Genomic DNA, 71,459 nt, shown 5'->3' on the forward strand with positions numbered 1-71,459 from the left:
TATATATATGCATAGTCCGTACAATACTAATTTTAGCAAGGTGATTGCATCCGATACATATATAATTGTACTTATGATGCGGATGAGTCATCCATGGATGTACGGTAACCGATGTGCCCCCGCTTTCGGAGAGGGCGTGAATTCTTTCCTGCTTGTGGCCGAGGCCAACAAGTCGAAGCAAGGTTTTATGTGCTGTCCATGTCTAAAATGTAAGAACGAGAAGGATTACTCTTGCTCAAGAGACATTAAGAGCCACCGCTTCGGTTTGGATTCATGTCCAGCTATAATGTTTGGACCAAGCACGGAGAAGAAGGGGTTATGATGGAAGACGGCGATGAGGAAGAAGATAATGATGACCAGTACCGATCTATGTTCTCTCGAATGCTTTGATACCGCAATGGACGACAATGAAGAAGAAGGAGGTGAAGAACAGGCATCGGATGATCCTGTTGATGATGATCTTCGTTGGGCCATTTCGATGCAAGAAGAGACCGTGGCACGGATAAGGAGAGGTTGCGGTTTGACAAGATGTTAGAGGACCACCACAAATTGTTGTACCCGGGTTGTGAAGATGGGCATAGAAAGCTGGGTAGCATATTGGAATTGCTGAAATGGAAGGCGGAGGTCGGTGTGACTGACTCGGGATTTGAGAAATTGATGATAATATTAAAGAAGTCTGTTTCCAAGAAATAATGAATTGCCCGTCAAGTACATATGAAGCAAAGAAGCTTGTCTCGCTCTCTAGGATTAGATGTGCGTAAGATACATGCATGCATTAATGATCGTATCCTCTACCGCGGTGAGAAGTACGAGAATTTGAATAAATGCCCGATATGTGGTGCATTGCGGTATAAGATCGAAAAGATGACCCCGGTGATGTTGAGGGCGAGCCACCCAGGAAGAGGGTTCCTGCGAAGGTGATGTGGTATGCTCCAATAATACCACGGTTGAAACGTTTGTTCGAAAACAAAGAGCATGCCAAGTTGTTGCGATGGCACATGGAAGAACGTAAGAAAGACGCGATGTTGAGGCACCCCGCCGATGGTCGGCAGTGGAGAAACATCGGGAGAGAGTTTCCGGATTTTGCGGGTGAGGCAAGGAACTTATACTTTGGTCTAAGTACGGATGGCATGAATCCTTTTGGGGAGCAGAGCTGCAGATCACAAGACCTCGGCCCGTGACTCTATGTATCTACAACCTTCCTCCTTGGTTGTGCATGAAGCGGAAGTTCATTATGATGCCGGTGCTTATCCAAGGCCCAAAGCAACCGGGCAACGACATTGATGTGTACCTAAGACCATTAGTCGATGAACTTTTGGAGTTGTGGGCCAAACCAGGTGTACGTGTGTGGGATGAGCACACGGAGCAAGAATTTGACCTACGAGCGTTGCTATTCGTAACCATCAATGATTGGCCTCGCTCTCGGTAACATTTCAGGACAGTACGAACAAAGGATACAATGCATGCACACACTGTTTAGATGAGACCGAAAGTAAATATTTGGGAAAAAGCGGAAAAGTTGTGTACCCGTTCAATCGTCGTTTCCTTCCGCGCAAGCATCCCTTAAGGAAAAAAGGCAAGCATTTCGATGGCGAGGCGGACCGCCGTCCGAAGCCTGTCCCCCGTAGTGGTGCTCGATATATTTGACATGGTCAAGGATTTAAATGTTATCTTTGGAAAGGGTCCAGGCAGTCGACCTGTTCCGAAAGACGATGACGGACACGCGCCCATGTGGAAGAAGAAATCTATTTTCCGGGAGCTAGAATATTGGAAAGTCCCGGAAGTCCGCTCCGCAATCGACGTGATGCACCCGACCAAGAATCTTTGTGTGAATATTCTAGGTTTTCCGGGCGTGTATGGAAAGACAAAAGATACAACGAAGCACGGGAGGACCAGGAACTTCATAAAGGACGAAACGGCAATCATCCAGGGCAGCTTGTAGGGCCTGCCGCCTATGCTCTTACCAAACAAGAGAAGGAGATCTTTTTTGAAGCCCTATTCAAGTATCAAGGTTCCATCTGGTTTCTCGTCGAATATAAAGGGGATAGTAAATATGAAGGAGAAAAAATTCCGTAACCCGAAGTCCCATGACTGTCACGTGCTTATGACACAATTGCTTCCGATTGCATTGAGGGGACTTCTACCGAGAAAATGTTCGACTAGCCATTGTGAAGATATGTGCATTCCTGAACGCAATTTCTCGAAGGTAATGGATCCGAAACTTTGTCGGGATTACAGGAAGATGTGGTCCAATGTCTTGTCGCCTTCGAGTTGTTGTTCCCACCATCCTTCTTCAATATTATGACGCACCTCCTCGTTCACCTAGTTGAAGAGATTAGAATTCTCGGTCCCGTATTTCTACACAATATGTTCCCCTTCGAGAGGTTCATGGGAGTCTTAAAGAAATATGTTCATAACCGAGCTAGGCCGGAAGGAAGTATCTCAAAGGGCTACGGAACCGAGGAGGTCATTGAGTTTTGTGTTGACTTTCTTCCCGACCTTAAGCCGATTGGTGTTCCTGAATCTCGGTATGAGGGGAGGCTGACTGGAAAAGGCACACTAGGAAGGAAAACAACGGTGTGGAGGGACAAGATTTCTTTCAATCAAGCGCACTACACAGCTCTATACAATTCCAGCTTGGTGGCTCCGTACATCGAGAAACATAAGAATGTTTTACGAGAAATAAACCCGGGCCAGCCCGAGTCCTTGATTACACGTCAACACATGAATACCTTCGGCAGCTTGGTTGCAAAGACATCTCATTAATGACCCATCTCGCGGTGGAGCAGCCTGTACTTGTTGGCTAGGTTACCATCTTCAAACATATGTACATTCCAAGGGTACGAGATAAATGGGAATACATTTTACACGATCGACCAAGATAAAAAGAGCACCAACCAAAACAGCGGTGTCCGCTTCGATGCAACAGACGAGAATGGGCGTGACCACCACATATTATGGATACATAGAGGAGATATGGGAACTTGACTATGGTCCCACTTTTAAGGTCCCTTTGTTTCGGTGCAAATGGGTGAAGCTCAGCGCTATACATATTGACGATAAGTACGGTATGATAACAAGTGGATCCCAACAATCTTGCGTACTCGGACGAGCCTTTTGTCCTAGCCAGCGAGGTGGCTCAAGTTTTCTACGTGAAGGACATGTCTAGCAAATCAAGAAAAAGAAATCAACAAAAGAATACATCAATCGAGGAGCCAAAGCGCCACATAGTTCTTTCGGGGAAAAGAAACATCGTGGGAGTGGATGACAAGACAGACATGTCGGAAGATTATAATAAGTTTAAAGAAATTCCGCCCTTCACGGTGAAAATTGACCCAAGCATCTTGCTAAATGATGAAGATTCTCCATGGCTACGGCGTAGAAGATCACAACACTAGATGGCGATGTAATAATGTATTCTTCATATATAGTTCCCAAGACAATCTCTACATTTATGTAATAATGAAGATTAAACCGTGCTTGGCTTGTTGATCCGCTTGGCAAGGCGTATCGATGCTCCTTTTATAGGCACGGCACCGCTTCTACTTTGTCTTATTCCTTCGACGAGCCGTCGTGCGCTACATGCTTTATCTCATCGAGCAGGTGCGTCCACCCACGCGTCCTTATCCTCGCCGACACCTTTAGTCGCGGTTGCAGCCACCAACCGTGACAAAAGGTTACCGACACATCCTTATTATCCTGCCGACATCTTTAGTCGCGGTTGTAGCCACCAACCGTGACAAAAGGCCCTCCTAGATAATCCTCCCCCGCCTTTTGTCGCGGTTTGAGCCTCCACCCGGGATGAAAGTTTCGCGCGCCACTTCGTTCCCGCCTATTTTCTTCCCGCATTCCCGCCATTTTTCCACTATATATATGTAGGCTTGGACTCTCATATCCGCAAACCTCATCACTCTCTCCCATGGCTTCCATCGTATGTCTAACACCCCGGGAGGCGGAGGCGCTTTGCGCCTCGAACTACCCCTGCCCGCCCGGCTACCGCGTCCCGACCGGCTGGTTGCCGAGCGTCGGAGGCGTACCGGTCCCTCCTATCCCCGTAGGTGTGCCACGCGAGATGGCCATCACGAACCACTACTATTTCGAGCTCACTCCCGAGCAGCGGAGGAATCCCCGGTGGCATCCCGACTACAGCCCGACTTGGGACAGCTTCTTCATCAATCGGCGTGAGAGGGCGGTTGCCGTGTACGAGGAGGACGGCCCGCCTCCTTCGAACTTCAACGAGGCCGGCCGTCGGATGTGGTGGCGCGGCCGGACTCTCCAGAGCGTCCTGGCCTATCGTGGCCCCCGCCTGCGCTACCCTCAATCCCAGCCCACGCGTTCATTGGATTTTTCTGATCAATTTTCATATATAACACTTTTCTTTTTGAGTTACCATTTAAAAGTTATTGAAATAATAGTTTTTATTAAAAAAAACAGAAAAACAAAAAACAGGAAAAAACAGAAAAACAAAAACGGTCCAGGCCTGATCCGCGTCCAACGGCTCCAGGCCGTTGGATTCAAACGGCCGGAGCCGTTGGATGCGCTTCACGCGGATCGGCCGCCTCCCCCTCCCACCCCCTTTTGTCGCGGGTCGAGCCACGGCCCGCGATAAAGACCCCTTTTGTCGCGGGTGGGGGCTTGACCCGCGACAAAAGGGGGGTCTTTTGTCGCGGGTCAAGCCCCCACCCGCGACAAAAGGCCCTAGGTATAAATACCTACCGCCGCGGGCGGAGCCCCCACCCGCGACACCCGGAGGCCATTTTCCTTTGCAAAAATCGCGCTGTCAGGCTGCCGAAATCCACCGCCGCCCGCCGTCGCCGCCGTCGCCGCCTCGAGCTCCTCCGGCGCCCTCTCCGCCCCGCCGCGCCCGTCCGAGCCGCCGCGCCCGTCCGCGCCGGCTCTGCGTGCCGCGCGCGCCGCCGCCGGTGGCGCACTGCCGCGCGCCGTGCCGACCCCCGGCGCCGCCCGCCGTGCCGACCCCGGCGCCGCCCCGCCGTGCCGACCCCCGGCGCCGCCCCCGCCGCCGCGCCCTCCACGCAGGTAGACCCCCGGCGCCGCCCCGCCGTGCCGACCCCCGGCCCTTTTTTTTTTTTGAGTTAATTATTAGTTAGTTAGTTTAAGTTTTTTGTAAGTAGTTTTTAGTTAGTTAGTTTAAGTTTTTTGTAAGTATTTTTTAGTTAGTTAGTTTAAGTTTTTTGTAAGTATTTTTTAGTTAGTTAGTTTAAGTTTGTTGTATCTATTTAGTTTGTTGTATCTATTTAGTTAGTATTTTGTATTTAGTTAGTTTAAGTTTTTTAAAGTATTTTTTAGTTAGTTAGTTTAAGTTTGTTGTATCTATTTAGTTAGTATTTTTTAGTTAGTACCGACGCCGACACCGACGCCGCAACTCCCTCTTTGTATATAGTTAGTATAGTACCGACGCCGACACCGACGCCGCAACTCCCTCTTTTCTCGCCCTCTCGCGAAAACCATCGACGCCGCAACTCCCCTCTTCTCTCCCTTCTCGCGAACAACCGACGCCGACACCCTCTCTCTCTCTCTCTCTCGCAAAAACGCGTCGCCGACACCCTCTCTCCCTCTCTCGCAAACACGCGTCGCCGACACCCTCTCCCTCTCGCAAACACGCGTCGCCGACACCATCTCCCTCTCGCAAACACGCGTCGCCGACACACTCTCCCTCTCGCAAACACGCGTCGCCGACACCCTCTCCCTCTCGCAAACACGTGTCGCCGACACCCTCTCCCTCTCGCAAACACGTGTCGCCGATTAGGGTTAGGGTTTGGTTTGTGTTTGATTAGGGTTAGGGTTTGGTTTGTGTTTGAACATTTACTTATCGATTTAATTCTTTTGCGAAACAATGGATCAATTCGAACGGGACTTGGAACAGGAAGACATATTCGCGGACATAATCCGCGATGGTACAGAAGCCGACCGAGCCGGCTCCGGTGATGGAGAAGCCGACGGCTCCGGTCATGGAGAACCCGACGGCTCCGGTCATGGAGAAGCCGACGGCTCCGGTGACGGAGAAGCCGACGGCTCCGGTGACGGAGAAGCCAACGACGGCTCCGGTGACGAGGTATTAATGGAATTCTATATGTACATATGTATTGAGGCATTAGTATAGAGGCATTAATGCAATTCTATATGTATTCTCTTAGGCCTCCGAAGATAAGATAGAGAAACGAGGCCCGGCAAAGAAGTTGACCAAGAAAGACCACTTCACAATTGAAGCTATATCACCGGAAGGCCAACCGGTGGTACCCGAGAATGTCGGAGTGAAGTTCAAAAATCAGTGCGGAGTTGTGGTTAGAGATCGTGTCCCGATCACTCGTCGGAGAATGGAACAAGACGAAGAATGTGTCCGAAAATCAGGTTGCCGATAGGTACAAAGACACACTTTTCGGAGACCTGATGGCACATTTCACTTTGCCGGATTTGGGATCGGAGTCCGAGAATGCTAAGCGGCGAGAGCTAGTGAAGAAATGGGCTCTTAAGAAGATGGGGGAACTTTTCCGGGCGTATAAGAACCGGTTATGGAAAAATTATAAGAAAGACAAGAAGCCTCCATTATTCGAGAACTACCTAGCGAAGCAGGAGCATAATCGGGAAGAATTTGTGAGGTACAAAGAATCGGAGGAGGTCTGTGAACCTGTCAGCGAAAAACAAGAAGAATGCAAGCGAGAAGAAGTATCACCATCATACGGGGCGAGGGGGCTACGGAAGAGCCATGCCTAAGTGGGATGCACAAGAGGCTGAGATGGAGCTGAACGGGATCACTCCGAACCCACGCGAGAAGGATGGGACACAAGGGCTCGAAATTGGTTCCTCGCGCATGGCCGTGAGTATGACATGAAGACAGGGAACATTGTTGAAAGTGACACCAGGGTTAGGGTACCCAGGCAAAAATGGATTGAAGTGACGACAGATATAAAGGCGGGAAAACTAAAGTTTGCTCCCGATAGAGAGAAAGACTTGTCGACGCTTGTCCTCGGTAATCCCGAGAAGGGAGGACGAACAAGAGGCTTCGGCCCTAGTGTTCCGTGGTCGCTTGGGTTTCCGGCCGACGCGGAGACTTATAGAAGCCGAGCGAGAGCTAAACAACGCCAGCCTGGAGGTGCGGAATGACCGGATGGCCGAGTTCCAACGCCGACTTGACCAGCAGCAGCGGGAGCTTCAGCAGCGAGCAGCGGGAGATAAATGAACTAAAAGGACGGCGCCCGCCGGATAATACCGCTGAAATATCTCGGCGACGAGACAGCAGCGTGGCCGACTCGGAGGCCCCTCCTACACGGATGATGATAGATGCCGGTCCTGGCGACCCCTTGGATGGAATCAAGGAGCAAACACCTTGTGATCTCCATGAGGTGTTCGGGAAGGTTTCGTTAAGGTGGCGGTCGGCTATGTCTTACCGGCATTTGGACCTGAAGGTGAGCCGGCAACATGGCATGGCAATCCGATTCCAGCTGGCTATGCTCGTGTCGGGGTGGATTCGGTTGTCCCGTCGTGGGGGACATTGGAGCTCGATATCCCTGGAGGTGATGGGGGGCTTACACTCAGAGAGGTGCTGGGAGAAATCATTCTCTGGGAAAAGAAGAACATCAAGCTGCCGAGCCGGGTAGCACCTAGTACCGGTCGTCCCGGCGAGGTCACCATCACCTCCTCCAGGTGATCGCAGGCCACCATCACCTCCTCCTACTGATCACATGTCGCCACCATCACCCCGTGGGTACGACGTCGACCACGACATCGGTAGTCCATCTCCATCTCCAGCGCCGCCGCCTCCGCCCAAAAAGACTCGGAATGCACCCAGCCGGAAGCGTTTCAAGAGTCCTGTCCCCAAGAGGTCGCCCCTCCCAAAAGTACCAAAGGTTCCTCCCCCCGTCCTTACGATCGTACCCCGGAGGAAAATGATGCCATTGTTAAGAAAATCAATTATGATTTTTTTCATAAGCCAAAACCTCCGGCGCCGAGCCATACACAGAGAAGCAAATAGCATATGCTACTAGTTTTCTGAACACACCATCGCAGTATGACTTACACGAGAAGAAGGATGACTATACACGCACTCTTGCGAAGGTAATTGACACAAAGAATGCTTGAAAAGGCTAAGGAGAAGGACATTGTCGGCACGAGCAAATCATCGGCTAGAAGTGCAACTGAGAATAAGTCAACTTCAACAAGTGCACCCCTCAAGGCCAAGCAAACGACAAAAGGCAAAAAGAGAAAGGAAGTTCCCCTCCTCGGTGCTCAGCCCAAACAATCGATCCCAGCACTCAAAGTGTTTAATGTTCCCAAGCTGTACCAGGAACATGGTGGTTTCAATATGGAAGAAGCTGCAAAGCTAGCGGCTGCCTGTGACGTTACCGTGGAGGAATTGATGTATGCAGCAGATGTCTGCAGTACCTATCGCTGATATAGCTCCTAAATTTGTCTACGGGGCCGACTTGGTCAGCACAGAGCAGCTGCTTAAACCGCCAACACATATGCGGAATTTGCATCGGTGGTACCTTGATGCATGCAAGGAGAACATAAGGTTCATCGTGGCGAGTATACCATGGGAATATTACTACCGAAAGGAGGAGATCCATATTGAGATGAATGAACTCGGCAGTTATTCAATCTAGATGCCCTCGACAAATCTCTCATGAGTTGCTATTGCTTGTAAGTTGTTAACTACATATAAGTTCATTTTCATTCAGTTCATGTTCGTTTTCATTGCATATATATACTCATTATATCTTATGTGTTCTCTTATGCGGATCGAAGATCGGTGAATGCAAAAGTAATAATATTATCAATATTGGGTTTATTGACCCGGATAAAGTACATGTTCAAACGGTAAAGTTTAATGCCCAAGAAACGGGGAAACCTACTAAGGTTTTTGGGGGAGCAATATTTCTGTGATTCAATATTGTTTCCTTACAACTACGAGTGAGAGTCTTAATGATCTTTATGCACATTCAATTTTTCTTACTCGATGTTAAGTGTAATTCCTGACGTATATGCATAACATGTGCAGACTTCCACTGGATTCTACTAGACATTCAACCTCGATAAGGGAATAGTTGAGGTAAAAGACCCACCGAGTAGAGGCGTGGACGGGTTCCAGGACTTGCGAAGTTGCTCCAAGTGTAATTTCCTTCATCGCCGCGCTTTATCATTCGTGAGATATCAATTAATTATCCACTCATTCAATCATTCTTTTGCACGGCAGGGCTTGGACCGCTTTCAAGAGACATCGTAAGAACGAAACCCAGGCAGAGAAGCTAACATTTACTCCTGTACCGTGCCCCCAGCAGCCACAAGGGACGAATCTATGTGGATACTACGTTTGCGAGTCCATTCGCATGTTAACCATCGAGAAGCAGAACAATAATAAATTCAACGTAAGTTCACAACTTTATTTATTATCATCAATATTTCGTTATCAAGACTGATATAGTCATACTCATCTCATTTTCGTATATAGGTCGACTTCATGCGGGACAGACTCCAACCAAAGGAACACGCACTAGGAATCGCGGAGGAACTGGCGGGACTTTTGATTAAAGATGTACTAAACAACAAAGGCTTGTTTAGTCCAAATAGATGCTCTACCTCCAAATAGACGGTCGTTAGTACCGCTTGTCGATCGTGAGCTAAATGTATATATATATATGTAAGGGCTACATGTAAAGAGGAATCGACTTTTGCTTCCAACATTTGTTTGATCGATCTATATATATATATATATTGAATGAACGTGTACAATTTCTAGTAGCGTACAAATATATGCAACTTTTATTTTCGAACGAAAAAAATGATATAACAGGCGGTCGGTGGCGGGGGGAGGGGTGCTGCACCCCTCAAACCCTAAAGCGAAGCGTTGTGCGCGCGCCACGTAGAGGGCCTTTTGTCGCGGGTGGTAATACCGCCCGCGACAAAAGGGCCTGTGCCCTGCGCGCCGGGCGGCTGCCACGTGGTGGACCTTATGTCGCGGGTCGTAAGTGACCCGGGATAAAAGGCCTCCCTTTTATCGCGCCTTGCTTGTCGCGGCTGGCCGCCCGCGACAAAAGGCCCTAACCACCCGGATCAAAAGGCCTGTTTTCCACTAGTGATAGTTGCTTGTGTTGCTTAACACAAGTTGTTGGTGCACATAGGTGAACCGTAGTATATATACAGGTTTTATGCTTGATAAATTAAACGCTAGTTTTATTCCGTATTTGTTAAGCCAATATCGTAAAAGTTTTAAACCGTCTATTCACCCCCCCTCTCTCTCTCTCTCTCTCTCTAGGTGGAATCCTTGCCCTTTCATGATATTGTAACTTGTTTTGTCTTAGTTTCAGCATGTGAATGAATCTATGAAGGCAGAAAGAGAGGATCTTAATGAAATGTAGTGGTCATTTCTCACACATGTATCCATGAATTCACGTCGCCGATTGATCCAATTATTTCAGAACAAAGAAATGTACGCGTAACTACTTTGGATGGGTCCAACAAGAATATTGGCTCTAATGTACATTCACGGTAAAAACTCTAAAAAGCAAGGTTGAACCCAATTTGGAGAGGCTAAAAAATAATATAATGCTCATTGGAACGCTGCAAGCGATGGGGATTGAAGTAGGGAATGAATGTGGTAGTGGAGGAGGTCTGCCCCTTCATTAGTTTCAGAAAATGGTGATTTTCCAATGGTTTCTAACAATAATTTGCTGGCATGTTTTCAACGTCTATTAATGATGCCCCAAACTGAATATTATTGGCACGACAATAAGATAAGAAAAACACACGTCAACGATGAGGATGGGGCAGCCCTGCGTAGTGGGGATTGGCAGGCGACAAGGTGACTGACGGTGTACCAATTGACCGGAGGGTGTCGGCGAGTCAGTGCTGAGTGAAAGTTCGCTCCTGGTTTTGGCCGGAGCCGGCCACGACGTTGTCCGCGGGCATCATTGTCCTCTTGAGGCGTGGTCGTGGCATCGAGTGCTCGTCTTCCTCCCGTATTTGCTCCAGGGGGAACCTTAGATCCGGTGCCCCGGATCGAACGATGGTGGTATACACAGGCCATGACCCTCTTGAGGGCATCATTTTTGGAGTCAGATGCGGCTGGAGGGTCATGTGGTATGTTGGTGGCAACAATGGGGCGACTTCGTCTTGCACAAAGTTTCGGCGGAGATGTCAAATCATGCTTGGCTGACAGGTGCTACGTTGAGTTCGACAGAGGTTACACACGATAGAATTTGCAGATAATTCAAGCTATGTAGGCCAGTGGTACTCAACGGCATGGTGTTGTGGTGTATCGGCAACACGCAAAGATGATCGCGCGCAAGGAGGTGGTGTTGCTTGGCACCGTGGTGGTTTCGGTGGCTGGTGTGGCGAGAGTCTTCACATCGATCTACACTCTTTAAGATGGGTTGGTGGAAGGTAGCGGAGGCGGCGTCATCCGGAGGGAGCGCATTGGCGCAGCTACGCGTATATGCTGGGGAAGATCTAGGTCCACGCTTGTTGGGGCAGTTCGGTCGTTTCCAGATCCTGTTGGGGAGGAGGCGATGGCCTGCTATCGCCGTGCTCGGTGGCAGTGGTGTTGTGTTGGCTGCTTTGGCTTGTATTATCTTTGTATGGCTTTTGCTAGCAGTTGCTGATTAATAATGAATAAAGGTTGTGTGCATCGCTAGGCTGGGATGATGCTTTCATTTAAAAAAAAAACGAGGTAAGTATATTCTAAACAATTTATGTGAGGCAAGGATGATTCATGAATGCACATTACAAGTTCAATGTAAACCTTTTGTGCACTTACATATGTAAACTAAAAATGTCCATGCCTCTATAAACGGATCCAAACACTTTTTACTCGACGTGTACAACTCAAATTAAGGCAAGCAAGGATTTCCAAGTGAAGATGTCTTATTGACAACACACTGCTCTGAACAACGAATTTTTAGGAAGATTTCTTGCTGTCCTGAAGTCGCTCGAACAGGCTGCCATCGAAGACGCCCCTGACGGTCTCGCGTTGCAAGAGGCCTTCTTTGTCCTTTCCCACTTTGTACAGTATCTTCCATTCTAGGATGGCAGCGCCCCTGTGTGAACAAGCTGGGGTGATAAGTATATTCACATATTATACTTTTCAACGCCTAGAAAACATACAAGTTTTCAAGGACAGGCTTCAAATGGACACAACTTGCAGGACTGAAAAATACTCGAAGGAGACTATCAGAAGTATCGTGTATGGAGTAACTATATGCCTTTCTAGAAAAAAGTTTTGAACATTGAATTCACATTTTCTAAGAAAATGTAACTGAAATGAGTACCAAAGAGCAAAGAGTATTGCTAATTCAGAATTGCACTTACCATCCCAGAAAATCATACATATTACGGTTGCTTTTGAGCATGGTGTTAATCTCATCTTCTGTCAGAGCATTTGGATGAGTTCGACCAAACTTACTGAATATAGCATCAAATTTTGATGGGTCAAACCTATGCGGAGAGTAGGAAAAGTTAGTTAGAAATATGATATTTGAATTGGTGATAAATTGTGTTTTTTGGAAGAGGGGGGCATACCTCCCTTCGGTGTCATATGTTTCAGAATCACTCCCATGCTTGGCCTTGTGGATGTTCTTTATATGGATTGAGAGCAGAGGGGAAGGTACCCAACTCTACAATCAAAAAACAAAACATAAATTCATGTCTCCCTAATAAAGGCTTCGTTTGGCATTGGTGTTACTTTCTTAAAAGACGTTTTATAGTGCTTTTATTTAGTTTATGGAAGTTAGTTGAAACAGCTCACATTAAGGTGTAGTCGTGGAAATCTGTCCTAACTGACCAAATTATAATGTGCAATGCAGTTCAATACAACAACTGCAAACTGGGCCTAATGGAAGTGATATACTTTTTAACTCCCATGTTTCCAAGTTCATATGAATTAACAAACACATAATTTCATTCATTTGAGACTCCAGGCCGTAGTTAGAACTGGGAGACTTAAATGAGGATGTAATGGATCTCTTTGATTCAAAGGACTCCCATACGAAATTTGGAGGATCGTAACCCTTATGATTTTCTGCCAACTTTCGTTGTATTGATACGTAATACGAGTAGGATTTAATCCAATAGAAATGTTGGTAAGAATTTATTTTCATTATATGTAATAAAAAATCGTTGACTCCATGCTCTTAGTTTTTTCTCCTACAATCTGATCAAACAATCTTAGAAAAAAAGTCAAGGGTTGATGTAGGAATCAGGGGGGTCATGACTTGCAATCTCGTATCTTTCATATAGCTGAAATGGTGTGAATGAAGATGCCCTGCTTACCGGTTGAGTAGGATAACTCATGACGAGGTTGATGAAAAATGCGGTGGCTAGGGATGTAGGGAACCCAAGCCCTATTGCTCGCATGCCTGAAATAACAAGGACGTAGGTGTCCCAAAAATAAGGTATTAGTGTCAACTGGATAAATCTCACCGGGACAAAAAAGGAGAGTGCGATATCATCATATCTGACGGCTTGTCCAAAACTGGAAACACCGGACTGAATAAAACTGTCAACCAATGATATATAGCGAGACGAGCGTGACGTACCTTTGAAAGTCTCCCATGGATAGACGATCCCGTCGCCGTTGCTGTCGAAGAAGGCGACATGCTGCTGGAGCACGCTCATACCGCGGGTGTCCCTCCCCCTGGTTCCCTCCGGGTGGCTCGGGTCCACCGCCGCCATGGCTCTCGCGAGGTCTGCATATAGTGTATATGCGATGCGAGCTCAGAGATCGATGCAGTAAAAAAAGAAAATTAAACGTATCGGAGCTCTGCAAATTCATCGGATGTTAAACAATGCATGGTTCTGCTAACAGGTCAGCTGATCAGAGAACAAAAGTATTGAACTCTTTCGAGTCGCGGCTATTTGACCAGAAACAGAACATGTTTCAGGCTAACCAATGAAGAGACAGCGACGATGACCAGAAACAGAACATTTTTCAGGCTTAACCAATGAAGTGACAGTGGCAGAAGCGACGATGGATCGCCCACGGCTCTTTTCTTGTTACTGGGCGGCGCCTTGGTCGTCACTCCATCGGTTAACGAACACCACAAAGAACGGGAGATAGGCAGAGGGATTCCCACCGATCTCTGAACATTCTGAGTCCTGACCAAGTTGAAGGAGGGGAAAGGGATATATACGTACATGGCTTAGGCACCTGCTCCTGCAGGTCAGGGTTGAGCTTCCGCTCGCTGGTGACGGCCGCGCGGGGCGCCACCGTCTCCAGCGACGGATCGGACGACGACGACGACGACGACATGGCGGTTACTCGCGACGTTGGGCCGAGTTTGTAGGATCTGCAGACCGAAGTATCGAATCGATTTGGATTATCAACCAGGAACACGAGAGAAGAGGGAAGAAACGAATCCAATACTTGGGAAAGCAAGCATTGGAGGATGCAATAGTGGTACCTTTGGAGAAAGGCGATGCGATGGTGGGAGCGCAGGGTGGGGAGCCTGGCAATGGGTCGTGGTAGTACTAATAGGGCCGTCATGACTCTGCTAAGAAGAACGCTCGCTCTCGCTCTCTCTCTGTTAACGCTCGAAAAGGTAACTACGATGTCGCTGTTGCGACTCTGTATAGGCGGATATGGTACCTCTTCTGTCTAGACGCAGTGCGCTCGAGGAATGAAACAGCCAACGTCCTACACACGGACACGTGTGGGAATGCCCTAGCCCAAGCTGAAGGAGATTTCGATGTAGCTAAATGTGTTCCGAGAATGCGCCAAACCGTGCCAAAATGGAGTGAACACGTGCGAGGTGCGACAAACTTAGCATGTTCCATCTTCTCAACGTCAAACCCCAAAACAGATACTAGTACGTAGCTTTCTTCTCCGAGGAGACTTGCAGAACAGGTCGACTGACGACGTGTATGTAGGCTCTAGAGATGAGATGCAATCATCCACTCGCAGCTATACGGTGACAGACGTACGACCCGGACGGCCGGACGGGTAGATCACCGAACCGTACACCGTAACACTGCATGCCGAGATCAGATAAAAACGGCGACAGCCCACATGGTAGTATGTGTGACTGTGATACGCCGCTGATTGCCGCTTTTCTCCATTAGCCCATGCTTCGTCGATGATAGTCAATGGCGTGCGTGCATAGACATGCCCTGTAAAACCCTCCACGTATACCTTCTAATGGGTATATATTATTTTGCAGAGGAAAGCGCTGCCCATTCAGGAAAACCAAACAGAGACGGCAATCTCATTGGTGAGCACTGTGCAATCTTGGAAGGTGATGGAACGCACGTTTCAAAAGTTTCCGACGTATCGCTAGAAAGGGACGTTATGCAGCTGATCGACAGGCTACGGCACGCGTCCTGCTGAGCTGTACACGTGTGGTGGTAGCGGCTGGAAGAATCACGAAGCGTGGCCTGCGCACGCGCGCTATGGAGAGCCAGCAAAATGGGAGATTTTTTTCCTAGCTTGTCATCCGAGCTAAGTCACCAAAATGCAAAGATTTTGGGGGTCCACGTACGTACATACCAGTTGCACCGGCCTTCGCAGCAAAGTCTGAATCTGATCTCACTGTCAAGATAAGTGAATATTATACACTATTCTCAATAAAGCTGCAGCAAGCATGATGCGTCGTGCTAGAAGCTACAAGATGGGTTTCACAGCTCAACCCAATCGGGCTCTCGAGATGATGGTATAATAATTAGCTGAGAGCTGAGGTCGATGTGTGGTTGCCCGTGAATTCGCTGTGGCATTTTCTTCGCTAGACTAGCAGACGTCGGCAGCGATCGGGTGGAGGCACGCATGCTCCCCAGCTGCGTGACGCACTGACGCAAAGCAAACTCCCAAAGCATGTTCCAGCGAATCAACGCAATCAACGCTCTCTGATTGCGCCGGTGTTTAGTGAGATCGATGACCACATCTCAACCTTTGAGTCGTTTGATTTCTGTTTTGCTGGTAGAACAGCCAATAGGGCTGCTCATGAGTGTGCTAGATTTGCTTGTGAAAATGGTTTAGATACAGTATGGTTAGAAGATAGTCCAGGTTTTCTTATTCACAGCCTTCAGGCTGATTGTAACTCTGTGCTTTTGAGTTAATAAAGTTGATTTTTCCCTCAAAAAAAAAAAAGCATGTTCCAGCGAATCCTGCCGTGCGTGGCTGGGGCTGATGATGGGCTTCTGCCTACGTTGCCACGAGGCCCACGGGACCAGCTCTGCTGTTGCGGTGACCCCGCCAGCCCGCTGGTCTTGCGCACTTTCCTTGAGTTAGTTGTTCATGATATTTTAACTTTAATAAATCACCTTATGCAAAATTTCGTATTTCTCGCTGATTTAAACGCCAAAACATTGGCAATCCGCGCCCAAAAAATGGTTGCAGTAAGCATGGCCCGATCGCAATCCGACGACCAGAAGAAGCCACGGCATAGTTTTGCACTTTGACCCCTCAGTTTTTGAGAAAACAGCGTGTGGTCCTGGCGGTGGTGATTTACCCATAGGATAGGCGAGAGTATTGCAACAAAAAAACATCACCTTATGTGTTTGCAGCAATAAAAACAACAACTTTCGCTGCAAATTTATTTCAATAAAAGCCACCAAATTATTTCAACAAAAATAACAATCGATGACAATAGAAAAATCACGTGTTAGCAAACTTAAAAAGCATGTAAAACATCACACTAAAAATTGAGAAAACCCTATAGCAAATGCCCAGAAATCCTTGCAACATTTTGCATGTTCTTTTGCAATAAAAATCATACTAATTTGTTACATTTTAAAATCACTTATGCAAATCTGAAAAAACAGAGAAAAACATGAGTTGTAACAAATTCTAGGTAAACACTGCAACATATCGCATTTGTTTTCACAACAAAACGCATATGTAAAGAAAAAGAATTGTGAATATGCACATTAGGCAAGCCCATGTGAAAATAACAGGAAATAGGGTCGGTTAGAGATAGTTGGGACTCGGGACTCAAAAGGTGGATGGCCCCTTATGACCAGACGCGCCCGAACCAGAATAACTGATCGCAGTGCACAATCGGTCGACTAGTTTGGAGCGTTTTCCATAATATATGCCTTGAATAGTAAAAATTGACTGAAGCCTTGTTGAAGTTTTTGAAAAATGCTATCAAAAAGTTGAAACATTTCAGCATCATTAGACAATTAAAATGAATATTAGTTAACGATCAATTGAGTTGTAGTGGCACACATTGATAGTAAACTGGAGAGAGGAACTCACGAACGTACATTAATCGGATTCATGCAATACAATTCTGAAACAACAAAACAAGCGAACACACTTCATCTTACTCTTATCATTTTGGTAACAAAGCAAAATGATATAGGCAGAATAAATAATATTTTGAATTAGCAAGTCCTATGTGTTTAGAGGCTCATCTTGTCCATCTCCACCCGCACTTGAGTTTTAAGTCTCATAGTTTTGCATTTTGGCCCCTCGGTTTTTGAGAAAACAACTTGTGGTCTTGGCGGCGGTGATTTACCCATAGGATAGAAGAGACTATTGCAACATAAAAAACATCACCTTATGTGTTTGCATCAATAAAAACAACAATTTTTTGCTGCAAATTTATTTCAACAAAAGTCATCATCTATTTCAACAAAAATAACAAAGAGTGACATTACAAAATCATGTGTTAGCAACATTTTAAAAAGCATGTAAACCATCACGCTAAAAATCGAGAAAGCACCACTTGTAGCAAACGCCTAGAAAACCTTGCAACACCTTGCATGTGCTTTCTCTATAAAGATCGTACAAGTTTGGCACATCAGGCATATGAAAAGAAAAATAGTCAATATGCATATCAGGCAAGCCCATGTGAAAACAAAAGGAAATAGGTTCGGCTAGAGCTAGCTGGGCCTGAGAAGGTAAATGGGCCCTTGTGGCAAGGACTCGCGCGATGGAATAACCGATCGCAGCTCATAATCGGTCAATTGGTATGAAGTTTTTTTTTCCATAGTATATGCTTCGAGGAGTCAAAGTTAACTTAAGCATTGTGGAAGTTTTTGAAAAAATGCTATCAAAAAGCTGAAACATTTCAGCATTAACAGTTGAAGATCACTTGATCTGCAGTGCCACACATTGACAGTAAAATGGAGGGAGTAGATCACGGAAATGTATTAATCGGATGCATGCAATACAATTTTCAAACAACGAACCAAGAGAACATACATCATCTTATTCTTGTCAGTTTAGTAACCAAACAAATGATAGACCCAGAATAAATAAGATTCTAAATTAGCAAGTCTTTTACGTTCACAGGCTCATCTTGTCCATCTCCGTCTCCATCTTGAGTTTTAAGTCCCATGTCTGTAAAGGGTAAAATATCGACCAGACATCAACGTTCAAGGAATCAACTGGAAGGCAAACGTGCAAACTGCCCAACTGTATTGTTTCAGTGAAAGGTAAAGGTAGATGCGATTACCTATTTAGATGATCAATTTAAACACTAGTCAAGATAAATAGCAGTAATATATTGGTGGGACAAATAAATATGGTGGAAGATGAAATCACAAGCCTTGATCTGAAGAGTCATAGAAAAAAGACAAGCTAGTATTTTAGGTGAAGACAAGACAAGCAAGGTCTCTGTCACTACCTTTCTGTAGAAAGCAGTTTTTGCGACGTCCTTCCTGTACTGTAACGCTGCCGCAAGGGACCTGGCTTCATAGGGAGCCTTGTCCTGCAACCCACGGCCACGAATGAATCAACAAACAAACAATTAATCAGCAGCATAGCATAATAGGTTGGATAAGAAAGAACTAGACACGGTTTTACCGAATTGCTCAAGGAACTCCACACTTTGGAGGCTTTCCGAAAGACCTGGAATTTTTTTCCATCCACGGATCAGTGGAAACAAATTAATCAATAGTGGCCATGTCTGGCTGTGGATAGAGGTAACTGAGCAGCCATTGAATTAACTAACGGTATCACGAGAGGACTTGTCTTTGGGATTCTTCACCCTGAACTTCTTGAGGTAGTCTCGCCTAACAATTAAAAAAAAGATCAAATTATAATCAGCGTGCACAGAGCCTTACAAGAAAAGGACGGGCAATCTGAGGAAAGAGTAGACGGAGGATTTCAGCTCACTGGAAGAGGGCCAAGGCGCCGAGCCAGGATGCCGTGCTCGCGAGCTGCGGCGCGGGTTTCTTCCTCTCCTTCATGGAATCAGTTCTAGGCTTCCACTTGTCCGCCTCATTGATCTTCACTGCCAACCTTTTCTTCACCGCCAACCTGAGAGTAGTACGTCGAGGAGGTCACGATCTATTAATTGGCAGCACGAACACGACAGAGATTCGATCGGATTGTTCTTACTTGCTGCCCTTGGGCTTGGCGGCGGATTTGGTCGACTTCCCCGCTGTCATGTCGGCTCGTGCTGAAAGGAAGGCACGAGGTCGACGGAGACAAGGAATCGAGGAGCAATGGTGGAAGAAGGAGCGTCGTGCTAGGTTTTGGTCAAGAGGGGATCGAGAGGACCAGTTGGGCCAAAAATAAGGAAACTCTTGTAATCGTACGTCGATTGGTTCACGTCGGACCCCTTCGTTGTCGATTCTGTGAATCTCGGGGTCGAGAGAGACACCAGAAAAATCCCGTTCAATTTAAGAAAAAATTAGTACAAAAAACCACCACAACTGAGGTTTGGGTTTCAAAAAGGCACACTTAACTTATTTTTTCAAAAAACAACCATTATTCGGTAATTTGCTGAAAATAACATTGAATGTTGGACGCTGCTACGCAGCGGCGCCGCACGGGAGTAGCGGGCGTGCGACGGCCCATGTTGCCTCCACTTCAAACGCGGGTCAGCCCAAATGTGTCAGACCTGCTGTGATGACTCCGATTTTATTTTGTATGGTCCATCCAACAACGTCGCTTTCTCGTGTCAGACTCTCGATGGGTGAGTTTTGATTTTTCTTTTCTCCATGCAACCGTACATGCTCTCCTGTGAGCACAAAAACAACCGAAAAATCTGTTTTATCGGAGACAACTACTCCGATCCTTTCTTTCTAGAGGTAATTGCACCACAAGTACAAGAACTTGCACTCTATGTGCATTTTCATACAAGAACTTGCAAAACGTGTTCAGGTGGTACAAGAACTTGTCATGGATGTGCACCGTTGGTACAAGTGGTGTCTGGAGCTGCCACGTGTCCCTGGTCCACCGTCAAAACGTTTTTTCAGAGAAATCCTTATTGAATTCGAGATTTGAGGGGACATATTGATGACGTTTTCTTTGTATAGTGGACATTTTGGCCGCGCAGAACAAGAGGGAGCGGAGGAGATGGCTGTTCAGGAGGTCCTCGTCCCCGTCCCCTTCGCCGGCGGCTCCTCCGGCGCCGGAGCAGCAGCAATCTGCGCCGGCGAGGTCCGCGCCTGGCCCTTCGGTGACGGATGAGCAGCGCCACGCCATCGCGCTCGCTGTGGCGACCGCGGCCACGGCCGAAGCCGCCGTGGCCACGGCGCGGCGGCCGCCGAGGTGGTCCGCCTCACCCGCCCTTCATCCAGCTTCGTGCGCGAGCACTACGCCGCCGTCGTCGTGCAGACCGCCTCCGAGGCTACCTGGTACGTAGGACACGAGCAATGGCCACGCCGCACTTGCCACAGTAGGTTTGACGCTAATGGGTGGTTGTGTGTTTTCTTTCAACCGCAGGCGAGGCGCGCGCTGTGCGCTCTCAAGGGGCTGGTGAAGCTGCAGGCGCTGGTGCGAGGCCATGATACGTCTCCAACGTATCGATAATTTCTTGTGTTCCATGCCACATTATTGATGTTATCTACATGTTATATGCACACTTTATGTCATATTCGTGCATTTTCTGGAACTAACCTATTAACAAGATGCCGAAGTGCCAGTTCCCGTTTTCTGCTGTTTTTGGTTTCGAAATCCTAGTAACGAAATATTCTCGGAATCGGACGAAATCAACGCCCGGGTTCCTATTTTACCCGAAAGCATCCGGAACACACGAGAACCGCCGGAGAAGGGGGCAGGGCCACCACACCACACCCTCGCGCGGCCAAGGGGGGCGCCCCCTAGGGTGTGGGCCCCCGAAGCCCTCTCGCGCCGCCTCTCCGCCTATATAAAGCCCCCGACCTAAAAACCTCGGGGCGTTGGACGAAAACCACGAAACCTTCCGGAGCCGCCGCCATCGCGAAGCCAAGATCCGGGGGACAGGAGTCTCCGTTCCGGCACCCTGCCGGAGCGGGGAAGTGCCCCCGGAAGGCTTCTCCATCGACACCGCTGCCATCTCCACCGCCATCTTCATCACCGCTCGCTGCTCCCATGAGGAGGGAGTAGTTCTCCATCGAGGCTCGGGGTCGTACCGGTAGCTATGTGGTTCATCTCTCTCCTATGTGCTTCAATACAATAATCTCATGAGCTGCCTTACATGATTGAGATTCATATGATGATGCTTGTAATCTAGATGTCATTATGCTAGTCAAGTGAGTTTTACTTATGTGATCTCCGGAGACTCCTTGTCCCACGTGTGTAAAGGTGACAGTGTGTGCACCGTGTGGGTCTCTTAGGCTAGATTTCACAAAATACTTATTCACTGTTGAATGGCATAGTGAGGTGCTTATTTATATCTCTTTATGATTGCAATGTGTTTGTATCACAATTTATCTATGTGCTACTCTAGTGATGTGTTATTAAAATAGTTTTATTCCTCCTGCACGTGTGCAAAGGTGACAGTGTGTGCACCGTGTTAGTACTTGGTTTATGCTATGATCATGATCTCTTGTAGATTGCGAAGTTAACTATTGCTATGATAATATTGATGTGATCTATTCCTCCTACATATGCATTAAGGTGACAGTGTGCATGCTATGCTAGTACTTGGTTTAGTCTTTTGATCTATCTTACACTAAAGGTTACTAAAATATGAGCATTATTGTGGAGCTTGTTAACTCCGGCATTGAGGGTTCGTGTAATCCTACGCAATGTGTTCATCATCCAACAAAAGTGTAGAGTATGCATTTATCTATTCCGTTATGTGATCAATGTTGAGAGTGTCCACTAGTGAAAGTGTAATCCCTAGGCCTTGTTCCTAAATATCGCTATCGCTGCTTGTTTACTCGTTTCATCTGCGCTACTACTCGCTGCGTTACTACTGCTTGTTTACTCGTCCTGGGCAAAGCACTCGTTCGGTGCCGTTGCTACTACTTATTCATACCACATGTATTTCACTATCTCTTCGCCGAACTAGTGCACCTATTAGGTGTGTTGGGGACACAAGAGACTTCTTGCTTTGTGGTTGCGGGGTTGCATGAGAGGGATATCTTTGACCTCTTCCTCCCCGAGTTCGATAAACCTTGGGTGATCCACTTAAGGGAAACTTGCTGCTCGTTCTACAAACCTCTCGCTCTTGGAGGCCCAACACCGTCTACAAGAATAGAAGCTCCCGTAGACATCAAGCACTTTTCTGGCGCCGTTGACGGGGAGGAAAGGTAAAAAGGCACTCATACTACGGTCTCAGGTAAAGTATTTTTCTGGCGCCGTTGTGTGTGTGCTCAAAGCTATTTCCTTTAGATCCTGCAATTGCATCTTGTTGTTTCTTGTTTACACTAGTTTGGCATAATGTACAAGAGTGAGCTTCTTATTCTATTTCCTGATTTAAAACATGGATTGTTTGATGCGAAAATTAAAAAACCTATGAAATCTTCTTTGCATGCTGGTAGTAATATTAGTATGAACGCTTTGAACACCATTGTTGACAATAATATAGAAAGTTCTAAGCTTGGGGAAGCTGGTTTTTATGATCTTTTTAGTCCCCCAAGCATTGAGGAGAAAATTTTCTTTGATGATACTTTGCCTCCTATTTCTGATGATGATAATGATAGTAGTCTTTTTGTGCCACTTACTGCGGAGAGTAAATTTTGTTGTGATTATACTATGCCTCCTACACTTGATGAGAATAATAATGATAGCTACTTCGGTGAATTTGCTCCCACTATTACTAATAAAATTGACTATGCCTATGTGGAGAGTAATAATTTTATGCATGAGACTCATGATAAGAATGCTTTATGTGATAGTTATATTGTTGAGTTTGCTCATGATGCTACTGAAAGTTATTATGAGAGAGGAAAATATGGTGGTAGAAATTTTCATGTTACTAAAACACCTCTCTATGTGCTGAAATTTTTGAAGCTACACTTGTTTTATCTTTCTATGCTTGTTACTTTGCTCTTCATGAACTTGTTTATTTACAAGATTCCTATGCATAGGAAGCATGTTAGACTTAAATGTGTTTTGAATTTGCCTCTTGATGCTCTCTTTTGCTTCAAATACTATTTCTTGCGAGTGCATCATTAAAGCTGCTTGAGCCCATCTTAATGGCTAAAAAGAAAGAACTTCTTGGGAGATAACCCATGTGTTATTTTGCTACAGTACTTTGTTTTATATTTGTGTCTTAGAAGTTGTTTACTACTGTAGCAACCTCTCCTTATCTTAGTTTTGTGTTTTGTTGTGCCAAGTAAAGTCTTTGATAGTAAAGTAAGTACTAGATTTGGATTACTGCGCAGAAACAGATTTCTTTGCTGTCACGAATCTGGGTCTAATTCTCTGTAGGTAACTCAGAAAATTATGCCAATTTACGTGAATGATCCTCAGATATGTACGCAACTTTCATTCAATTTGAGCATTTTCATTTGAGCAAGTCTGGTGGCCTAATAAAATCCATCTTTACGGATTGTTCTGTTTTGACAGATTCTGCCTTTTATTTCGCATTGCCTCTTTTGCTATGTTGGATGAATTTCTTTGATCCATTAATGTCCAGTAGCTTTATGCAATGTCCAGAAGTGTTAAGAATGATTGTGTCACCTCTGAACATGTTAATTTTTATTGTCCACTAACCCTCTAATGAGTTGTTTCGAGTTTGGTGTGGAGGAAGTTTTCAAGGGTCAAGAGAGGAGGATGATATACTACGATCAAGAAGAGTGAAAAGTCTAAGCTTGGGGATGCCCCGGTGGTTCATCCCTGCATATATCAAGAAGACTCAAGTGTCTAAGCTTGGGGATGCCCAAGGCATCCCCTTCTTCATCGATAAATTATCAGGTTCCTTCTCTTGAAACTATATTTTTATTCGGTCACATCTTATGTGCTTTACTTGGAGCGTCTGTGTGCTTTTGTTTTTGTTTTTGTTTGAATAAATTGGATTACATCGTTCTTGTGTGGGAGAGAGACACGCTCCGCTGGTTCATATGAACACATGTGTTCTTAGCTCATAATATTCATGGCGAAGTTTCCTCTTCGTTAAATTGTTATATGGTTGGAATTGGAAAATGATACATGTAGTAATTGCTATAATGTCTTGGGTAATGTGATACTTGGCAATTGTTGTGCTCATGTTTAAGCTCTTGCATCATATACTTTGCACCTATTAGTGAAGAATACATAGAGCATGCTAAAATTTGGTTTGCATAATTGGTCTCTCTAAAGTCTAGATAATTTCTAGTATTGAGTTTTGAACAACAAGGAAGACGGTGTAGAGTCTTATAATGTTTTCAATATGTCTTTTATGTGAGTTTTGCTGCACCAGTTCATCCTTGTGTTTGTTTCAAATAAGCCTTGCTAGCCTAAACCTTGTATCGAGAGGGAATACTTCTCATGCATCCAACATACTTGAGCCAACCACTATGCCATTTGTGCCCACCATACCTACCTATACTACATGGTATTTTCCCGCCATTCCAAAGTAAATTGCTTGAGTGCTACCTTTAAAATTCCATCATTCACCTTTGCAATATATAGCTCATGGGACAAATAGCTTAAAAACTATTGTGGTATTGAATATGTAATTATGCACTTTATCTCTTATTAAGTTGCTTGTTGTGCGATAACCATGTTTACTCGGGGAACGCCATCAACTCATTGTTGAATTTCATGTGAGTTGCTATGCATGTTCGTCTTGTCCGAAGTAAGGGCGATCTACACTCGAGTTGAATGGTTTGAGCATGCATATTGTGAGAGAAGAACATTGGGCCGCTAACTAAAGCCATGATTCATGGTGGAAGTTTCAGTTTTGGACAAATATCCTCAAGTCTCTAATGAGAAAAGAATTAATTGTTGTCAAATGCTTAAAGCATTAAAAGAGGAGTCCATTATCTCGTTGTCTATGTTGTCCCGGTATGGATGTCTAAGTGGAGAATAATCAAAAGCGAGAAATCCAAATGCGAGCTTTCTCCTTAGACCTTTGTACGAGCGGCATAGAGGTACCCTTTGTGAAACTTGGTTAAAGCATATGTATTGCGGTGATAATCCGGGTAGTCCAAGCTAATTAGGACAAGGTGCGGGCACTATTGGTACACTATGCATGAGGCTTGCAACTTATAAGATATAATTTACATGATGCATATGCTTTATTACTACCGTTGACAAAATTGTTTCATGTTTTCAAAATCAAAGCTCTAGCACAAATATAGCAATCGATGCTTTTCCTCTATGGAGGACCATTCTTTTACTTTCATTGTTGAGTCAGTTCACCTATTTCTCTCCATCTCAAGAAGCAAACACTTGTGTGAACTGTGCATTGATTCTTACATATTTGCATATTGCATTTGTTATATTGCTTTGCATTGACAATTATCCATGAGATATACATGTTATAAGTTGAAAGCAACCGCTGAAACTTCATCTTCCTTTAAGTTGCTTCAATACCTTTACTTTGAATTATTACTTTATGAGTTAACTCTTATGCAAGACTTATTGATGCTTGTCTTGAAGTGCTATTCATGAAAAGTCTTTGCTTTATGATTCAGTTGTTTACCCATGTCATATACATTGTTTTGATCGCTGCATTCACTACATATGCTTTACAAATAGTATGATCAAGTTTATGATGGCATGTCACTCCGGAAATTATCTTTGTTATCGTTTTACTCGCTCGGGACGAGCGTAACTAAGCTTGGGGATGCTGATACGTCTCCAACGTATCGATAATTTCTTGTGTTCCATGCCACATTATTGATGTTATCTACATGTTATATGCACACTTTATGTCATATTCGTGCATTTTCCGGAACTAACCTATTAACAAGATGCCGAAGTGCCGGCTCTCGTTTTCTGCTGTTTTTGGTTTCGGAAATCCTAGTAACGAAATATTCTCGGAATCGGACGAAATCAACGCCAGGTTCCTATTTTACCCGAAGCATCCGGAACACACGAGAACCGCCGGAGAAGGGGGCAGGGCCACCACACCACCCCCGGCGCGGCCAAGGGGGGGCCCCCCTAGGGTGTGGGCCCCCAGAAGCCCTCCTGCGCCGCCTCTCCGCCTATATAAAGCCCCTGACCTAAAAACCTCGGGGCGTTGGACGAAAACCACAGAAACCTTCCAGAGCCGCCGCCATCGCGAAGCCAAGATCTGGGGGACAGGAGTCTCTGTTCCGGCACCTGCCGGAGCGGGGAAGTGCCCCGGAAGGCTTCTCCATCGACACCGCTGCCATCTCCACCGCCATCTTCATCACCGCTGCTGCTCCCATGAGGAGGGAGTAGTTCTCCATCGAGGCTCGGGGCTGTACCGGTAGCTATGTGGTTCATCTCTCTCCTATGTGCTTCAATACAATAATCTCATGAGCTGCCTTACATGATTGAGATTCATATGATGATGCTTGTAATCTAGATGTCATTATGCTAGTCAAGTGAGTTTTACTTATGTGATCTCCGGAGACTCCTTGTCCCACGTGTGTAAAGGTGACAAGTGTGTGCACCGTGTGGGTCTCTTAGGCTAGATTTCACGGAATACTTATTCACTGTTGAATGGCATAGTGAGGTGCTTATTTATATCTCTTTATGATTGCAATGTGTTTGTATCACAATTTATCTATGTGCTACTCTAGTGATGTGTTATTAAAGTAGTTTTATTCCTCCTGCACGTGTGCAAAGGTGACGATGTGTGCACCGTGTTAGTACTTGGTTTATGCTATGATCATGATCTCTTGTAGATTGCGAAGTTAACTATTGCTATGATAATATTGATGTGATCTATTCCTCCTACATATGCATGAAGGTGACGAGTGTGCATGCTATGCTAGTACTTGGTTTAGTCTTTTGATCTATCTTACACTAAAGGTTACTAAAATATGAGCATTATTGTGGAGCTTGTTAACTCCGGCATTGAGGGTTCGTGTAATCCTACGCAATGTGTTCATCATTGATGGCGTGTATTTCACACGTTCGTTGGGCAACCCCAAGAGGAAGGTATGATGAGCACAGCAGCAAGTTTTCCCTCAGAAAGAAACCAAGGTTTATCGAACCAGGAGGAGCCAAGAAGCACGTTGAAGGTTGATGGCGGCGGGATGTAGTGCGGCGCAACACCAGAGATTCCGGCGCCAACGTGGAACCTGCACAACACAACCAAACTACTTTGCCCCAACGAAACAGTGAGGTTGTCAATCTCACCGACTTGCTGTAACAAAGGATTAACCGTATTGTGTGGAAGATGATTGTTTGCAGAGAAAACGAGTAGAACAAGTATTGCGGTAGATTGTATTTCGGTAAAGAGAATTGGACCGGGGTCCACAGTTCACTAGAGGTGTCTCTCCCATAAGACGAACGAGCATGTTGGGTGAACAAATTACGGTTGGGCAATTGACAAATAAAGAGAGCATGACAATGCACATACATATCATGATGAGTATAGTGAGATTTAATTGGGCATTACGACAAAGTACATAGACCGCCATCCAACTGCATCTATGCCTAAAAAGTCCACCTTCGAGGTTATCGTCCGAACCCCCTCCGGTATTAAGTTGCAAGCAACGGACAATTGCATTAAGTATGGTGCGTAATGTAATCAACAACTACATCCTTAGACATAGCATCAATGTTTTATCCCTAGTGGCAACGAGCACAACACAACCTTAGAACTTTTCGTCACTCGTCCCGGTGTCAATGCGGGCATGAACCCACTATCGAGCATAAGTACTCCCTCTTGGAGTTAAAAGCATCTACTTGGCCAGAGCATCTACTAATAACGGAGAGCATGCAAGATCATAAACAACACATGTATAACTTTGATAATCAACATAACAAGTATTCTCTATTCATCGGATCCCAACAAACGCAACATATAGAATTACATATAGATGATCTTGATCATGATAGGCAGCTCACAAGATCCGACAATGATAGCACAATGGGGAGAAGACAACCATCTAGCTACTGCTATGGACCCATAGTCCGGGGGTAGACTACTCACTCATCACTCCGGAGGCGACCATGGCGGTGTAGAGTCCTCCGGGAGATGATTCCCCTCTCCGGCAGGGTGCGGAGAGCGATCTCCGGGATCCCCGAGATGGGATCGGCGGCGACGGCGTCTCGGTAATGTTTTCCGTATCGTGGCTCTCGGTGCTGGGGGTTTCGTCACGGAGGCTATTTGTAGGCGGAAGGGCAAGTCAAGAGGCGGCACGGGGGCCCACACCACGAGGCCGCGCGGCCAAGGGGGGCCGCGCCGCCCTAGGGTTTGGCTCCCCGTGGCCCCTCTTCGTCTCGTCTTCGGTCTTCGGAAGCTTCGTGAGAAAATAGGCCTCCGGGCTTTTATTTCGTCCAATTCCGAGAATATTTCTTTACTAGGATTTACGAAACCAAAAACAGCAGAAAACGACAAGCGGCACTTCGGCATCTTGTTAATAGGTTAGTTCCGGAAAATGCACGAATATGATATAAAGTGTGCATAAAACATGTAGATAACATCAATAATGTGGCATGGAACACAAGAAATTATCGATACGTTGGAGACGTATCGGCATCCCCAAGCTTAGTTACGCTCGTCCCGAGCGAGGTAAAACGATAACAAAGATAATTTACGGAGTGACATGCCATCATAATCTTGATCATACTATTTGTAAAGCATATGTAGAGAATGCAGCGATCAAAACAAGGTGTATGACATGAGTAAACAAGTGAATCATAAAGCAAAGACTTTTCATGAATAGCACTTCAAGACAAGCATCAATAAGTCTTGCATAAGAGTTAACTCATAAAGCAATAATTCAAAGTAAAGGTATTGAAGCAACACAAAAGAAGATTAAGTTTCAGCGGTTGCTTTCAACTTGTAACATATATATCTCATGGATATTGTCAACATAGAGTAATATAATAAGTGCAATAAGCAAGTATGTAAGAATCAATGCACAGTTCACACAAGTGTTTGCTTCTTGAGGTGGATAGAAATAGGTGAAGCTGACTCAACATTGGAAGTAAAAGAATGGTCCTCATAGAGGAAAAGCATCGATTGCTATATTTGTGCTAGAGCTTTGATTTTGAAAACATGAAACAATTTTGTCAACGGTAGTAATAAAGCATATGCATCATGTAAATTATATCTTATAAGTTGCAAGCCTCATGCATAGTGTACTAATAGTGCTCGCACCTTGTCCTAATTAGCTTGGACTACCTGGATTATCACCGCAATACATATGCTTTAACCAAGTATCACAAAGGGGTACCTCTATGCCGCCTGTACAAAGGTCTAAGGAGAAAGCTCGCATTTGGATTTCTCGCTTTTGATTATTCTCAACTTAGACATCCATACCGGGACAACATAGACAACAAATAATGGACTCCTCTTTTAATGCTTTAAGCATTCAACAACAATTAATTCTTTTCTCATTAGAGATTTGAGGATGTTTGTCCAAAACTGAAACTTCCACCATGGAACATGGCTTTAGTTAGCGGCCCAATGTTCTTCTCTCACAATATGCATGCTCAAACCATTCAACTCGGTGTAGATCGCCCTTACTTCGGACAAGACGAACATGCATAGCAACTCACATGAAATTCAACAATGAGTTGATGGCGTTCCCCGAGTAAACATGGTTATCGCACAACAAGCAACTTAATAAGAGATAAAGTGCATAATTACATATTCAATACCACAATAGTTTTTAAGCTATTTGTCCCATGAGCTATATATTGCAAAGGTGAATGATGGAATTTTAAAGGTAGCACTCAAGCAATTTACTTTGGAATGGCTGGAAAATACCATGTAGTAGGTAGGTATGGTGGACACAAATGGCATGGTGGTTGGCTCAAGTATTTTGGATGCATGAGAAGTATTCCCTCTCGATACAAGGTTTAGGCTAGCAAGGCTTATTTGAAACAAACACAAGGATGAACCGGTGCAGCAAAACTCACATAAAAGACATATTGTAAACATTATAAGACTCTACACCGTCTTCCTTGTTGTTCAAACTCAATACTAGAAATTATCTAGACTTTAGAGAAACCAAATATGCAAACCAAATTTTAGCATGCTCTTTGTATTTCTTCATTAATGGGTGCAAAGCATATGATGCAAGAGCTTAAACATGAGCACAACAATTGCCAAGTATCACATTACCCAAGACATTTATAGCAATTACTACATGTATCATTTTCCAATTCCAACCATATAACAATTTAACGAAGGAGAAACTTCGCCATGAATACTATGAGTAGAAACCAAGGACATATTTGTCCATATGCTACAGCGGAGTGTGTATCTCTCCCATAAAGTGAATGCTAGGATCCATTTTATTCAAACAAAACAAAAACAAAAACAAACCGACGCTCCAAGAAAAAGCACATAAGATGTGGCCGAATAAAAATGTAGTTTCGGGGGAGGAACCTGATAATTTGTTGATGAAGAAGGGGATGCCTTGGGCATCCCCAAGCTTAGACGCTTGAGTCTTCTTGATATATGCAGGGGTGAACCACCGGGTGCATCCCCAAGCTTAGAGCTTTCACTCTCCTTGATCATGTTGCATCATACTCCTCTCTTGATCCTTGAAAACTTCCTCCACACCAAACTCGAAACAACTCATTAGAGGGTTAGTGCACAATATAAATTGACATATTCAGAGGTGACACAATCATTCTTAACACTTCTGGACATTGCATAATGCTACTGGACATTAGTGGATCAAAGAAATTCATCCAACATAGCGAAAGAGGCAATGCGAAATAAAAGGCAGAATCTGTCAAAACAGAACAGTTCGTATTGACGAATTTTAAAATGGCACCAGACTTGCTCAAATGAAAATGCTCAAATTGAATGAAAGTTGAGTACATATCTGAGGATCATGCACGTAAATTGGCATAATTTTCTGAGCTTCCTGCAGGGCAGTGGGCTCAGATTCGTGACAGCAAAGAAATCTGGAACTGCGCAGTAATCCAAATCTAGTACTTACTTTTCTATCAACGGCTTAACTTGGCACAACAAAACTCAAAACTAAGATAAGGAGAGGTTGCTACAGTAGTAAACAACTTCCAAGACACAAAATAAAAACAAAGTACTGTAGGTAAAAACATGGGTTGTCTCCCATAAGCGCTTTTCTTTAACGCCTTTCGGCTAGGCGCAGAAAGTGTGTATCAAGTAACATCGAGAGATGAAGCATCAACATCATAATTTGTTCTAATAATAGAATCATAAGGTACCTTCATTCTCTTTCTAGGGAAGTGTTCCATACCTTTCTTGAGAGGAAATTGATATTTTATATTACCTTCCCTCATATCAATAATAGCACCAACGAGTTCGAAGAAAAGGTCTTCCCAATATAATTGGACAAGATGCATTGCATTCAATATCCAAGACAACAAAATCAACGGGAACAAGGTTATTGTTAACGGTAATGCGAACATTATCAACTTTACCCAAAGGTTTCTTTGTAGAATGATCAGCAAGATTAACATCCAAATAACAATTTTTCGGCGGTGGCAAGTCAAGCATATTATAAATTTTCTTCGGCATAACGAAATACTTGCACCAAGATCACATAAAGCATTACAATCAAAATCTTTAACCTTCATCTTAATGATGGGCTCCCAACCATCTTCTAGCTTTTTAGGAATAGAGGCTTCGCGCTCTAGTTTCTCTTCTCTAGCTTTTATGAGAGCATTTGTAATATGATGCGTGAAAGCCAAATTTATAGCACTAGCATTAGGACTTTTAGCAAGTTTTTGCAAGAACTTTATAACTTCAGAGATGTGGCAATCATCAAAATTCAAACCATTATAATCTAAAGCAATGGGATCATCATCCCCAATGTTGGAAAAAATTTCAGCAGCTTTATCGCGAGCGATTTCAGCGGTTTTAGCGGTTTCGAGGCAGTTTTCGCGCTTTGCATTAGAAGTGGAAACATTGCTAACACCAATTCTTTTATTAGTATGAGTAGGAGGTGCAGCAACATGTGTAGCATTAGCATTACTAGTGGTGGTAATAGTCCAAACTTTAGCTATATTCTTCTCTTTAGCTAGTTTTTCATTTTCTTCTCTATCCCACCTAGCACGCAGTTCAGCCATTAATCTTATATTCTCATTAATTCTAACTTGGATGGCATTTGCTGTAGTAGCAATTTTATCATCTAAATCCTCAGGTTTAGCAGCCATTTTATTAATTAAAGAAGATTGTGATGCAGACATGTATGAAATTCGGTTCTCAGCATTAGCAAGTTTAGTTTGCAACCCCGAGATCTCCCTATTCAGATTTTCAAGTTGATTCCCTATATTCTTCAACAAGGTAGATTGCTCATTCAATGTTTTAGTAAACAACTTATTTTGCTCATATTGTGATTGCATAAAGCTCTTAGTGGATCTTTCAATTTCTAATATCTTCTCTTTATTAGGTGAAACATATCTACCATGAGAATTACCATTGGCGAGGATATGGCCTAGAATCATTGTAATTGTTATTTCTAATGAAATTCACATCAACATATTCTTTTTGAGCAGCCAATGATGCTAACGGAACATTATTATAATTAACATTAGGCCTACCACTCGCAAGCATAGACATAATAGCATCAACCTTATCACTCAAGGAAGAGGTTTCTTCGACGGAATTTACCTTCTTACCTTGTGGAGCTCTTTCCGTGTGCCATTCGAGTAGTTGATCATCATATTATCAAGAAGCTTTGTTGCTTCACCAAGAGTGATGGACATAAAGGTACCTCCAGCAGCTGAATCCAATAAATTCCGTGAAGAAAAATTTAGTCCTGCATAGAAGGTTTGGATGATCATCCAAGTAGTCGATCCATGGGTTGGGCAATTTTTAACCGAGAGATTTCATTCTTTCCCAAGCTTGAGCAACATGTTCAGTATCTAATTGTTTAAAATTCATTATGCTACTCCTCAAAGATATAATTTTAGCCGGGGGATAATATCTACCAATAAAAGCATCCTTGCATTTAGTCCATGAATCAATACTATTCTTAGGCAGAGATAGCAACCAATCTTTAGCTCTTCCTCTTAATGAGAAAGGGAACAATTTTAGTTTAATAATATCACCATCTACATCTTTATATTTTTGCATTTCGCATAGTTCAACAAAATTATTAAGATGGGCAGCGAGCATCATCGGAACTAATTCCGGAAAATTGATTGTTCATGACAAGATTCGATAAAGCGAGGTTTAATTTCAAAGAATTCTGCTGTAGTAGCGAGGTGGAGCAATAGGTGTGCATAAGAAATCATTATTATTTGTGGTTGTGAAGTCACACAACTTAGTATTTTCAGCGTTGGCCATTTTAGCAATAGTAAATAAAGCAAACTAGATAAAGTAAATGCAAGTAAACTAATTTTTTTGTGTTTTCGATATAGCAAACAAGATAGCAAATAAAGTAAAACTAGCAACTAATTTTTTTGTATTTTGATTTAGTGCAGCAAACAAAGTAGTAAATAAAATAAAGCAAGACAAAAACAAAGTAAAGAGATTGAGAAGTGGAGACTCCCCTTGCGGCGTGTCTTGATCTCCCCGGCAACGGCGCCGGAAAATATGCTTGATGGCGTGTATTTCACACGTTCGTTGGGCAACCCCAAGAGGAAGGTATGATGAGCACAGCGAGCAAGTTTTCCCTCGAGAAAGAAACCAAGGTTTATCGAACCGGGAGGAGCCAAGAAGCACGTTGAAGGTTGATGGCGGCGGGATGTAGTGCGGCGCAACACCGGAGATTCCGGCGCCAACGTGGAACCTGCACAACACAACCAAACTACTTTGCCCCAACGAAACGGTGAGGTTGTCAATCTCACCAGGCTTGCTTGTAACAAAGGATTAACCGTATTGTGTGGAAGATGATTGTTTGCGAGAAAACGGTAGAAACAAGTATTGCGGTAGATTGTATTTCGGTAAAGAGAATTGGACCGGGGTCCACGGTTCACTAGAGGTGTCTCTCCCATAAGACGAACGGCATGTTGGGTGAACAAATTACGGTTGGGCAATTGACAAATAAAGAGAGCATGACAATGCACATACATATCATGATGAGTATAGTGAGATTTAATTGGGCATTACGACAAAGTACATAGACCGCCATCCAAGCTGCATCTATGCCTAAAAAGTCCACCTTCGAGGTTATCGTCCGAACCCCCTCCGGTATTAAGTTGCAAGCAACGAGACAATTGCATTAAGTATGGTGCGTAATGTAATCAACAACTACATCCTTAGACATAGCATCAATGTTTTATCCCTAGTGGCAACGAGCACAACACAACCTTAGAACTTTACGTCACTTGTCCCGGTGTCAATGCGGGCATGAACCCACTATCGAGCATAAGTACTCCCTCTTGGAGTTAAAAGCATCTACTTGGCCAGAGCATCTACTAATAACGGAGAGCATGCAAGATCATAAACAACACATGTATAACTTTGATAATCAACATAACAAGTATTCTCTATTCATCGGATCCCAACAAACGCAACATATAGAATTACAGATAGATGATCTTGATCATGATAGGCAGCTCACAAGATCCGACAATGATAGCACAATGGGGAGAAGACAACCATCTAGCTACTGCTATGGACCCATAGTCCAGGGGTAGACTACTCACTCATCACTCCGGAGGCGACCATGGCGGTGTAGAGTCCTCCGGGAGATGATTCCCCTCTCCGGCGGGGTGCCGGAGAGCGATCTCCGGGATCCCCCGAGATGGGATCGGCGGCGACGGCGTCTCGGTAATGTTTTCCGTATCGTGGCTCTCGGTGCTGGGGGTTTCGTCACGGAGGCTATTTGTAGGCGGAAGGGCAAGTCAAGAGGCGGCACGGGGGCCCACACCACGGGGCCGCGCGGCCAAGGGGGGGCCGCGCCGCCTAGGGTTTGGCTCCCCGTGGCCCCTCTTCGTCTCGTCTTCGGTCTTCTGGAAGCTTCGTGAGAAAATAGGCCTCCGGGCTTTTATTTCGTCCAATTCCGAGAATATTTCTTTACTAGGATTTACGAAACCAAAAACAGCAGAAAACGACAAGCGGCACTTCGGCATCTTGTTAATAGGTTAGTTCCAGAAAATGCACGAATATGATATAAAGTGTGCATAAAACATGTAGATAACATCAATAATGTGGCATGGAACACAAGAAATTATCGATACGTTGGAGACGTATCAATCATCCAACAAAAGTGTAGAGTATGCATTTATCTATTCTGTTATGTGATCAATGTTGAGAGTGTCCACTAGTGAAAGTGTAATCCCTAGGCCTTGTTCCTAAATACTGCTATCGCTGCTTGTTTACTGTTTTACTGCGCTACTACTGCTGCGTTACTACTGCTTGTTTACTGTCCTGGGCAAAGCACTGTTCTGGTGCCGTTGCTACTACTTATTCATACCACCTGTATTTCACTATCTCTTCGTCGAACTAGTGCACCTATTAGGTGTGTTGGGGACACAAGAGACTTCTTGCTTTGTGGTTGCGGGGTTGCATGAGAGGGATATCTTTGACCTCTTCCTCCCCGAGTTCGATAAACCTTGGGTGATCCACTTAAGGGAAACTTGCTGCTGTTCTACAAACCTCTGCTCTTGGAGGCCCAACACTGTCTACAAGAATAGAAGCTCCCGTAGACATCAGGCCACAACGTGCAGAAGCAGGCCAACATGACGCTGCGCTGCATGCAGGCGCTGGTGCGCGTCCAGGTGCGGGTGCGGGATCAGTGGATGCGCCTCTCGCAGGACTCCCTCTCCGCCGCCGGCACCGCCGCCTGCGGCAGCAGCAAGTCCTCATACAGCGTCGACACATCCACCTTCTGGGACTCCAAGTACACCCACGAATACGCCGAGCGATGCTCCGTGGTCCGTCTCCGTCTGCAACTCAACCAACCAACATCGCATCTGAGGCATCTCAAGTACTACCAATCTAGTGTTTCCGTAAATGTTTGATTGATGGTGATGGATTGGGTTGGTTTGCAGGAGCGGTCATGGCAGCAGCTTCGCCGCCGACGACTGGGATGATCGGCCGCGGACAATTGAGGAGATCCGGGACATGCCTGCGACCAGGAAATACGCCGCTCTCAAGCGTGAGAGATCGACACTGGCCGCCCCTTCTCCTACTCCACGCCTCGGCGTCAGGCGCCGTCGTCGCAGCACGGGAGCGGCTCGCCGATGCACCGGGCGCAGCACCACCACCACTCCCTGGGGATGCCGTCGCCGAGGAAGGCGCGCCCGCCGATCCAGGTCCGCTCCGCGAGCCCGCGCGTGGAGCGCGGCGCCGCCGGCGGGGCAGCTATACCCCGAGCTTCCACTACCAGTGCCACGCGTCCTCCGGCTCGGCAGTGCCGAACTACATGGCGGCCACGGAGTCGGCCAAGGCGCGCATCCGCTCCTAGAGCGCGCCGCGGCAGCGCCCCGCGACCCCGGAGCGCGGCCGGCCGCAGACCGCGTACAACCCCGCGACTGGGAGCGCCAAGAAGCGGTTGTCGTTCACCGTCCCGCTAGACACGTACGGCGGCGGCGGGTACGTGCAGAGCCTGCAGAGCCCGAGCTTCAAGAGCGCGACGGGGCGGTTCACCTCCGAGCAGCGCTCCACCGTGTCGTCCTTGTCGTGCGCGGAGAGCGTAGGCGGGGAGCCGATCTCCCCGTCGTCTACCACCGACCTCCACCGCTGGCTCCGCTGAGCCGGGCCGCCGGCGGCGAGGTGTTCGTTGTAATGCCTGCGTGCCCTTGCTCTGCTATTTTCCTTTTTCTGTCGTATCTATTTTTTTGTTGTGCCTTTTCGTGTGATTCTGTGCGGTGGGTCTGGGGTCAGGGCGTTACTTGGGGCGTTAGCTGGGTCATTAGTTGGGGCGAGGACCTGTTCGTAATTATCCTATTTTTTCAACGCTGCAATGAAAACCTCCTCTCCTGTCTAGAAACTGCCACGTGTCACCACCACATTGAATTGTATGAGTTGTGCACATCCAGGACAAGTTCTTGTATGAGTGGAACACACTTTGCAAGATTTTGTATGAAAATGCACATAGAGTGCAAGTTCTTGTACTTGTGGTGCAATAACCTCTTCTTTCTAGTACAAGAATATCTTGTACGGTCCACAAAAGGAAAGTAAATTTTAACACTCATGTCTGTATATACTATTGAGGTAACAAACAGTTGGTAGTGTTAGTAATTGCCAGGTTAATTTAGTCTGACTCCCAGATTAATTGAGCATAGATGCCATATTCAACAGTTGATAGTGTTTGTATTACATGAGAGTTAATTACCTAGTTAATTAAGCTTGGTTGCCCGATTAATTTTTCCATTCTGTCAGATTGTCAGGTAGAACTGTTAGTACATATTAATTAGGTTTCACTTGCCAGATTATCTAAGCTTAACTACCGGATTAATTGAACTTAACTTCCAGGTTTAATCGGTACTCCAAAAAAATCTGTAGTAGCACTAGTTCGATAAAAGCCATCGTCCTCCAACGAAAAAGCAAGGCAACATGCAACTACTCCAGATTAAGTTCACATACAAAACAGACGAGCATCTCACCAAAAAAATTTAGGAGTGTGACAGATACAGATGAGCAAGTAGAGGAAAAATCTATCACAAAATGCTCCGGTCGCCGGCGGTAAACGGCCGCGATGTGCTCGAGCGCTGTGTTGGCGGCGGCGAGGTGTCCGGCGGCGGCCGCGGTCGCGCAATCGAGGAGGAGGTGGATGGGGCAGAGGCCACGTTCGTCGGACCGGGGTTCTCACGCGCCGCGGCCACCCGGCGCAAGCCATGGCCGCCTCTTCTCGCGCGCCGCGGCCTGCCGACGCTAGCCCATGAAGGCATCTTCGAGCTTTTTGGCGGCGCCCTCACCGATGCAAGGTCGGCGGCGGCCTCTCCTCGCGGTCCTCTCCGGCACATCGTTCTGAATATTTCCGGCGAGGCACCATGTTTGTTTCATCAGGAAAGAGAGAGAGAGAGCAAGTTGTGCGGGCAGCGTGAGGAGGATAAGGAGGAGTGGAGGACGGATGGTTGGTGGAGCACAGGCTGGCGTGACCCTTCTCAGGAACGTGTCATGTTACAAAACCGCGCAAATAAAAGTAGATCAAACAAGAACAAGAACAAAGATTTTTACGTGGAAAACCCAAACGGGAAAAACCACGAAACGCACGGCGGCGCTCTCACTATAATTGGAGGAGTATTACAATACACGAGAGGACAGACCCTCTACGTGCTATCAATATGTGTAACTTTCTCTCATCTATTCTATGACTACCTTGTACTATATATAGGGGCAAACAACTCTCTTTCTTGGTGGACACGAAATAGAGTTGTAGATGTGCTACGTCTAGCACGGTTGGTACGCCGTAGTCCGTTAGGACTCCTTCCATAGTACAACAGGTAAATAGATTTCGGATCACCATACAACAAACTCCACCTTGAGCCGAAATCCCTTGCAACAGTCATAGATATCATTCAACTCCTCAACTAAAGTCATCACAAGTAAACCTTGTGCCTTGAAACGTCCATAGGACTAATAAACTTCTCACGAAGTCAAATTTGAGCAAATTAATCTTGGGTCGTCAAGGAAACAACACAGCTATCAACAAAGCGGACAAACGAACTTGGATCTCCAATATAACCCAACAAAAAATCCGAGTCTGTGCTACTGACCTCAAAGAAAACTGAAACTGCTCAATCACCAAATGACATAAGTCATCATATCTCCTGTGGTGTCTGAACGAGCGCATAGCTCATAGTGCAACATCTTCGTGCACATAACATTGTGAAGAACTCATCTCATAGAATCTAAACGTGCTACAAAACTGAAAGCACAAACCTCGGCAAACATACTCATGCAAGAGCATCTGGTACGAAGGGCATCACGTACACCAAAAACTGCCGATCTGTAATGGCTAATGAAAATCCATGACATGGTCAAAAACTGTCTCTGTAGAACATCTGTCGGATGAAGGAACCTCAACATGCAATAGACCCCTCTTGAAAGAGCATAGACAACTGAATTGCACTGAAACTTACAGTACTAAATATTGTAGTATCTAGCAGAAAACAATCTCCACTTGCACCTTAAATAATCCTCATCACGAACTTAAGTAACAAACCAAAACCTTCACATGCATAACAGCAAAAACTCGGAGAGCAAAGAGTATAATGCTGGCTACCAACAGGCCTAAGAATTACCTCCTCCATAATTTTTTTCTGATATCTGAATTGTGTTCTTCATATAATCGCAGCAACATTGCATCCATAATATCTCCTAACAGGCTATAATTCACCAAACTCCACCTTGAACTGAAAACTATAAAACGATGATCATACTAGCGACAAATCATCGAACATAGGTGGCTCAGGAATTCTTTCTATTCTCCTTGCTAGTCCAAACAACAACCTGCTTATTTCCAAAACTATCCAGTGTATCATCATAATTGGCTTGCGCCAACAACGCTCGCATCTCGACTTGCCATAGGGAAAACCTTGTGTCATAATACAACAGCTGAATATCGTACTTCATGATAACCATAAGTCGATAAAACTGTGATCACAAAGTAGTACAAGCCAGAGAAAAATTCTTACTAGAATTAAAATTGCAGAGCAAAAACTGGAAAAGGTAGCACCTGATAGTGTCTTAGAGGGACGTAGCAATACGGAGAGCCGAAAAACCAAAAACAAATCTGAACCAGAGGCAGATTGTCTTCACGTGAATTAGCAGAATCGGATTTGATACCTCGCCTCGGAACTTGAACTGAGCTGCTTCATGTACGCGTACTTTGAACCAATCTGGCAATCCTCCGATGAAACACACGTACAACTTCAGTCAATCGGGGACAACGCCGAACAAAATACTCAGCAGGCCGGAGGCTACGGATGCATAAAGATGGATGGCCAAACGCATGCACGTACATACAGCTTGAAATCGATCCGGTACTCCACCTTGATCCACTCGCGGCCGTAGAATCAGACGGAAGCAAACTAGAATAAGGCCGCACGAAAACGGATCGGAACATCGTACCGGACTCGGTAACTGAATCGCGGAACGGTGATGCATCTTTTCTTGGTCTGAGCAGACGCGATTTAGATCGCAGGAGATGGCGCATGGAACGCCGACGAAAAACTGCGATCTCTGGATCTGATCTCACGAAACCACAAACTTGTGAAGTTGCTTGATTGCTGCAAGACGCGGCGATTGATCCAATTGATGCTGCGCGGTGCTGCCCCAGGAGCTTAGTGGAGAAATCTCCCGGGGCAGCGGATCGATCTTGAAACCTTGTGCTCTGATACCACTTGTTACAAAACCGCGCAAATAAAAGTAGATCAAACAAGAACAAGAACAAAGATTTTTACGTGGAAAACCCAAACGGGAAAAACCACGAAACGCACGGCGGCGCTCTCACTATAATTGGAGGAGTATTACAATACACGAGAGGACAGACCCTCTACGTGCTATCAATATGTGTAACTTTCTCTCATCTATTCTATGACTACCTTGTACTATATATAGGGGCAAACAACTCTCTTTCTTGGTGGACACGAAATAGAGTTGTAGATGTGCTACGTCTAGCACGGTTGGTACGCCGTAGTCCGTTAGGACTCCTTCCATAGTACAACAGGTAAATAGATTTCGGATCACCATACAACATGTCACACGACAAAGCATCACTCCTTAAGGGCATCTCCAACCGGGCGATCCAAACGGACGCGCTGGGCCGTCTTTTGGGTCGTTTGCGTGGCCGAACGGACACCCGGACAGCGCCCCGCGTCCGCGTGTCCGTTTGGGTCGCACGCTGCGCCCAACGCGCGGACGCAGCGCATTGGTAATAAAATAAAACAAAAATGAAAATAAAAAAGGAAAAGAACAAAACATAAATTTAAACTAGTTGGTCATTAAACTTAGCCCTATTTTGGGCGAATTTTACACAAAAGAAAGCCATATATGGCTTTAAACTAAAAAAAAAAGCAAACCCTAGCCAGGGTTTGCGAGCACGCGGTGGCCGCCGGCGGTACTACCCCCGGTAGTACTCGTCATCGTCGGCGTCGATGACGACGACGCCCCGGCGGCGACGCGCTGTTCCGGCTCGACACGCCGGAGGGCACCGGGGACTCCGGCCGGGGGTCCCACTCGCGCCCTTTCCCGGGCGGAGTGCGCGTTCGGCGGGCTCGCCGGCCTGCGCAGCCGTGCCCTCCGCGCGGACTCCTGTCGGAGCTGCTCCTCCGCCTGCGTGGCCCGGCGCTCCTCCTCCGCCAGGCGCGCGGCCCGGCGCTCCTCCTCCCGGAGCGCCGCCTGACGCGTAGCCTCCTCCTGACGGCGCGCCAGCTCGAGGAAGGCCCACGCGTCCGCCCGGGCGTCCTCCCGGGCCTTCTCGGCCGCCTCCTCCGGCGCGGAGGTGCGCGGCGTCTCGGCGAGGAGCGGCCATTTGGCCAGCTCGTCGAGGTCCTGCTGCTCGCGGGACGCCGCGAGCGCCGCCTGCGGCTCCGGGTCGTTCTCCTCCTCCGGGGCTGCGGCTGCGGCTGCGGGCCGGGGCGGGGCGCGGGCTCGTTGATGTAGAGGCCGCCGGGGCGGCGGCCAGCCCGCCTAGCAGCGCGTGCCTGGCTGCGCGCGAGGCCGCGCCGTCGCGGATGCGAAGCATGTGCGCCGCTGCGCATCGTGCTCCACCTCGAACCACAAGTCCCAGTTGGGACTTGCGTCGCCGTACGCGGGGTCCTGCCGGAGGTCCGCCGGCAGCTGAGCGCGGCGCCTCCGGATCTCGGCGTAGCGGGCGCGGCTCGACGCCGGGATGGGCGGCACCGGAACCCGATCCGGGCTCGGGTGCCGGCCGTGGGGAGGTGCACTTCCCCCACGGCATTGGGACGCCGGCGTCCCGGAACATCCGCGCCACCGCTACGGTGACGTAGATCCGCTCGCGTCACGGGAGGCGCCGGCGGCCCCATTGCGAACGCCGGCGGCGCGACTTGCCGGCCGCTGCCGGCCTCGTGGTCGTTGGCGGAAGGCTCGAACTCGCGCTTCGGGGCCATGGCGGCGCGGAAGCTTCGAGCTCGCGCGTGCGGCCGGAGTGGAAAGTGGGGACCGGATAGGGACCGTCCCCTTCCCCGGTCCACATTTAATAGGACCGGGGCACCGACGAGTGGGCCGGCCACGCGGACAGGGCGGACACGCGAGGACGCCGCGTGCCATCCGCGGCCACGCAAACCCGGCCCAGATTTGGGCCGGGTTTGCGTCGTTTCGGACGCCGCGGCCGTCCGCTTTTGCGGTGCGTCCCCGCGTTGGGCCGGGTTTTTGTCCGGCTGGACCCATCCGGACGCGCGGGCGCGGGATGGGTCGCCCCGTTGGAGATGCCCTAAGGGCAGCGATGCGTTTTAAGAAGCGCCGCACGGGAAGGTGAGCGGTGCGGCGCCTCCTGTTAGATTTTCCCTTGAATGTTTACTGCCTCCATCCTAAAGTTTAAGGTTTATATTATTTTAGAGAGTCAAACTATGATAAGTTTGATTAAGCATTTACTAAAAAATATTAACATGTAAAATAAAAAATTAATATTATTAAATAGACAATGAAATATATTCTCGTATGATATCTACAAAATATTATATTTGTTGATAGATTATTTTAAAAGTTTGATCAAACTTTAGTTGGTTTGGCTTTTCAAAAAAAATATAAGCTTTAAGCTTTAGGATAGAGGTAGTATTAACGAAGGCTAAGTGTGTCCCTAGCAAGTGAGGACCACCGTCAGCCTGATGTGGAAGAAGCTTATCACGACTACTCCTCTCGAGGTACGTGAGAAAAAAATAGCCCGAAACCCGACCGAGGTGAAAAGAAGAACTATCGCCACGGCTTGCCACTCGCATCCTAAGAGCATCTTCACTCGTTGGTACCCCCTAGGCCGAGATCCGGCGCAAAATAGCGCCAGATTTGAGGCAAGTTTGGCGGGGGAGCACCGAACTCCCACTCATCCGCCAAGAAATCTTCATGGTACAATATGTATAATCCTCGTTGTTCCTGCCGTCGATGCCACCACCACGCAAGATAGCACCCCCTTCGTGCAGATGTCGAACATCAGGTGACCGCCGTCAAGACCACGTTGTGCCACGCTTCTCCAAGACTCGTCATCGTCGATGCGCTAGAAACAACGCCGCTCCTCCAAGAAACCATCCATTGGTCCTCGCGGCGATGCAAACCTCCAAGATTGATGCCCCCAAGGAGGGTACGGCGTAGAGGTCCGATCCAAGGATACGTTTCTCCTTGAAGGAAGCGGAAAGAACAACCTCAATTATGTCTTCAAGAACACACAAGGCATCGCCATCACCGACTCCACCCAAAGGCCGAAACATAGGGTTTTCACCCAGATCTGCCACACCAAGACTCCATCCAGCATCACGTACAGTGGAGCGACCAAGCCAACCACCTACGGTAGAAGGAGGAGGCCACCCTGTGTACTTCACTTTGCAGGGGATCCGCTAAACACCGCCGAACATGCCCACGCTGCCTTGGGCACTCGGATGTGCTGCATGAGGTCGCCGGATAATTAGCACGGATTACAAAGTAAATCTAATGGATTGGATACATTTTTATAGTTGCAACTCCACTTGTAACTGAAAAAATCTTAGTTGCAACTCAACTTATAAATAAGTGCATGAATCACGATGTCACGATGCAAAAAAAGTGCATGAATCACGATGCAAATCTAACGTTATACTGAGCACTAACTAAGCTATGAGAACTGCCAATTCCCTTTGAAAAAATTTATATACACTACCCAAAGGGTGTAGGAGGGAGTACGATAGTTTTACTCTTCCCTTGTTCCACTTGGAGAGATAATAGTAGCAGAGTGCCCTCGTAAATCTCAAGAGACCAACTCTTTAACGCGGTTTTTCTAGGGGCACCGCTAGCTACCGGTCATCCATCTTCCGTTCGTTTGTTGTTTGAGATTCGAAACTGGGACCTTGGTATTTATCTTTCTTGTTAGGTATTTCTTGCTGCATGTGGAATACAGATACACGATACGTACATAATAAATGTCTAGGCCACTCCATCAAATGATACCAGGGAAGTCAAAGAAGATAACCAGAAGGATTCAAGGTTCAGTGAAGCCATTAACTGAAAATACACAATTTGCTTACACAATTTGTAGTAGGAAGAACTGAGTCAAACGTTAATCTGAACTTCAATTTCTACAAATTTATAACTGACAATGTCTGAGAAAGAAAGTGGGACCAAGAGTTGATTTTTTGAGATTTGCTCCCAAGAAGTTGCAGTTCTCGAATTACACAAACATCAGATAGTATATTAATCATCACGTAACTAAGCTATAATTAGGTAATCTCCATCCCGGGACACGGGATGATAGCAGTTATTGCACGAGAACTCAACCACGTAGGTGGGCCTCAGATGAGAAATAATAGATGAAAAAAATCTAAGAGTAGGTATTAGGCCGGTCATAGTGCATAGTATCATATACTAGTATCATGCATATGATACTTGTCTATGATACTATCTTTATAGTGAGTGCTATTATAGAGTAGTATCATAAACTTCTAAATTCCGTTTAATAAAAAAAATAAACTTCTAAATTTATTGTTTTGTAGAATCCCAATGTAAATCTATGTACAAGATCAATTTGGCATTTACTTTTCTCGTAACATGCGCTATGATACAGTATCCACCTATATTACTCTAATCCTATCTCTCCTCCTTAATTGCATGCCACATCATCATTTTTGTGGGCTAGTATGCGTGATACTACCTATGATACTAGCACTATGACCAGCCTTAGCATACGCCGTGCATGGCTCTTCACATTGGCTCATCTGGTTCTATCTCAACGGATGTCCATTGGTTCATCTCAATGCATGCATCCTGGTAAATCGGATCTATAAGTTCAATTGCCCCGTGCCCATCCCAACACGTGTCCGCTGGTTCCCTGGACCAGAAACACACCAGTTGGGTGATCCACTCCGGCGATGACACATTGCGGTAATGCCACCCCTTCCATTCGTTTCCCAGGGGAGTAAAGTCTGTTTTAAACCCTGGACTTGTAGGAGTAGTCTGAGCCGAACCCTGAACTCCCAATCCCTGAATTCTGGACCCTAAACTCACGATTCCTGGTCATTAGGACCTCAAACCTCGTTTCACGCCGGGATTACCAGACGTGGCTCACATACACCGGGATTGCTACGTCTCCAGAACTCACGGACTCATGGGCCAATAGGCCCAATAGGCAACCACGACCTCGTCCCTGTACATGAAAAGGTCATTGGCCCAAGTGCCAAACCCTCGTCTCATTTCCTGATTTCCCTCGCCGCGACGGCAATGGCGAGAAGGAGTTGATCGCGGCGGCAATGGCGAAAAGGAGTTGATCGGGGCAGCTTGTACACGACCTGAGCCTGGAATCGTTTGTTTGATCTCAGCCTGGAGTCGTTTCTTTCCATCTCCATTCTGGTTGGTTCGGTTTTGCTCATAGGCTTAGATCGGCTGAGGTCTTCAGCTTTACTACATTAATCAGGTGAGGATTAATACAACCAGTTTGTTCTCTTACTTATGCAAGGGCATGTGCCCACTAGTTGATTCATAGTTATTCAGTCTATTGATGTCTCTTCCTTTTACTTGCACTAGATCTCTTATGTTCCGTAATAGGAGGTATATTCCTGCTGCACCTACTTTTGGTTCATCAATCTTAGACTGTAACTGATAAACAATTAAACAATGTGATTCAAAATCGATTGAAATATTGATACGCTAGTGACAACAGTAATATTGATATGTTGAAGTTTAGAGTTAAACAGCATGAAACCAACAGTCTGGCTTATGGCTTAACCTTACAGTATAATAACGATTGAATGATACTACAGGCTTCTTGACATTCTTCTCTACCTGAATCCAGTAGGCAATAGTGACAAAAAAGTTCTGGCAATTAGTTTTTTCCATTGAAATAATGACTGAAATTATGTTCACAATGCAGTACATGGAGTCGGCTGATATGCTTAATGTTCGATTTCACTTTCGTGGGAAGTTTGTGCGCATTGGGCCTCAGTTAGATTACGTTGGAGGTGACAAAGGGATGTCAATCATAGAGCGCAACAAGTTGTCTTTCAGGGAGATCAAAGGCCATCTAACAGATCATACCGATGTCAAGAAATCAATGAAGTGCGGACTTTGCGGTACGGCTGGACATAATAAAAGCTCATGTAAAAAAAATCCTGAAAGAGGGCAAAAGAAGAATGCTTTCCTAGCGAAGGCGGGGAAGAAAATGAAGGCATCTGAGGTATAGTTTATTTGTTAACTACTTCTAAAATTATTTTTCAAATGATGTCTAATTGTTGCAAACCATGATTCTTTTTTGTTGTCTAGCAAGCACAAACGGATGGCCAGGTCAATAGAAACCATGAAGTTCATGCCAATGGAAAGAGAAAGACTGAAGGCCATATAAATGATGTCAATAAAAAGAAGGCAAAGTGATTGTCTTTACTTGTTTTCAGTTTTATTATCGAACATGGTGTACTTTTTATTTGTATTAATCCTGATTATAAGTGGAGTTTAGAGTTTGATATACTGGCATGCCAATACGGCTATTTCTGTCGCAATGTCATAATACTTTGTAGTTGTGTTATGTTGTAAGCATATGCACAAAACCTTGCTGCATTTCAATGGAAATTCCGTAGCTCCTTCATAATAACCGCAATTTAGATTCACAAATCACTGCAAATCGTAAGATAACCATAGTGGCAATTGGTGATAAACACTAAAATTTCAGCGCAATTAATTCATAACCACTGCATTTGATAAGCACTACAACTGATAACTCACATCTGATATTCTTCTTCCCCTTTTTGAAAACTTTGAGTTAGCAATTTACTTACAATCTCGTTGAAGTACTGGAGTCACCCAGTCGGTGCCTACGCTGGGACTGCCGCACAGGCAGCATACGCGCATCGCCTGCCGGCCGCCTACCTCCTCCGTTTGAAGTACGGCGACAACGTGTCGCGTAGCGCTGCCAGCGGAGGCCAAGGAGAACCCGAGCGCCGCCCCTCGCCGCTTTCCCTTCCGCGGCATGTCGAGGCCTCGCCGCCGGTCTCCTCCTTCCCTTCCGCCGCTGGTCGGGACCCGACCATCTCCTCCTTCCCTTCCGCCGACCTCTTCTTCCCTTCCGCCGCCTGTCTCCTCTTCCTCTTGTCGGTGTCCTATTATTTCCCTTCGTATGCCGGTGGTCGTCCCTCTCCTCCGTTCTTCCTTTTCCGATGGGGGATGGTTCGAGAGAAGGAGAGAGACAACAAAGAACCCGGTCGGTCGGCCCAATATCTTTGGTCCCACAAGTCCCATGTGGCATGGTGACCAAGCGATCCCAGCGCTGTTGCGGGCCACATGTGCTAGTCCTGTTTGGAAAATGGGATTTGGCTCTGGTGGCCAGGAATCGTGAGTTTAGGGTCCATAATTCAGGGATTGGGAGTTTAGGGTTGGACTCAGACTATTTCTACATGTTCAGGGTTCAAAACAGACTTTACTCCTATGATACTATCTTTATAGTGAGTGCTATTATAGAGTAGTATCATAAACTTCTAAATTCCGTTTAATAAAAAAAATAAACTTCTAAATTTATTGTTTTGTAGAATCCCAATGTAAATCTATGTACAAGATCAATTTGGCATTTACTTTTCTCGTAACATGCGCTATGATACAGTATCCACCTATATTACTCTAATCCTATCTCTTCTCCTTAATTGCATGCCACATCATCATTTTTGTGGGCCTAGTATGCATGATACTACCTATGATACTAGCACTATGACCAGCCTTAGCATACGCCGTGCATGGCTCTTCACATTGGCTCATCTGGTTCTATCTCAACGGATGTCCATTGGTTCATCTCAATGCATGCATCCTGGTAAATCGGATCTATAAGTTCAATTGCCCCGTGCCCATCCCAACACGTGTCCGCTGGTTCCCTGGACCAGAAACACACCAGTTGGGTGATCCACTCCGGCGATGACACATTGCGGTAATGCCACCCCTTCCATTCGTTTCCCAGGGAGGAGGCATGCATGCATGCATGAACACATAAAAGCCATTCCATCTTCCGCGCTCGCTCTTCACAGCTCTCTCTCAATCGCTCCCTGAGGCAGAGCTGTCCCTACCAAGACAGAATAATGAACACGGGAGCTCCTCAACATTTCATTCCATTTTGATTCCTTTCTAACTGATCGATCATACCTGCACATGTAACCCGAGTTGTGTGTCCAAGGCGCCTGCATCTGGTGAATGCAGGAGGCATCTGCACCTCAAGGCGCCTAATTGGACGGTATTAACGAAAAATTGCAGAGAATTCCCCAATGGAGTCCAGCCCCAAAGGCTCTGTTCCTCGCGCTCACGCGCCGATCAAGTGCCCAAGCACCTGTGAGGTAATTAAACCAGTGTTTATCCTTGCAATTTCTTGTTGCTATCGACTTGAGATTTCCTCTGCGATTTTACGGATCAGAAAGGAAAATGGTTCAGGACGTGGACCAGCTGCGGACTCCTTCGGTGTCGTCCCAGGAATTCATCGATTTCAAGAGGAAAGCTACCACGATCGTGGAGGAGTACTTCTCTACGGACGACGTGGCCGCGACGGCGAACGAGCTGCGGGAGCTCCGCGTGCCGTGCTACCACTACTACTTCGTCAAGAAGCTGGTCTCGGTGGCCATGGACCGGCACGACAGGGAGAAGGAGATGGCGGCCGTGCTGCTCTCCTCGCTCTATAACGACGTCATCGACCGCCCGCAGGTCTACAAGGGCTTCTGCAAGCTCACCGAGTCCTGCGACGACCTCTCCGTCGACACCCCCGACGCCGTCGACATCCTCGCCGTCTTCGTCGCCCGCGCCATCATCGACGACATCCTGCCCCCGGCGTTCCTGGCGAAGCAGCTGCCGTGCCTGCCGGACGGGTGCAAGGGCGCCGAGGTCATCCACAGGGCGGACAAGAGCTACCTGTCCGTGCCGCACCACGGGGAGATCATCCTGCAGAGGTGGGGCGGTATCAAGAACATCACCGTCGAGGAGGCCAAGGCCAAAATCGTCGACATCCTGGAGGAGTACCTGGCCGCCGGCGACACGGCCGAGGCGTTCCGGTGCATCAGGGACCTCAAGATCCCCTTCTTCCACCACGATGTCGTCAAGCGCGCGGTCGTTCTTGCCATTGAGCGTGGCGGGGCAGCCGAGGGCCACATCCTAGACTTCCTCAAGTCGGCATCGCGCGAAGGTGTCATCAACGAGAGCCAGATGATCAAAGGCTTCAACCGGATGATCGACTCTGTTGACGATTTGACGCTCGACGTGCCGAACGCGAGGTGTCTCCTGAAATCCATAATCCTGAAGGCTTCGTCGGAGGGCTGGCTGTGCGCGTCGTCCCTGAAACCGCTGGGCCCGGAGCCGAAGAAGGCCGTCGAGGACGACGCCGCCGTCAAGAAGCTCAAGGCGAAGGCCGTGTCGATCATACAGGAGTACTTCTTGACAGGGGACATCATCGAGTCGGTGAGCAGGCTGGAGGCCGAGAACAGATCGTGCTCACCCTCCGTCAATGCCATCTTTGTCAAGAAGCTGATCATCGCGGCGATGGACCGGAAGAACCGGGAGAAAGAGATGGCTTCCGTGCTGCTGTGCTCGCTCTGCATGCCACCGGAACACGTCGTTGCAGGGTTCCACCTCCTGATCGACGCCGCCGAGGACGCCGCGCTGGACAACCCTGCTATCGTCGAGGATCTGGCCATGTTCTTTGCCAGGTCGGTGGTTGACGAGGTGATCGCGCCGTCGGACCTGGAGGCGATGGAGGAGGAGGCAAGCCGCCGCAAGGCGTCGGGCTCCCCCGGAATGCAGGCGCTGCGGAACGCCCACGCCCTGCTGGGAGCAAAGCTCTCCGCAGAGCGGATCCTGCGGTGCTGGGGCGGCGGCGGCACTGGCAAGGCCGGGTGGGAGCTGAGCGAGGTGAAGGAGAAGGTTAGCAAGCTCCTGCAGGAGTACGACTGCGGCGGCGGCGTACGGGAGGCCTGCCGGTGCATCAAGGAGCTCGGCATGCCGTTCTTCCACCACGAGGTCGTGAAAAAGGCGCTGGTGTCGATCATCGAGAAGCGGGGCAAGGACGAGCGGCTCTGGGGGCTGCTCGACGAGTGCTACGGCCGCGGCCTCATCACGCCGAACCAGATGACCAAGGGCTTCGAGAGGGTTGCCGACTGCGTCGACGACCTCGCGCTCGACGTGCCGGACGCGAGGGAGCAGCTCAGCTGCTACGTCGAGCGCGCCAAGAAGGGAGGATGGCTGGACGCCTCCTTCTCCATTACGAGGCCGGGGCAGGCACCAGTCCCAGATGGCATTGCTGCTTCTTCGTGAGCGCCGGTTACATACATGCAACACTACTGACATTCCAGGGGAGTTTGTTCGATTTGCAGATTTACGCCGCCATTATATTACGTGTATGTATCTTCAGGTACAAGAGAAGGCGGTCGATTAGGAGTATATATGTTCCCACGAGAATGATGTTATAGGATAATATAGGGAGTATGAACTTCCAGATTAGGAGTTTTTCGTGGCGTTTAGCGTGGAGGATTTGTGTATTGGAGAGTTTTTGTTTGCCATTTTCTCCTATACTGTCATATGTGGTTTTGTTTTGTCAATTGGTTGTTGAGGAAATACTGTACAATGTTACTCCTTGCTAATATGAACATATTTATTTTTGGAGCCTGGGCCGAAATTAACTTTATTCCAACAATTTGCAGCAACATTTCGACATCAATTTGACCACCCTAATCCTTATCGAGCGCATGCTTGAACAAAGTATTGTCGGTGAAGCCATATCCGATTCGCTCTCACAACTGTGTGTGTGATTGGTTCATAAGATAGCTCCAAAAATTATTGTGTGTTTGTGTGTGCCTGTATGTGCATTTGTGCGCGTGTGGGTGCATTTGGGCGTGTGTTTGCAGATGCGTGTGTCTCTCTCTATCTTTACCCTAATAATGCTGGACTTACGGGACAGATTGTTATGGAGAAGCCTTACGGGATGACGTGGCAATCTGCCGTGAATCTTGATGAGTAATATTCGGAGCAACTGTTGCAAACTCTCCAATCGGGCTAACCCACGTTCCATCCGTAAGATAATCCCGTAAGATGATTCCGTAGGTGTAGCATTGCTCATCTTTACCCTCCCTTTCTGCTTCCCTCGGTGATAATTGTGATTTAGCTCATCGTCATCTCATTTTTATCACGTGCCCTAATGTTGATGATCTTGAAATGTATTACCCGCACTTCCTCATTAGTTTGAACTTCTGCATAAATACAATATGGTAATAAGAGCTGAGATATTTTGAATTCAAGACCTTGCCAAACATGTTATTAATGAAAATGATCGTGGCCTTTACCGATCACATATATAAGGCTTGGAAGAGCCTAGAAACAAGGAGAGTCTTGAAAATATTGCCCCTTTCCCATCTCCATACTTTTTGATGAACTGGTTGATGCGTAAATTCAATAGATGAAACTTTCATAATTTTGCTCAAATTTGAGTTTTGGCATGGTCGGAATCCAACTAAGAATCTACTTTTTTTTTCAATAATGGTCGAGATAAAAAAAGACCCTACCAACACATCAAAGACATGTTTATTTATTTCGAATTTTAGTTGCGCATTTTCCATGCTACTTGTCAATTTTTAATAATTTTTGGGGACTAACTTGCTAATAAATGCCAAAAGACTTTTTTGTCACCACTGTTTATGTCTATTTCAGGTATTTTCGTGAAATAGGAACAATGAAGGAGAATTGGATCAATGAGTTTCTGAAAGGATCCAACAACCACGGAAGAGAACCGCCAAGCGACGCCCTATGGGCCCCATGCTACCACCCCATGCACCTGGGACCATACGTGCCACTCATATGTATGGGAGCCGCAAAGTTCTCCCCTAGATGCCATTCGGCCGAGGGACTCCTCCATGCCTAAAACCCTACGTGCCTACTTACCTTGCTTTTTTGTCGCCGTGGTGGAGAGGAACATGTTTTATTGTATCTTTACATTGTTGTTTGAGTTCTACCTTGTTATGTGGAATTGGCGAAATAGTATGATGTTTACTTGAGAGGAAATACTTTTGTACTCACACGCATGTGAGTGGATGTTTCTATCACCGTCCATTGTGCTTTGAGATTCGGATAAAAAGAGGTGAGAGAAAGTAATCTTTTCACATACAATGGTGAGCACAAATCTCGAGAAATAAATGGACGGCGACGGAAACATCCACACCCATGAGTGTAAGTACAAAATCCACTTTCGTAGTTGACAAGGTATTAACTTGTCAATGCCTACAAGTTGTAGATTTGTGTTTCACGGAAGTAGAGGGCAAGTAGATCTCGAAGGTTTCAACCGAAAAAGTACTCGACTGCTAAAACTAGGGTTATATTGAGAATTGCTTGATCCTTTCTTTGTCCCTCGACTCCTTCTTATATAGGAGGCGGTGCCGAGGGTTTCGTATTACACAAGTTACAAACACCGAGAGACTCTTTGAGTTCATTCCGTAAAGTTACAAGTCTCTTTATTCCTAATCTATCTCTACTTGTCATAGTTAATGCTTCAGTGGGCTTCCGGGCTTCATAAACTTCGGATCATGGGCCTTTAGTAAACCCCGGGTACCATCTTCAGCAGGCCCATTCGGGATGCCTATGTCAGTAGTTGAGTGACAATATGTTAATTTCTATGCAATTATTTTGTACTAGTATATGATTAATTTCTATGCTATTTTGGTTGTGTGCGCATATGTTAATTTCTATGCCATTAATTTCTACGGCACACCCGATTTGGACCATAGCGGGGCGATGCGTACCCTTCTGGGGCAACAGGCCGGTCAAGCATGGTCAAGACAATGAGGACAACTAATGTCACCGGAGGCGATGAAGATGACACGTTGATGACCTGGTGTCTGGTGAACCTCGTCGTCTAGGCGGCTGGCCGTAACATCACTGATGAAGGTGAGGGAAGAAAACTTATGATTTGAGTGGGTTAGATCCGGGGTCTTACGGTTTCGGCGTGGGAGCTCGTCGGCAATAGGTCTTAGATTTTTAGGGTGAGGATCTCGCCTTAGACACGGAAGATTGGGGTTGGGGGGTTAGATGGAGGTTTGGGGTGGCAAACGATTGGCGGCGGGTGGCTAAGTAGGAAAGGCGGCCTGGCTGAGGACGGCGGACGGGAAAATGAGATGTTGTGATTTCTCACGTTGAGGATGGAAAAGATGATAAGGGTGGTGGGCCGACCCATGGGAGGCATAGGTGCGCTACCAGGTGTCAAGCGCTGAATAGGGGGAGCTCCTATCATATACAACGATCGGGTCAGTGCGGACGGGGTGCCGCACCCGGCACACCCCCGACCCGGCGGCTGTAAAGTGGGCCGCGGTCCATCAGGTAAGCTCTTTTTTTTAATCTAGAAGTTTTTTTTAATTCTGATTAAAAAACAAAATTTGAACATTTATTAGATTGTACATTTTTTTAAAAAAATTAATTTTGCTTCAAAATCTGAATATTTTTCGAAAATGAACATATTTAAATTTGAACATTTTTGGAATATAAACATTTTTAAATACAAACAGTTTTAAATTTTGAACTTTTCAAAAATTTAAACACTTTTCAAATTTGAACTTTCTGAATTTAAATTATTTTCAAATTTAAATTCTTTCGATTGTGAACAAAAAGAATAATAAACAGAAAACAAAAAAAAACAAAAAACAAGAAAGAGAAACAGAAAACGGGAAAAAAATGGGCTAAACCCAGTTCCCCATGGACCCATTAGCACTACCTCGCTCCGCCGAGTGCCCTGTTCGATACGTACGGAGTACTTCATTTTGCGTTCTTTCCAATCTTTTTGGTCAATTTTGAAATATTTCGCGAAAATAAAATATTCAGATATCGAAATGTTTAAATTTAGACAATGTTTAGATTTTAAAAATGTTTAGAATTCAAAAAACATATAGATTTTGAAAATCGTTCAAATTTTAAAAAATGTTCATATATTGATAAACATTCAGTTTGAAAATTTGTTTAGACTAAAAAAATCAATTTTAAAAAGTTCATATTTTTAGAAATTGTTCAGATTTTTAAATTGTTTGTATTTTGAAAAATGATCAAATTTGAAAAACATTCAGATATTCAAATTTTGTTTGGATTAAAAGAAGTTCAATTTTAAAAAGTGTATATTTTGAGAAATTGTTCAGTTTTGTAAATTGTTCGTATTTTGAAAATGTTCAAATTTGAAAAAAAACATTAAAATTTTGAAAAATGTTCGGATTTGAAAAGTGTTCAGTTTTAACTGTTCGTATTTTTAAAAAGTTATTGAAATTCGAAAATTGTTCGCATTTTAAATAATGTTCATATTGTGAAAGAAAAACAGAGCAAAACAAAAAGAAAATAGAAAACCGGAAAATCAGAAAAACTGGAGAAAACCGGCTCAGGCAAACAAAACAGAAAACCACTACAAAAACCCGACCGAAAGGTTCCTGGAACTTTCCTAAAACCGGAACAAACAAGGACACAATATTCCTGCTGGGCCGGCCCATTTAGAGGTTTTAGCGATCGGGGGCATATCCGTTTGCTGGCTAATGGATGGGGTACCACTACCTAAAGACCAACCTTTTTAAAGGGAAAAATCACCCCGCACAATGCACCAGCGGTCAACACGTGTCAGGCTAGACGAGCGTCCCGTCCCGTACCGCCCCTGGCCTCCGCGCGGCTGGCACGCCTCCCGCGCGCGAGTCGTACTTCCTCCCTCGCCTGGGTAAGTACTTGCCTGGCAATGCATGCAACCTCCAGCGCGCGATGTATATCCTCCATCCTGGATACGTACTTGCTAATGCATGCAAGTTTCTGATAGCAGCTAGCTCACTCAATCTAGTCTTTTGCTTTGGATCGTGCCAGCTCACGATTTAATAATCACGCACGCGTGACTTATTTTTTCCGTCACATAATATACGAGTACAGTTACAACACGAGTACAACTCAGTGAGCACGCGATTACAGTTGTGTATGAAGCACGAGTACAGTCACACACACGGGCAAGTACAAGTACAATCGCACACGAGCGACTACAACTCCATGCACACACGAGTACAGTTACATACAACACACGAGTACAGTTACGTGCATCACAGGAGTACAGTTACATACAACAAACGAGTACAGTTGAACACATAGGCGAGTACAAGTACAGTCACGCACATGAGCAGGTACAGTCGTGCACACGAGCAGGTACAGTCACACACAACACACGAGTACAGTTGAACACACGAGCGAGTACAAGTACAGTCACACATACGAGCAGGTACAGTCGTGAACACAAGCAAGTACATGTACAGAAGTACAGTGGCGCACACGAGCGAGTACGGTCGCGCGTAAGTACGAGCACGAGCGAGTACAGTTAGCGAGTAAAGGGAAAAATTGCACCAAATACACTAAAAACAGAAGTACTTATCAGTTGAAACACGAGTACAGTTAGGTACACACCACAGGTACAATCATAATATTATTGGAAGTACGAAAAAAAAATATCTCCAAACCTATCAATATGGGATCTAGTTTTGAAGATCTCGACGCGAGGATTGCAAAAGTGAAAACGGTTCGCAATTTGGACTTACGGTTCTCAAGATATTTCATTTTGAAAAAACGAATCTACAAGAAAAAGGGAAAAACTGACACAACCCGGTCTTCTCTCTCCTCCCCCATCCCCACCTTGCTTCCCCTTGCGACACGTGGCGAGCAGGAAGACCACTTCCCAGAGATTTTCTGGCACCACAGCGCGCCACTTGTCGCGTGCGGAGCGAGTTGCCTTCCCTTCGCGAAGGTCGGCCTTGTTTTAACGATTTCGTAATGGTCAAATAGGGATTGCCCCTAATCAGTGTATAGGATTGGCCCCGAATAGGAGGCCCCCAATTGACTCCTCGGCTCACCCGCAATAGCCCAAATCAAACCTGGGAAGGAAAGAAAATGCTCGGAGGCCCAAATCAAACAGTAGCCAGCCTCAGGTGCATGAATACGGGACTAGCCCAAAAACATGAGAACCCATGCACGTGAAAATGGTCAGTTTTGCCTTTGCCTGCCTAGGATCCGTGCCTGTGCCTTGGCAACCTGCAACATTCAAAAAGAGGGATAATAAGGACAAAACGATTTTGACTCAATCTATGGCGCCCGATAGGTCAGACCAGCGTGTCAGCTGGTGCATGCATCGACGCGTGGGACAGACAAAACATTTCTGGAAGGGGACATGTGTACTGAACATGTGACGATCACGCGGTGCAGTGCCACGCATGCTACAGTAGTCAACTTAATCGAGTTTACTGCGCAAGTGGTGGCCTATTCTTCTGTCAACTTGATTGAATTGATCTTTGCAGGAGTACTACTCAGTTAAGTGCAGGAGTAATCTAAAAAAAGTTAATTGCAAGAGTTGTTCATTTCGCACGAAGTTATCTATCATCAGCTGGTCTTATAATTACATGCAAGGAAGGACGGAGCTTGCTCGGTCAAACCCCCTTGAAAGCCCCCGCGTCTCACGGCTGGACGTAGACAAAGTGCTAAACTGCCGGTGCCAGCTGCTCGTGCATGCTCCCGTGGGTTAGCAACAAAATAGCTCGTCGCTCTAAACGCCAAAGCACACGTTCGCAGATAGATGCATCTCCATGTGGCATGTTCCACCTCTTCACGATCCGTTTTATCGTAACATGTTTCGTCACCCATTTTCGATCAAATCACGGTTTTAGCCATCTCCTCTTCACGATCCGCAGATAAATTGTTATCGGATCGTCATCACATCACAAAAGAGTTTTCCATAGAATAAAACGTGTCTTTTAGAAATAATAAGGCATAATAAAATGTGTCTTCTCTTGCGACTCTGGAAAAGTTGAATCACCAGGCATTGTTCTAGCTTTGGAGTAGTTAACACTTGAACACAAATTGTTGCGTGTTTAAATACTGAATGCATTTTGCCTCTTACTCTCCATCGCAGGTGGTGGCTCCAAGTTCTTCCGATCTCCTCCACCAGCCAGGGCGCTGGCCTTGGTCCCCTCTCCCTAAGCTTTGCGGCTCCAGCGGCGGCAGGAGGGAGGGGGACCTTGTTCCTCCGTTCTGGCCTAGTAGTTAGGGTTAGGTTTTGTCTTCTCTGGAGCGTCGTTGGGGTGGTGGGAGCGCCCGGGCTAATAAATCTGCCTTAACTCTACTCCCACACCGGCGACGGCCTTCTAGGCGGCGGCTCGGAGTTGATGCCAATGTGTGCTGATCGGTCCTTCAGGTTGCCAGCTTGGTCTTCTCGCCATTCTTTAGATCTAGCGAGATCAGTTTCTCGGTGTGTCGCCAGTGTTCGTTGTTATCCGCAACAAGGTTGGCGGTCGGAGCGAGGTGGTTCTTCCGGAGTGAAGATGTTGGTCCGGAGGTGGTGGATATGTCGTTCTTCTCCGACTTCGTCGATGGGAGGCGACGTATCTTGTTCCAAGACACAGCACGGGGCACATCGACATGTGCCTCGCTGCTTGCAGCAGGCTTGTTTATGAACTCACAAAGCCTTGTTGACGATGGTGCTTTTTTTTGGATCTTGCAGTGGTGGAGGCAGCGGCGTCTGGCGCTGGAGTTAGACGGCGTCCGCTAGCAACGCTGGTTGCAGGAAACCCTAGGGATCGTTTTGTATTTCTCAATCTATTAGGATTTTATCTGCAAATTCAGGATAATTATTTTATCCTAGTTTGTCTTTTAGTTTCCACATGTGTTGCGTGTTGCTTCATGTAACTTGATTTTCGACGAATGAAATATCGTGTTGCTAAAAAAAAACTGTTGTGTGTTTGTGAAGTGATGATCAGACAAACTGTTGATTAGACAAACTGTTGATTGAAGATGTCCCAGCGCAACCTGCAAAGCCACGCGGAGGCAGCACAGCTCCCGGACCCAAGCCAGGAAGGCGATCCCGTCAGTTTCTTTCTTCAGTATAGCACAAACAAGACTTTCGTCAAAAAAGAATCCGCGAAACCAAAGGGAAACTGACGACACCCATCCAGCAGGCAGGTACCTGCAATTGATCCCAATTGCGTCGCATTGCACATTTGCAAATTGCAACCCTCCCTCACCCCGTCGCCTTCCCCACCCCGCGTGACCTCAATCATAGCAGGCAGCGCGGCCGTGTCCGTTTCCTCCATCCTCCTTCCTCCCCGCCCGCCCACCCGCCGTTCCTCCCCCGCCCCGCCGATGCGGCGCCCCGCCCCCAAACCCTAGCCCCGCGATCCCAATGGCGACGCCCCGCGCCGGGGCGGCCCCGCCGGTCACCGGCGACCGCTACCTCAACCTTCTCGTCCGCTTCGTCGCCGCCCGCGCGGGCGAGCTGCTCGACGGCTCCCTCACGCTGCGCCTCCACCCCGTCGGCCTCCACTACGTCGCCTCCCGCCTCGACGCGCTGCGCGAGCTCGAGGCCGTCGGCGCCGGCGCGCCCGTCGACTACCTCCGCGCCTACGTCGCCGACCTCGGCGACCACCGCGCGCTCGAGCAGCTCCGCCGGATCCTCCGCCTCCTCACCTCCCTCAAGGTCCTCGCCGCCGGGCCCGCCCGCGACCCGGCCCCGCTATCCCTCCTGCCCTTCGCGCGACTCCGCGTGCTCGAGCTCCGGGGATGCGACCTCTCCACCTCCGCCGCCAGGGGGCTGCTCGACCTCCGGCACACCCTCGAGAGCCTCGTCTGCCACAATTCCACGGTGCGATTATCCCACGTCTCCCCCACTCCAGTAATAATTCTGACGACACCACATACAGGAATTTGCTGTTTCTGACAATCTTCGCCCTGGTGACACCTACTGTATTAATTACCTGCTAAACTAAGAGTCTAGTATGAACTACGCTGAGCTGTGAATTACGTACAGTATTATTACGGTTGCTGTTTGGTTCATCTACAGCTATTCAACCCACGAGCTGCAGTACTATGGTCCATACTTAATACTGTGTGTGCTCCTAGGATCTGGTTCGCTCCAGTGGATGTATTAAATATTCTGCTATATTTATTCAGAAGATTCCTGACAATTTTGTTGGTGATCTGCCGTCCTCCCTAGTGCTAAGATACCTTCGTAATATGAAACTTCTATGGCTTACTGATGTTTCCCGTCTTTCTGGTGGGGGTTTATTGGAATGCTGCTTGTGTATTTAGGCAGTCACTGAGTATCCCTCTTCCAATGTTGGTGCGAATTTACCATTTTACTCCGCTCCATTTATCATCTGAAGTAGAGCTACCGTTATATCTTGTTTCCCAGTCGAGTAGTCTTCTGTTATCAGTTTTGAACCTATCCCTGATTTTCTGATTGAGCCTGTTCAATCAGATATTTTGTCGTCATTTGAATAAAAGCCGGGCGGCGAAACTTCAAAAAAAAAAAAAGTTGAGTAATTCTGACGGTATTGCTACGTAATTTGTTGTTTGTGACAGTTTTCGCGTGGTGACACCTACTTATTGCGTAGCCTACTAAACTAAGAGTCTACAAACTATCCTGAGCTGTGAATTATGCGTGTTCGTTTGCTGTTTGGTTCATCTACAGCTATTTAACCCACTAGCTGCAGTACCGTCTATTGTCTGTAGTTAATAGTATGCTCCTAGGATCTGGCCGGGTCCAGTGCATGCATTAAAATACCATGTTATATTTAGCCAGCAGATTCCTGACAACTTTATTGGTGATCTGCCGTGCCCCTGGTGCTAAGATGCCTGGGTAGTGTAATACTTCTATGCTTACTGATGTTTCCACTCTCTCTGGCGGGGTTTTCTTCGTGTATTTTGTTCGTCGTTGAGTATTTCTCTTCCAAGTTTTATGCGGATTTACCAATTTAGTCCGCACCATTTACTTGTTGAGGTAGAGCAGCTCTGGTACCTCGCAGTATTTGCTGCAATGCAATTGTTGTAGCACATGACTGAGATCACCATAATCCTATTGTAATAGGTATTCCTCTAGCACATGCTGCATTAATTAGTTAAGCCACGTGATTAGAAAGATGTGCAGCCATCTGGTTTCTTGATGGATTTTTCATGCATGTACTTGTATGCAGCTGAAAATGTTCATTTACGCATCTTATGTACTTCGTTTTTTCAAAGGGAAACTCTTATGGAAATTAATCGAGTCATTATTGTAATTTATGCTCCTTGTTAAGCACTCCTACCGAATGTTACGAGATTCATAACAGTTAATTTTTGCACTACTGCAGGATGCTCTTAGGCATGTATTCGTGAGTAGAGTGATGGATGTCAAGGACTCTCCTGTATGGAGTCGGCTTTCACATGTCTCATGTGCTTCTAGACGATGGTGCTTTTTAGATCTTGTAATTGTGGAGGCTCGGCGTCTGTTCTTTTGTCCGTCTCGATGGCGACCACTAGCTATGGTGGCTGCAGGAGGGATCGTTTTGTATTTCACGATGTTTTAGAATTTTATCTCTAAATTCAGGATACTTATTTTATTTCGGTTTGTCTTTTAGTTTCCACATGTCGTTCTCATGTAACTTGATTTTCGACTAATGAAATATATCGAGAAAAAAAACTGTTGTGTGTTTGTGAAGTGATGCTCAGACAAACTGTTGATTGAAGATGTCCCAGCGCAACCTGCAAAGCCACGCGGAGGCAGCACAGCTCCCGGACCCAATCCAGCGAGTCGATCCCGTCAGTTTCTTTCTTTCTTTCTGTAGCACAAACAAGACTTTCGTCAAAAAAAAGAATCCGCGAAACCAAAGGGAAACTGACGACACCCATCCAGCAGGCAATTGATCGCAATTGCGTCGCATTGCACATTTGCAACCCCCTCCCTCACCCCGTCGCCTTCCCCACCCCGCGTGACCTCAATCATAGCAGGCAGGCAGCGCGGCCGTGTCCGTTTCCTCCATCCTCCCCACCCGCCGTTCCTCCTCCTCCCCCCGCCCCGCCGATGCGCCGCCCCGCCCCCAAACCCTAGCCCCCGCGATCCCAATGGCGACGCCCCGCGCCGGGGCCGCCCCGCCGGTCACCGGCGACCGCTACCTCAACCTGCTGGTCCGCTTCGTCGCCGCCCACGCGGGCGAGCTGCTCGACGGCTCCCTCACGCTGCGCCTCCACCCCGTCGGCCTCCACTACGTCGCCTCCCGCCTCGACGCGCTGCGCGAGCTCGAGGCCGTCGGCGCCGGCGCGCCCGTCGACTACCTCCGCGCCTACGTCGCCGACCTCGGCGACCACCGCGCGCTCGAGCAGCTCCGCCGGATCCTCCGCCTCCTCACCTCCCTCAAGGTCCTCGCCGCCGGGCCCGCCCGCGACCCGGCCCCGCTATCCCTCCTGCCCTTCGCGCGACTCCGCGTGCTCGAGCTCCGCGGATGCGACCTCTCCACCTCCGCCGCCAGGGGACTGCTCGACCTCCGGCACACCCTCGAGAGCCTCGTCTGCCACAATTCCACGGTGCGATTATCCCACGTCTCCCCCACTCCAGTAATAATTCTGACGACACCACATACAGGAATTTGCTGTTTCTGACAATCTTCGCCCTGGTGACACCTACTGTATTAATTACCTGCTAAACTAAGAGTCTAGTATGAACTACGCTGAGCTGTGAATTACGTACAGTATTATTACGGTTGCTGTTTGGTTCATCTACAGCTATTCAACCCACGAGCTGCAGTACTATGGTCCATACTTAATACTGTGTGTGCTCCTAGGATCTGGTTCGCTCCAGTGGATGTATTAAATATTCTGCTATATTTATTCAGAAGATTCCTGACAATTTTGTTGGTGATCTGCCGTCCTCCCTAGTGCTAAGATACCTTCGTAATATGAAACTTCTATGGCTTACTGATGTTTCCCGTCTTTCTGGTGGGGGTTTATTGGAATGCTGCTTGTGTATTTAGGCAGTCACTGAGTATCCCTCTTCCAATGTTGGTGCGAATTTACCATTTTACTCCGCTCCATTTATCATCTGAAGTAGAGCTACCGTTATATCTTGTTTCCCAGTCGAGTAGTCTTCTGTTATCAGTTTTGAACCTATCCCTGATTTTCTGATTGAGCCTGTTCAATCAGATATTTTGTCGTCATTTGAATAAAAGCCGGGCGGCGAAACTTCAAAAAAAAAAAGTTGAGTAATTCTGACGGTATTGCTACGTAATTTGTTGTTTGTGACAGTTTTCGCGTGGTGACACCTACTTATTGCGTAGCCTACTAAACTAAGAGTCTACAAACTATCCTGAGCTGTGAATTATGCGTGTTCGTTTGCTGTTTGGTTCATCTACAGCTATTTAACCCACTAGCTGCAGTACCGTCTATTGTCCGTAGTTAATAGTATGCTCCTAGGATCTGGCCGGGTCCAGTGCATGCATTAAAATACCATGTTATATTTAGCCAGCAGATTCCTGACAACTTTATTGGTGATCTGCCGTGCCCCTGGTGCTAAGATGCCTGGGTAGTGTAATACTTCTATGCTTACTGATGTTTCCACTCTCTCTGGCGGGGTTTTCTTCGTGTATTTTGTTCGTCGTTGAGTATTTCTCTTCCAAGTTTTATGCGGATTTACCAATTTAGTCCGCACCATTTACTTGTTGAGGTAGAGCAGCTCTGGTACCTCGCAGTATTTGCTGCAATGCAATTGTTGTAGCACATGACTGAGATCACCATAATCCTATTGTAATAGGTATTCCTCTAGCACATGCTGCATTAATTAGTTAAGCCACGTGATTAGAAAGATGTGCAGCCATCTGGTTTCTTGATGGATTTTTCATGCATGTACTTGTATGCAGCTGAAAATGTTCATTTACGCATCTTATGTACTTCGTTTTTCAAAGGGAAACTCTTATGGAAATTAATCGAGTCATTATTGTAATTTATGCTCCTTGTTAAGCACTCCTACCGAATGTTACGAGATTCATAACAGTTAATTTTTGCACTACTGCAGGATGCTCTTAGGCATGTATTCGTGAGTAGAGTGATGGATGTCAAGGACTCTCCTGTATGGAGTCGGCTTTCACATGTCTCATGTGCTTCTAATGGTCTGGTACTCATGGACGAGTCGTTGCAATTGTTACCTGCGGTTGAAACTCTTGATCTTAGTCGGAACCAGTTTGCAAAGGTGGATAATCTGCGGAAATGTACAAAGTTGCGAAATCTGGACCTTGGATTTAATCATTTGCGTTCTGTTTCATCCTTGAATGAGGTAAATTTCCTTTCTAATTCAGTTCAAATTTAAAATAGTACAAGTGTACAACACGGACAGGCTTCTTGTCGTTATTTGTGTTGTCTGAGTACATGCTACTTTTTTGCAGGTTTGCAGTCGAGTTGGCAAACTTGTACTGAGAAACAATGCTTTAACTACAATACATGGGATTGAAAATCTCAAGTCACTTGTAGGCCTTGATCTGTCTTACAACATCATATCAAATTTCTCAGAGTTGGAAATTCTTGGCAGCTTGTCTTTGCTCCAGAACCTATGGCTGGAAGGCAACCCAATCTGCTGTGCTCGGTGGTATCGAGCACGTGTTTTTAGTCTCTTCCATAATTCAGAAAATGTAAGTGCTTTAGTTCAATCATGTAAAAAAAAATTCAGCCTCTTCCACAATATTAGTAACATGAACGCCCTGTTCTATACTATTTTCTGCCTCAGTTGAAGTTAGATGATAAAGGTATGAACACACAAGAATACTGGGAAAAGCAAGTATTGTTTGCAAGCAGACAAAAACTACCTGCTGGTTACGGATTTTATTTTCCTGCAAAAGATGATCATGAGGACGAAGAGACTTCAAATTCTATGATGGTATGTATCTCTTTTACTGAGTGCCACAGGTTGATCTATTATACTCCCTCCGTCCCATGAAATTTAATGTCTAGATACATCTAAATTTGGACAAAGTTAAGAAAAGCTTCATGGGATGGTGGGAGTATATCACAATCAGCATCTCAGACCAAATATCAAGCTTGCTCGGTCAAGGCTTTTGATTTTATTATTCTCTGGAGGATAGACAAGTCAATATTTGTTGTTTAGTAAATTGGCATTATGCTTCATTCCCCTTGAATATACATTATATTCATGTGCAATGGGGAATCATTATTTCCATATATTACCAGGATTCCTTTTTCGCTTGGTTCAGCCTAGATGGTGCTGTACGATATGTTAATTTCTATAAATGCACTACAAAACCATCTATTGGATCTTGAAAGTGTTGAAATAATTCAACACAAGTTTGGCATCCTGCATTTGTATCCTGAACGCAACTAAATGTGACATTGTATGATTGTATGATAACTTCAATGATTTTTTTTACTTGCAACTTTAATGATATTCTGCTTGCACCTGTATTTACTGTAGAAAAAGATTTCCCGACTTGCATGTATTGTAGAGGAAGAGAGAAGTCTTAGCGATGAAGGTGTGGACCAGCAGTCTAGCCCCCGTGATAGTGCTAGTTCTAAGAAGGATGAAGCTGCCGCTGCTGATAATGACATAAAAATTACTTCTTTGATAAGTACAGCAGAATTGATGAAGAAAGAAAGATCCACTGATTGGCTGCGTGAATTTAAGGAGTGGATGGATGAACATATGGAGGACACAGAAGGTGACGGCCTTTATGGTGATTTTAGCAACAGAAATGGAAGGCAGAATAAACAAATCAAAAGAGAAAAAATGCACATGGAGAGCTCAAAGAGTGTCACAGACCTGGCAAAGACATCAGAAGGTGGTAGCAGCTCAAACCTTTTGGAGTCTGAATTGTCTTTCACAGAGGATGCATGTAATGGTGCTAATGGTATCACTACTGAATCCTTGAATGAGGCGAGTGCTGAGCAAATTGATTCAAAGGTGCACTTGAATTCTGTCCTACCCCTTCCTCCACTAGAATTTGTGGGCACCCCACATTCAGATTCTTTTTCGGAGGTGGAAAGTAGTGGTAGAAATTTGCATACAAATGGAATACACTCTAGTGCAATAAGCGAGTTGATAGAACCCAGTCCATCCTTGGCATATCCTAGTCCACATTCACCCCCACAATTTAAGGAAGACATTCTACGTCGTAGACTTTTTCTGGAGGAAGAATTTTTGCAGAGTTCGGGAGATTTCCAGTGTGTTGGTTCTCTTGGTAGTGGTAGCAGCTGCAGTGACGACTCTTCAGGTGATTTATGTTCATGCAATTCGGAAGATGATTGCGTAGCAGTCCAGACAAAAATGGGGCTTGCCCTCAATGGTCAAATGGCTTCATTTCCTTATGCAGACAGTGATAATGAGGAAATGGATGGGATGGAATTTTCTTCACGCGAGGATATTATGTCCGACTGTACAGCAGAAGATGACCTGACTTTTAAAGATGCCACAGAGTTTGGTATTAAGGAGCCAGATTACATGAGCCAGAGGAATGGACATCTAGGTCAAGATTCAGGCCATTTGGTTGGACAAAATGGTAAGCAGAAGTTTATGAAGAGGATACTTTCTACTTTTAAGAATCATAATGGCACTAAACTAGGATTTCTGAAGGCTAATGGAGGTGAGGTGGATGAGGGGGTTTCAGTGGGTGCAAATGGTCATTTGAGCAACGACATGAGCAGAAGTACTAGTTGCAAGGATCAAATCTCAGAAAAACATAATTCAAATATCTTGCACAAGAACAACTTGTCTATTGGTGCGGATACAGTTTCATGTAATACTGATAGGAACAAGTACAAGCTTATAGAGGATTTCTTTAATATGGAAGTCGCTAACAATGAAGAGTCTGAAATATGTGAACAAGGAGCTTGTTGTGGATACATGTTTCAAGATGGAAGCGTTTTAGTTCAAAGGTTAGAGTTGTTTTACCTATGTTATGTAACATTGATTAAGTATCTGCATTACATAAATTACATTTGTGAGACTGATGTTTTGGTCCATTTTGATCAAACGACTCACGGAGTGTAAGTACTCCCTCTGTCTAAAAATAAGTGTCTCAACTTTATCTAGATACGGATGTAACTAAAATGCATGTAGATACATCCGTATGTAGACAAAAGTCGGACACCTATTTTTAGATGGAGGGAGTATATATTTTGTCGAACCTATATAAAGCTTGTCAGTCCAATTATGGATTTCTTCTTTCTTGTAGTTTTTGCGAATTTAGGAATAATTGCAGAATATCAGATTAATGTGGTTGTACTTATTTTCCCTGTTATAATGTGTTTTGGAAACTAAACATCCATGACGCATAAAAAGTACTAACCATTCTTTATCTGCAGTGTGAACGGTCTTTACCTTAACCTGTTATTTAGGGGAGAGCTGGTCATTAGTGCTTTGGAGTAGTGAATGCAATCATATCAATATCATAACCATATATAGCGCATTTTTGTGCTCATGTGCTCACTTAAGAGAAATTTATGCTCACAATTTATCTAAATGATGATGAATAATCTTATAAAAAGTATCAGAACACTGCTCATGCAAACACCCTGACATGGCTGTACGCCATGCATGTGGGCCTTTGTATATTTTATTACTTCAATTAAATAACAATATGACATGTCAGACACCCACCTGGGATGATATTTAGGAGTGTGCAATTTGATTCATAAAACTTGTCTTAATGAAGAAGCTATTTATACCCCCAGAGGTGAGTGATGTAATATCGTTGGAACCTTGGACACTGAGGGAGGAGGTCTGCAAATTCTTTTATTTGCAAAAAAGAAGTTTGTATTGTTCATGAATAAGTCCTTTTTAACTTAGAAGCAAATAGATCCAATATATGGGAACTTGAATCCTGACTCCACTGTCTTTACCATTTGTATGCATCACCAACGTTGATTGCATATTTACATAGAAGATGATTGCATAAATGCCCAGTTATATTTCTCATGATTCACAGTTCAAAGTACTTGACGCCACTGTCTTTACCATTTGTATGCATCACCAACGTTGATTGCATATTTACATAGAAGATGATTGCATAAATGTCCAGTTATATTTCTCATGATTCAAAGTTCAAAGTACTTCAATGCACAATGTGCAGTTAGCACATAGCGATAGCACCTTGTTGAACAGGAAGTTTAGTTGGATTTGTTTCATTTTCAGTATTTTCTTGTAGCATTTAATCCTCAAATATGTTCAGTACATGCTGGCTTAAGTTTTGTTAAACTTGAGCAGCAGTTCTGAAAGCCTGTCTGCGTGCATGATCTTTTTTCAGGGCACCGTACCTGACTAGTGTATTGTTGCTTTGTGTAGAGAAGTAGCCTTGTTGAGAAGTTCCCAAAATAAATTATATGTTCTGCTGGTTGATATGGCTCAAGATGAACAAGGTTGGTTTTCTACGCATTTTTTTTATCAGCAGTTTTTTCTCTTGTTTGCTTTTGTCTATGTTAGACCATTGGCCATGCAACTGGAATATTACATCTTTTATTTTTTAACAGAAGATTCCCTTCTCATGACTCTATTCTACTACTGCATTAGTAATTCTTACATACCTAGTAATTTACAGAAACCCTACCAAGAGTTTTGGGCTGCTATAGGCTTGAAGATCTGGAGAAAGTAATGATTGGGCTGGGTCTACAAGCACTAAGGTTAATTATCATATCAATAATTACTGATTAATATTTGGCTGATCTTAGGCTTTACTTATTTTTTTCATATCGTAGGGTACACTTGGCAGATGATACAGCTCATCTTTTCTTGACACGTACTTCGAAAGAAGCACAAGATGTGCTTTGGCTCTTAAATCTGTTCAGCTTTCCACAGTTAACTAGCGGGGTATCTTTGCAAAGGTTTGTCTATTTAGCTTTCTATTGTACCATGAGCAAATACCTTCCCTTTTAGGTAAACAAAGAAAGCATTTTGCCTTGGTTATTGTCCCTTTTTATTTAATTTTCTGAGTACGCCTTGTTCTGTAATTAAAATGGCAGTTGGGAGAAGATCCAAGTTAAATTGCTCGAGAAATGTATATCTGAAAGTTTGAAGATGGGAATATTTCTCTACTCCATGTTGATGTTCTGTAAGAACGACACCGAAGGTACTGTTGTTTGGGTGCTGGAGTATTACTCTATTTGTCTATGGAATCTGGATTGAGTCATGGTTTTTTTTCTCCATCAAAGCCATGATTGATACACATCAACCGTTGCAAAATAATACATATTCTTTCTTCGTCATTTGTATGATCGTAAGTTTAGTAATGCTAAGAGTATGTGGATTGCCCACCTTGTCTACATTAGTTTGGACTTTCGGTCCTATTGGTTGGTGCATGAAACTTAATATGGTATGAGAGCAGAGGTCTTGGGTTCAAGTCTTGGCTTTTGCAATTTTAATAAAGAATGTTTTGCCCTCTTTCTATCACGTGTAGGCAAGCATATGTGGATTGTCCATCTTCTCCCCATCAGTTCGAACTTTCGGTTCTACTGGTTGGGGCATGAATCTTAATAAGTAACACCATCCAAATCATTTTGTTTCTAAATGAATATTGTCTTTTTTAAGCTTCTAAGTGAATATTGTTAATGCTTACTGTTCAAAATCGCGTTGAGACATTGACAATTAGGCCAGTGAGCCGCACACCCAAACTCCATCTTATACAATCATTGTGATATACTGTCCAGGATGCACCCATTTTCATGCCAGTGTCAAAAAAAAAATGCAAAAGCAAAGTCTTAAACTTTATTCTGTAGCATCATCTCTAGTGGAGTTCAGTGAAGTCAGTCCGATCGTGGTAGTTAGGAATTGATTCATTATGGACTCAACCCCATCATGAAACACAACGTGCACCCATTGAGCTGAAGGGACTTCTACATAAATATGTCATGTTAGTTTGCAAAGTAGATACCATTTCCTGGGTTGTTATGTTAGTTGATTTTTACTAAACCGAAGGCTAAATTATTTAAATATTTGTTATTAAATACTTTCTCTGTTCCAAAATAGTTGAAGTTCTAGGTTTGACCTAAGTCAAACTTGTCTAAGTTTGACCAGATTTAAAGAAAAATGTGTCAATGTTTACAACGTGAAATCTATATAGTAATTAAATATATTGTATAACGAATCCAATAAAACTAAATTGGTGTTGTAGATGGTAATATATATTCTATAAACTTGGTCAAACATGAAGTAGCTTGACTTGGGAAAAAACTAGAACTTCAATTATTTTGGAATGGAGGGAGTAGTTTACAGGGTATTTTTGTATTTTTATCCCTGGGTCTTTACTTGAAACTTCAGATGTGCGGCCAATCTTTCAATTTCATCAACTGGGATCCATAAATGTTTATTTTGGCTTTAACTGGGTCCATTTTGTTTAATTCTGTAATCGATTTAATAGTGGCATGTGTCACGTGACCAAATATTGATGATGCCGCATCTGCTATAACGAGGCACTTGGTGGCATACGGTGAGCCTGTGCCATCCATCTATTGCTGATGGCCTATCATTTTATTTGCATCTCTCTATGTTGTAATAGTAATTCAATCAGAAGGTTTGAAATGGTAGACACAAGGGCTATTGGTTGTATCATTTGAATGTATTAAAGCATTTTACCAAAGTCCTTTCTGTAATGTGCATTTGACATTTTCTTTTTTTAATTCATTTAGTTAGAAATTGCTGAATTAATGTTCATTTCTGTTTTGCAGAGGAATCCCTAGCTATTAGATCCCTTGTTGTTACTGAAGGGTCAATATTTGTGTGCATTGAGAACCTACATCAGTTTGGTTGCTTTCCTGATGATTCTCATCCTCCATATTTTTCTATTGATGAATGCTGTTCAATCAACAGTATTAAAGAAGTGGTGAGTTGTGCTTGACTTACCAAATTTCCAGTGTATGTAGGTTATTTTGCATTATCAATGTAAAGGTATTCTTTTCACAAAGCAGTTCCCTCAAAGATGGTTCCCTTACCAAAAATGGGGTATTGGGGTATTTTTTCTTGTCTATTATGAAGTACGCATTAGTGTGGCTTTGTGTATTCTTTTCTTTTGTTTTTTTCGAGATTGAACTTTGTATTCTTAAGCTGTTAAGCACATGTGTACCGCTGGTCTCCGAACTTGTATTGTTATTGTCCTTATCATGCTAACTTCTAACAGGCAATCCTCACTTTTCTTTAGACCCGTAATGCAGTACCAGCTAAATGTATTGCTTCATTGTGTTAGAAGAGTTGATATTATTTAGTTAACATTTCTAATTGTTGACTGCATTTCCTGTGTTTAGGTTGTGGATCAGCGTGACAAGAAATGCTTGACACTGATTTTGGACAAACATGTACATGAAGGAAGATCTCACAGTAGCACTATAAATTCACAGAGCAAGCAGGAAGATGAAATTTGCGCAATACATACATGGAAACTAAAGTGGTTCGCAGAAGACACACTTTTGAAGTTCATTTCTGTGCTTAAGGCTCTTTACTCTGCAGCAGCAGCAGCAGCTTCAACGTTACCTGTAAAGTGTACATCCTGATGTGTTTGTTCTTGTAAGTATTTAGTGATTTCATTCATTCTTTTTGGCGGGTGTATGTAGCTGTTAATCTGTACAGTTTGTTCATTAGCTCTCTAGGGGGTGTTTCCTTTATTCTTCTGAGTGATCAGATTTTGGTTCCCATCTTATAGTTTGTACAAAACTGTAGTAAATGGAGTGATGAGTGTAAATGCAATTTTGGCAATAAGCTGTTTTGAAGATTGGTTCAGTGTTGTGGGTGGTAAAGCAGTTTACTGGATTGCTCATCCATAGGCGTGACTGTCGAAAGGATGGATAGGAACAGGTGTAATACGGTACTATATTGATCCGGATTCAGGAATTTACAGAACTTTCAGTTGCAATAGTGCACTATCAACTTTGACAAAGATACTGGCTTATCCTAACAGAGCACTGCTCCTTCAAACTTCCATGATATGACGCACACACAGGGAGTATTATGGGATCTATGCAAGCAATATTAGCGTAATATTCAGTCCAATTGGCTAATTTTCACTCTTTAGTCTTTACTCTTCTCCTTTTGCTAATATGCTACTAGTACTATTCTCTGAATAAAATTCATCCTGTGCACCTCCACCGGCGCCTGCGTTCGCCGTTGCCAGCATGTAGAGCCGTGAGGGGATCGGCGGCAAGGCGACATCGGCGACTCCTTCAAGCTGCTGCACGACGAGTCCCATTGTCGGCCGGTCGCCTTCCTCGTCCTGGATGCACCAGCAGGCAACACGACAGACCCTCTCGAGTTCTTTCATGTCCGCATCCTTGGCCACCCTCTCGTCGAGCAGCCTGACCGCGTCGCCGCCGTGCAAGCAGACGGCGGCGTGCACCGGGAAGTACGTCCCGTAGCCTCCCTTCTCCGTCGGCGCGTTGTTGCGCCGGCCAGAGACGATCTCGAACAGCAGGAGGCCAAAGCTGTAGACGTCGGCCTTGGCGGTGACCGGCGCGCCGGCGAGCCACTCAGGC

At 45.6% G+C, this 71,459-nt stretch overlaps 4 protein-coding genes and 1 pseudogene across 6 annotated transcripts in view; 3 read left to right on the plus strand and 2 right to left on the minus strand.

Annotated features, from left to right (window-relative positions):
- Positions 1-11,803: 11,803 nt before the first annotated feature.
- Positions 11,804-14,453, minus strand: LOC124696820 (peroxygenase-like). The gene is made up of 7 exons (XM_047229480.1): positions 14,412-14,453; positions 14,146-14,297; positions 13,548-13,697; positions 13,282-13,367; positions 12,532-12,626; positions 12,322-12,447; positions 11,804-12,050 (listed from the first exon to the last, which is right to left on the minus strand). The coding sequence occupies exons 2-7, from the start codon at positions 14,258-14,260 to the stop codon at positions 11,912-11,914; spliced, it is 711 nt and encodes a 236-aa protein (XP_047085436.1). The 5' UTR covers positions 14,261-14,297; positions 14,412-14,453; the 3' UTR covers positions 11,804-11,911.
- Positions 14,454-19,867: 5,414 nt separating this feature from the next.
- LOC124695031 lies at positions 19,868-36,825 on the plus strand (annotated as a pseudogene).
- Positions 36,826-48,351: 11,526 nt separating this feature from the next.
- On the plus strand, positions 48,352-50,679 carry LOC124696822 (MA3 DOMAIN-CONTAINING TRANSLATION REGULATORY FACTOR 2-like). 2 transcript variants are annotated; one of them, XM_047229483.1, is made up of 2 exons: positions 48,352-48,520; positions 48,615-50,679. In XM_047229483.1, the coding sequence occupies exons 1-2, from the start codon at positions 48,452-48,454 to the stop codon at positions 50,478-50,480; spliced, it is 1,935 nt and encodes a 644-aa protein (XP_047085439.1). In that variant the 5' UTR covers positions 48,352-48,451; the 3' UTR covers positions 50,481-50,679. The 2 variants fall into 2 exon arrangements, with proteins under 2 accessions (XP_047085439.1, XP_047085440.1); XM_047229484.1 differs by having other exon boundaries at positions 48,412-48,520; positions 48,598-50,679.
- Positions 50,680-58,749: 8,070 nt separating this feature from the next.
- LOC124701789 lies at positions 58,750-70,700 on the plus strand. 2 transcript variants are annotated; one of them, XM_047233887.1, is made up of 12 exons: positions 58,750-58,839; positions 60,326-60,398; positions 63,092-63,276; positions 63,386-63,628; positions 63,724-63,873; positions 64,426-65,882; positions 67,291-67,364; positions 67,544-67,625; positions 67,701-67,826; positions 67,965-68,071; positions 69,666-69,820; positions 70,239-70,700. In XM_047233887.1, the coding sequence occupies exons 2-12, from the start codon at positions 60,359-60,361 to the stop codon at positions 70,482-70,484; spliced, it is 2,865 nt and encodes a 954-aa protein (XP_047089843.1). In that variant the 5' UTR covers positions 58,750-58,839; positions 60,326-60,358; the 3' UTR covers positions 70,485-70,700. The 2 variants fall into 2 exon arrangements, with proteins under 2 accessions (XP_047089843.1, XP_047089842.1); XM_047233886.1 differs by lacking the exons at positions 58,750-58,839; positions 60,326-60,398 and adding an exon at positions 61,424-61,535 and having other exon boundaries at positions 63,019-63,276.
- An 84-nt stretch (positions 70,701-70,784) lies between these two features.
- LOC124701791 (G-type lectin S-receptor-like serine/threonine-protein kinase At2g19130) overlaps positions 70,785-71,459 on the minus strand; it is a 2,866-nt gene continuing 2,191 nt past the window's right edge. Inside the window, exon 1 of the mRNA XM_047233888.1 lies at positions 70,785-71,459. This exon is cut by the window's right edge and continues 2,191 nt beyond it. Within this exon, the coding sequence (XP_047089844.1) occupies positions 71,006-71,459 (454 nt within the window). The 3' untranslated portion in view covers positions 70,785-71,005.

This window comes from Lolium rigidum, chromosome 3 (genome assembly GCF_022539505.1).
Source record: "Lolium rigidum isolate FL_2022 chromosome 3, APGP_CSIRO_Lrig_0.1, whole genome shotgun sequence".
Taxonomy (NCBI): Eukaryota; Viridiplantae; Streptophyta; class Magnoliopsida; order Poales; family Poaceae; genus Lolium; species Lolium rigidum.

Coding starts and splice junctions, on each gene's coding strand:
- LOC124696820 (XM_047229480.1), bottom strand. CDS start 14,260: ATGTCGTCGTCGTCGTCGTCGTCCGATCCGTCGCTGGAGACGGTGGCG. Junction 13,368..13,547: donor TCCATGGGAGACTTTCAAAG/GTACGTCACGCT, acceptor TTGTTATTTCAG/GCATGCGAGCAATAGGGCTT. Junction 12,627..13,281: donor TGAGTTATCCTACTCAACCG/GTAAGCAGGGCA, acceptor TTTTGATTGTAG/AGTTGGGTACCTTCCCCTCT.
- LOC124696822 (XM_047229483.1), top strand. CDS start 48,452: ATGGAGTCCAGCCCCAAAGGCTCTGTTCCTCGCGCTCACGCGCCGATC. Junction 48,521..48,614: donor AGTGCCCAAGCACCTGTGAG/GTAATTAAACCA, acceptor AAAATGGTTCAG/GACGTGGACCAGCTGCGGAC.
- LOC124701789 (XM_047233887.1), top strand. CDS start 60,359: ATGGATGTCAAGGACTCTCCTGTATGGAGTCGGCTTTCAC. Junction 63,277..63,385: donor CTGTTTCATCCTTGAATGAG/GTAAATTTCCTT, acceptor ACTTTTTTGCAG/GTTTGCAGTCGAGTTGGCAA. Junction 67,365..67,543: donor TATGGCTCAAGATGAACAAG/GTTGGTTTTCTA, acceptor AGTAATTTACAG/AAACCCTACCAAGAGTTTTG.